Below are 72,089 nucleotides of genomic sequence, written 5' to 3'. Positions count from 1 at the left end.
TACGTATAGTTACTGGTGATTTTAACAAAAATGTGACTAATTATTTTGGGAAGAAGCAGCAACCTAAAAAGACCAGATATGCATTGGGGAATCCCAATTCTAATCTCCGAGTTTGGTTCAGTTAATAAACCAGACCATGAACTACTACGAATACTGGAGGCCCTTGGACTCCAGGCACTGAATGGATGCATACAAGGAGACATCCCGATGACTGTAACAAGAAAATCCAGTAAAACAGAATCTGTCCTAGATAATACATTTGTATCACTAAAGCTATTCCATAAGATCTTGTCCAATAATATAACTGCAAAGTGTGAAAGTGACCACTCCTCACAGACTCTATTTGTGTCTCTCCTTCTCTCCTCTCTCAATGTACTGAGAATGAACTATTTTGTCTGATGCCCGATGGAGCTACCTGGTTTAGCTAGAGGGGAGATGGGCCGTGGATTCCCTCCTTGGTCGCCACCTACCCAGTCGGACTTGAGACAGACTTCCTTTGGTCTCTCCTTGTTGTCTCTTCCCTTATCCTCCCTTTCTTATCAATCAATCAATCAATCACAGCATTTATATAGCGCACTACTCACCCGGAGGGTCTCAAGGCGCGGGGGGGGGGGTCCGCTACTGCTCGAACAGCCAGGTCTTGAGCTGCTTCCTGAAGGCGAGGTGGTCCTGGGTCAGGCGGAGGTGGGTCGGAAGGGAGTTCCAAGTCTTGGCCGCCAGGTAGGAGAAGGACCTTCCTCCTGTGGTGGCTCTTCGGATGCGGGGGACGGTGGCGAGGGCGTGGTTGGTCGATCGAAGCTGGCGTTTGGGAGCGTAGAAGTTGAGGTGGCTGTTGAGGTATCCTGGTCCTTGGTTGTGTAGGGCTTCGTGTGCGTGGGTGAGGAGCCAGAAGGTGATTCTCTTGTTGACCGGGAGCCAGTGCAGGTCTCTCAGGTGTCCGGAGATGTGGCTGCGGCGGGGGATGTCCAGGATGAGTCGTGCTGAGGTGTTCTGGATCCGCTGGAGTCTTTTCTGGAGTTTCTTACTGCCCCCTCCACTACTTTTCTCTCTCCTTTCTCTCCTCTCCTAATTGTATTGCCTATTATATGATGTATTGTGTAATTGTTTAACTTTTTCTGTTACATTGTTGATTCTCATGTAAAGCGCTCTGATACCTTCGGGTCTAGCCAGCGCTATATAAAACTCTTTAAATAAAGTAAATAAATAAATAAATCAGTATTACAAATTACAATGCAAAGTGTCTGGTTCATAAACCAATTGGTTTGCAAGATACAGGCACCAACTGAAAAAGGATCAGATGGAATAAACCTGCTATTAGGCCTGGAAAAAGTCTGGTTTAACAATCAATTGTGACTTCAAAGACCCAATCTTCGCCTGCTGCAAAAAGCAAGATGAAATCAAAGCCACTTTAACAATAACAAATAGTCAACTAACATTGCTGCAACGACCAAAAAATCAAACCTGGTACTTGAATGCCCTTAAACAACAATGAAGGGCACAGGATAAGGAAATGAAATCCATCAATCTCCAATCAGATACCCAAGCGCAAATAAAGCTCAGAGAACTATGAAACTTTTACAAAAAAGTAGTTTGGGAAGCAAAAAGGACTAAAACTGATCAAGGTGGATAGACATAGTGCAAGCATACAAAAATAACTCAAACTATTTATGGACACGAATAAACCGCCTAGATAGACACTCTAGGGGTCAGTAGGAAACTATTGTAACTGAAGAAGCAAGGAAGTCTCACATAGGTTCCCTATATGACACACAAGATGTGCATGCACCATACATCAGTCATATATGATGTGAAATACCTTTACATAAAGTGAAATCATTTAAAGGACTGGGAAAAGAAGAGGCAATGGTGCGCCTGGCCCAAGGGGCCTTATATAAAGAAGATCTGGAATTCTCGAGCAGTCGCTTCCATACCTTGTTTAATTTTTGTCTACCACAGAAGCAATCCCTGATTTATGGCATGGCTCCATCTTCCAGCAAATATATTAGAAAGGCCCCTACTCTTCTCCAGATAGCTATCGCATGATTGCTCTTATAGACAGATATTCTAAAACATTTTCAGGCCTCAAATTGCCTTAACTGGAAGAATGGTATGAAAGAAAAATCTAATCCCATGCAACCAGACATTAACTAGCACTATAAATACCCTGGTATCGCTCACTATGATCAGGGAGAAGTGTGTGTCAAAATAAAATCTTTTTTATATACATTATTTGTTCATTTCTCCAAAGCCTATGATCATGTTAATAGAAATCAATTATGGAAAAAGTTGATTAACTGGAATATTCCAACAAATGTATTGCATGCAATTAAACTGGGCCCAGGTCAAACTCAGACAAAACAATGGCTTGATAGATGAAATCCTAATAAAGAGAAGCCGGACAAGGCTGCGTCTTGATGCCAATTCTTTTTAATCTGTTTTTGTGGATCTAAGCACCTACCTCGACACAGCCAACTCTTACCCTCCAAGACTGGGAGCTAGAAAAGTGACCTCACTACAATACGCCGTTGATTTAGTCCTGATGAACCTAACTGGGATTGGACTCCAAAGGTTACTTAATCATCTTAACCTTTACTACACCGGAAACGAAATGGCTATCAATCTTACAAAAAAACAACAGGTAGTGATTCTTAGCAGAAACATAAACAAGAAGGGGAGTTGGTTGTTAGGTGTGAATTCAATTCTTTGAGGTTTGTCCTATAAATATCTTTTTCGTTTGGCTACAAGATGAGCTAACGCATCAACTCCATCAGAATTAATTGAAACCAAGAATTGCTTCCCTGATCTTAGCCTTTCATCTAATAGATTGAAACTTACAAAGCCCAAACTTTCAGCCATTACTTACAGCAATAAAAGCCAAGTTTATTCCAACGCCTTGCTATGGTACAGTAGCCTTCCCAGGAAAGCTCAGGACCTTTCTCAACTCCGCACAAAATTAGGTTTTTCGGCTCCTGTTCCATATTCCCCAGAACGAATCACCTACTCGGATTCAACTCAAATGTGGCTTAATTAACCAAAAACTAACACAAAGAGGTTCTCTTATCAAATGCATGTATTTACTAAGGTCTTCCGATGAAGCCACAGTACGTGCACTGTGTGGAAAGAAACCAAATTGGTACACAACCAAATTTAAATAATTGGGCAAGGGCGTGACGCAGCATTAAAAGACCTGAAAGCAAAAGAGTTATGGGATCTGGAACTACCTCACAACTCCTTTAAGAAAGTAATTAATAAACTAATAAGAAGGTTGTCATGACATAAAGACAAAGAGGAGTTCAGTAAAAGAAGTCACGCCTGGACAAATATTGATTCTCACAAGCATCCTCACCCACATACATACCTAACAATATTACTTAGATCTTTTTACAAAAATAAGTTACTTCACTTGCGATTTGGCTTTGTCAAACATTAAAATGCCTCCCTAAATGGCAACCGAAACCACATGATACTAAGTGAAGACTATGCCATTTTCATGAAGAATGTCCGACACACTTTATCGCTCTGTCTCATTTTCTTAACTGAACGCAAGACATTACTGAAAAGAATCTGTAATGTGTATGTCATTAGAACATGCTAGCATGCCTTACTTTTTTATGAAAGGGGAGCCCCTCAAATAATAGCAGCCTTTATAAAATTCTTCCTCAAAGCGGATCAGTTATTTTCAGCAAGGGTCTGATGATTCCTACATAGTTAGTTAATCAACCATTTAACTTGACATCTAGATCTTCAGAAGTATCTTAGTAACTAGACGGTACAATGCTATTTTTAACAATATTGTTTAAAACAATCTGCCGGCAAAAGTAACCTTTGGCGAGTTTGCACAAACGTGATTGAACTTTAACCAGATGAATCTCTTAATGTATCAACCTCATGCACCTTAAGAGACCCAGCACGGACATGTATGTACTAACATTTGGAAAAAGGAGGGGTATTGTGTCAATTAAAAAAATGAATAACTTTACTGACTCTAAGTGACTTTGCACAAACATGGCTGCACTTTATCCAGGGTAAGGGTAGGAAAATGACATTATTTGAAAAGTTTCAGTGCTCCGTCCATCATCTCCTTGTGTTTGCATTATTTTTTAATCATACCTACAGCGCCACTAACTGGAGCTGATTATAATGAACTTTCCAACACACTAGTATCATCATTTTTTATATCATTTTTAGCCTACGTATTTTCAATAGAAATGTGTTTAAAACTAAATTGTTTGTGCTAGAAAGAAGCTCATGTTCGCATTTAATGGATTTGTAATCTGTATTGGTCAAGTTGTGTAAAACATTATGGTTTTTATTAACTGAAATAAATATACTTTGATTTTGTATTTACGACATAAACATCTGTGACTGAAGCGTTTGCTTCCTGTAAGTCAAACTAGAAATAGCTAACCTTTTCTGGAGCACTCTTGTATAAATGATGAGGAATTACATTGATTTCAAGTTCTTGGAAATTCCATTATGGCGGAGCTCTGATCAATAATCATCATTAAGAATTAGGTAAAATTAAGGCAAAGTCGGATTGAATTTTCAAACTGGCCTAGGTTTGTGTATTTTCAAAAATATTATTTCGAAAAACATCAATAAAGATCATTTTCCCCAGATTACAAATTCGAAAAAAAATGGAAAACTATTTTTTAATGAAAATTTATTCATGTTTTTGCATGTCAGATGATAAAGCATAGTATTAGGAAGGCTGTATAAACTAGCGCATCTGGATCGACAGAGAGGCTGACGCAACAAGAATAAAATCGTGTCTTCAATACTTTTCTGCCATCTAGCGTTCACAAAAATAAATGCATGCACTTGTTCTGTATTTAGATCCTTCACTATAAAGTTATATTTTAAAGTAAATGATCACTTTGGTAATGCGCGTTTCAAAATTATATGTGATGCTCAAAATCGCTCTACTTCTTAACGAATTATCTTTCAAAATTAATCTAGGGAAATAATAGGTACCAAACCCTGACAGTGGCGTAAATTTATGAGTTTAACTGGGACGCTCAGGTATATGAATATATCAAACAAGCTATACATAATGTTAGGTAAATTAAATTATTCAGCAGTTGTTTCATCCACAAAGAGAGTTTAATCATCCACAAAGAGAGTTTAGAGTTTAAGTTAATTATTGCAGAACCGCTACGTTTTTCTGTCTTCTGTTCCTGCACGCTGTATGTAGCACTTAAAACATACAGACATTTATTACAAAGAAATGTAAATCCGTACAGACATTGGTGTTGGCTGCGAGAGAGGACGCCAGAGACCGGCATATCTCGCTGCATCTCCCGCCAGGAGGCGGCCAAGCTGCGTTCATTGGCTCTGCAGCCCTCTTATGGGCAGAATCTCTCCTGCAGCGCTGGTCGCGCAGACATTGGTATTGGCTGCGAGAGGGAACAGCAGAGACCACCAAACCTTGCTGCATCTACTGCCAGGCGGCGTTCATTGGCCCGCAGCCCTCTTAAGGGCAGAATCACACCTGCAGGGTGGGATGCGTGAGGGCGTGCCTAGGCCAAGGGCAGGTCCCTCTGGGCAGGTCAGCGGGCAGACAAGGACGAGCTGGACTGCCCCTCTTGCAGGCCGGACTGGAAACCGAAATTGGCCCTGGCAAACTGTTCAGACGGCCCCCCTGAGGGGGTGGGGGGAGCCGCCGAGCTGTTTGCTAGGGCCAGTTTCGGACTATTTTGTTACAGTGCATGCAACGAATTTCGCTGCATGCATTGCATCCCCAAATGTGATGTAGTGCGCGCAACAAAATTAGTTTAATTTATGTATATGTTTACTTACCTGTAAACTCCGTAATCCATACATTACTACCCCCACCCTACCCCTCCCCCTCCTCACGTCACCACCCTGCAGGTACACCCACTACAGACTGCGGTTGGAAGAAGGGCAGCTCGCGTACAGCGAGGGGCCTAAGGGCCAATAGGAACACATGCCGGAGACTAATAAACGTTGGTGTGGGGGCCAGCCTTCTATAATTAATGATCAAGCACATGAGAACGCTTGGGCTAGTGGTTACGTAAATATGCCTTTTAACAGAGGGTATCTAGGACAAATAGAAAGTGCCTTCGCAAAAGGGATAGCCCCGATGACATCAGCGTTGCAGAGTATTTAAGTATTTATAAATCGTTATAACCTTCCTCCTCCGTCTTCCTCATCACAGTCATCCAGGTGCACTACGTGTTCCAGGCACAGCATTCACCCATATAAAAAAAGTTCCCACCCAATATGGCGGCCTGACAGGAAGTACCTGTCACCTGACCTATAAGGGTGGGCCAACCACAGAACACATCCTGTTTTTGTTAATGTGATCCAGCTGGAACACTCATTGTCGTACTACTCCAGTGGCAAGTATATTTTTCTTTTATGGGGTCTGCTATAGCATCTCCATAAGTTTTCTTATGCAATTCTTGCTGCTGTCGCTCCCACTGGTACGGTGATTTGCATGTGGAATTCTCTCCAGGTCACCTCCGCTCCCGCGCCGAACGATTGAGAGCGGCAGTGTGCTAGATGTTTCTCAGCCAATGTTTTGCGTCACCACCATTGCGCTGAGCTACTAGCGAGCGGCGGTTGCGGGTTTTGGCACTTGTGCCACTCCTGCGCTTTAGAGGCCAGAAGCAGCGGTCTTTATTTATTTATGTGCATGGGCGCCCGAGTCTCCATTATGCTACAACTTACCTGGGATGCAGTTCCCTGCAGCTCTATCTCCCCCATGGGGCAGTTCCCGGGAATGTTTATAGTCACGGGATGACCGTCTACTGCATGCCGCGTCAAGGGGGGCAGTGGCAGCCACATAGCTATGGTGTGTCTCATCCCTTTAAATTGTTTGTTCCTCCTCCTTGTCAGCAGTTGTGTTTTCGCTGCCAAGGAGGGAAAACGCTCTGAGAAGCTTAAATAGTAGTCTTCTGGTTCAGAGACCGAACCTGCTTCCTTCCAGCAGCCTGTGGGCATGGACCTTTTTTTTTTTTTTTTTTTTTTTTTTTGTCCTCATATATACCACCAGAATATATATGCTCTAGGTGGGCCCCACTGTTGCCTCTTATACTGTTGTTTTTCTTCGAGTCCGCCATGGAAACAGTATCATAGCAGACAGGGATCCCCAGAGGTAGGCTGCTTTCCTTATCCTACTCCTCCAGGCCTATTTTAGGCACCCTAGGCCTGAAAGAGGACAGGACCGACACAACCTCTGGCATAATCACAGGACAGCTCACCTATTTTTCCAGACTAACAGTTTAGACCAGACATTCTCAGTGTTGGCACTAGTGCCAGCCAGATCCATTTTACATACTTCCATTATATATTTCAGGCATGCTGCAAATCTCGGAGGAGACACCGACTTCCACTCCATACAAATTTGTCTCCTTGCAATAGCTATGATGTAGAAAATAAACTGAGTGTCCAAACTATTGATATTGTAGTCTTCCAAGAGACCAAAAAAAATAAGTCGGCGAGAGCAAATAATAGTTATTGAAAGTACATCACCCACAAAATCCATAACCGCTTTCCAATAATCTAGAATAAGTGGGCATTCCAAAAAAATATGGGTATCATCAGCTACATTATAATTACAACGAGGACAGTGATAATTATTTCGTGTGATCCTATGCAGCTTGGCCGGAGTCCAATAAACTCTGTAGGCCGTAAACAGATGGTTACGTCTTAAATTAGCTGGTTTAATTAACCTCTGAGAGAGAAAAAAAGAGTCTAACCAACCTTTGCAGACCACTTCAGGGGGCTCAGATATGCACATTCCCCATAATTTTATTATTTCAGAATGCAATTTACTCTCCTCTTCCTTAATCATCAAATTATACCAGAATGAAAGCTCTTTAACCCATTTCCCCTTTCTACCAATTGCATCCAAAATATCTGTATCATTCTCTCTTTGCATATTTTGGCTGGACCACCAGGCGGATAGTTGATAGTATTTAAACCTTGTCACCTGTCCGTCTGTAAGTTGTGCTAAGGTGTTCCAACTTACCAGGCCCGAATCTGCCCAGAGGTCCCCCCATTTTTTTAACCCAGCTGTTTTCAAAGGTTGTGACAGTTGGTCCTGAAGGCATTGAGGGGTGCCCGGAGAGTCCCATATTGGGGATTGTGTATGGTAATAGGGAATAGCAAAAATTTTCCTAATAAACCCCCAGTTTTTTTATGCGGTCTGTAAGATTTTGAGTCGAATTTTTTAAAAAAATTTCTGGTCTCCAAACTTAAATAAGAAATAGTCATGGTCGTAAGGTAAATCAATTAATAGAGCTTGAAATAGACGCCCCTGTGATGATGCATCTAGCTCATTTGCAAGAAGCCTAAAATTTTTGAAGTGAAATGCATGACAATATGACAGAAGATCAGGGAGGGCTAGCCCTCCTATTTTTAGACCCCTCCTCAATTTCTTCCATGCAATTCTTGTTGACTTACAGGCCCATATAAAAGATCCAATTTTACCCTGTAGAGTGTTAATGTCTTTCGGTGAAAAAGATAAGGGGATACTATTAAATAAAAAGGTCAATTTCGGGAGGATTGTCATTTTAATGAGGTTAACCCGACCATATATATTTAGTGGCAAGTTCCCCCATCTTATTAGTGTTTTATTAATATCTTTAACCACCTTTTGCCAACTAAGTGATGTAATATCTTTTATTGCTTGAGTTAGGTAGATTCCCAGATACCTCATGCTTTGTTTTGCGCCCAATATTTGTGTGTTGTTGTTCCATCCCATTATCTCCGTTTTCTCCTTATTTATCTGGTAACCAGACAGTCTCCCAAATTCTTCCGATAACAGAAATAGCCTAGGAATAGCAACCGAATGATCCGAGGTATATAGAAGAAGATCGTCTGCGTATAACGCCACCTTCAGTGGGATATTTCCAAGCTGAAATGGTTGAATAACATTATCCTCTCTAATCCCACAAACAAAAGGCTCCATATAAACATCAAACAAAAGGGGAGACAGGGGGCAACCCTGCCTGGTACCTCGTGATATATCGAACCACTCAGATAAAACTCCATTAACTAAGACCTTTGCCCTCGGATTATGATATAATGATTTAACTGCCTCTACAAAAGTTTGGGGGAACCCAAAAGCCGCCATTGTCGCCCAAAGGTATTTCCAATTTACTTGATCAAAGGCCTTGGCTGCGTCTATGGCAACCAGGGCCAAAGGAAGATTTTTAACATTAGCGTAGTCTATGGCCCCTATTGCTTGGAATGTTAATTCGTTTAACTGTCTCCCTGGAATAAAGCCTCTCTGATCAGGGTGGATTATGGATTTTATGACCTTCGATAGTCTAGTAGCTAGAATACCGGAATAGATCTTCATATCTGTGTTCAACAGTGAAATAGGTCTAAAGGACTCAATTCTTCTTAAATCTTTATTTGGTTTTGGTATAAGCGTTATAGTGGCTTCTCCCCAAGAAGAAGGCGTGGAATGACCATACATCAATAAGAGGTTAAAGAGTTCACATAATGGAGCTGTTAGTTGCTCTTTATTATCCAAGTATATCTCCACTGGCAGCCCATCTGACCCCGCGGCCTTCCCTTTTTTCATTTTCTTTAGCTGACCTAAGATTTCCCCTTCTGTTATCTCACTTTCCAGATATGCTTTATCTGTTTCAGACATTTGTGGCAGATGTTTTGTTGCCAACCAAGATTCTAAATCTTTCCCCTTAGGATCTTTGTCTTCCGTATAGAGACTCCTCATAAAAGACCTAGCTTCTTCTCTTATCTCTAAGTCTGTTTCTATCCGATCCCCTGTCTGTCTTTGTAGTAAAACTTTGATATTATTTCTAGTTCTCTCTTCTCTAGCTTTCCAGGCAAGGAGAGCTCCACACTTTTCTCCATACTCGAAGTTTTTTAATCGACTAGACTCCCATTTTTCTTTAAGAATTCTCTCATCAGACACTTTTAACTGGAGCTGCAAGTCAAAAAGTTCCTTTTCTAACGAATGTACACTGCTGGAATTCTTTAAAACAGCATTTTGTAGTTCAAGATCCTTTCTTGTTATTGCAGCCAAATCTTCCCTTCTTTTTATTTTTATACTCTTTCTCCTATAGTGCATTAGAGAACTCAAAATACCTCTCAAGTAGGCCTTGTATGTTTCCCATACTACCTGGGGGGCAGCGGATCCTAAATTTATTATGAAGAATTCTAATGTTTTATCTTTAACCTCTACTTTTATCTGGTTATCTGATAAAAGCGATCTCTCTAATGTCCACCTTGGTTTTAATGGTGTTATGTTTAGTTCGATTGCTAATTCCAAAACAGCATGGTCTGATAATCCTGTAGGCGTAAAGGAAAGATAATTAATATCCATGAGAAGGTGTTGATCGACTAAAAAGTGATCTATTCTAGAGTAATTCTTATATTTTTTACTATAAAAGGTGAAGCCAAGTTGAGAACTATACTTTTTCCTCCAGACATCTACCAGAGTAAAATCTTTCATAACGACTTTCAACATAGCAAGTGACTTTGTGGGAGCCTGATATTTAGCCCTGGAGGCTCTGTCTAATTTTTGGTCAAAAACCAGGTTGAAATCACCGCCTAAAATTAGAGGACCAGTTGTCGTAAATAATGCTAATTCGAGTTTGGACAGCGGAACTGGGTTGTCCTCATTTGGGCCATAGTATACTGCAATTGTATATGGGATGGTTAGAATATATACTTCTGCAATTAGCCATCTTCCTGATTGATCTGTTTCAAAACTTCTCAGGCTAATCCCTCTGTTCGCTCGGATTATGATGGAAACTCCCCTTGTGGTACCTAATTGCTTGGAACTAATTATATCTTGGACCCACCTAAACTTCTTAAATAAAGAATCGCATATTGCTGCTTCCAAGTGTGTTTCCTGTAGCATTATAATTTGAGCATCTGAATTTCTTAAAAATTCACAGATTCTATTCTGTTTTATTTTTTCCCCTATACCATTAATGTTCCATGACAGGACCTTGAGCTTATATGGATTAATCATAGGTCTAATAAGTGCTTGTACCCACCCATCTCTTTATGCTTCAAACATTTACTTATATATGAGGATTTTTTTCCCCTTTTTCCTGACTCCCCCCCTCCCATTGGACCCCACCCCCCTGAGGAACCCCCCCTACATACCTGGCGATGACTTCGCCTTTCGGTGCAACCAAGAAGCACCCTAGTCCCCTTAACTATATTTTAGCGAGACAAAGTAAATCGCAAATAAATCATCATGTCCCCCCATTTTATCATACAGTCTACAAGTACAACCATTTATTTTCTCGATTTCCCCTCCACCATCCCCCTTTTTTTTTTTTTTTTTTTTTTTTTTATGTTTATTTTTTTTTTTTTTTTTTTTCCTTCATTTTATTGTTACAATTTCTTCCTTGAAGTGGTCATCTTATATGCCGAATTCTACAGCTCCTGCTCGCTCTTTATTCGATCCAAAAAATTATCGACCTCCTCTGGCTGTGTGAAACTGTATGTCTTATTTTTCCACATGATCCTGAGCATAGCCGGGAATCTCATCTGGACATGTGCTCCCAGTGACCTTAGATCCGGCATTCTAGTGCCCAGTTCCCACTGTCTTTGTGCAGTCCTTGAGCCAATGTCGGACCTAATAAGGTAAGAACTGGACTTATAACGTAAATCTGTTTTCGCGAGGGATCTCCCTAGAATAAGCTCCTTAACATTATATGTCTGAAAATTTACCAATATTTTCCTAGGAGTTTTTCTATCTGTACGCCTCTTATAAGGGTCTCTATGTACCCTTTGAATCTCTGCCTCTAAGTCTATGTCCGGGCGATCTTTTAGGACACAGTCTCTGAGGAGTTTACAAACAAATCCCTTTAAGTCCTCCACCTCTTCCCCTTCCGGTATTTTCAGGATCCTTAGGTTGTTCCTCCTAGCTTGGGTCTCTAGCCGTTCAAGGTCCATAGCCAATGATTTATTCTGGGCTTTAAGAAGCTCTATGTCCTTTTGATTTTCGTGTACAGTTTTATTCAGAGCAACAGCCCCTATTTCGAGATTCCCTGTACGCTGAGTGACATCTTCCAGTTTAGATTCAAGCACATCAAATCTATCCTTTATTGTTTTTTGATTAGCTTCCGATATCTCAAATTTCGACATCATATCGCTTCTCAAAGATCTAAAAAGGTCCCCTAACCGGTCGCTCTCGCGCTCATTTGAGTCCACAGAACTCCTCCTCGCTTCTGAGTTCATCCGAGCAGAGTCTGAAAGAATTTCGTTACTTGCATCTGCACTCCTGGTCTCCTCACCTAAATCCTTAGGGCTGTTTAAAACGGGTTTAGCCATAACAGCCTGACTCTTGGGTCTGGTGTCAAGATTTTCCCCCACTTTGTCTGCAGGAGGTGCTTTGTTTATATTAGCAGAAGCGCCTGTTCCCTCCTCAAGATTTTCTGCATGTTCCATGTTCCCCAAGTTTTCTAAGGCTTCGTATCGATTTTTTGAGGGTCTAATACCAATGTCCCCCTTCAGCGGTACTGGCGAGTGCTTAGCCTGATCTAGGACCTTAAAAAAAGATTTTAGGGATGGAGTACTTTTCACTGTTTGGCCCACATGAGATTTTTCTTTAGATTTTTTAACCAATGTAGCCCTTTTCTTTTTGCTTTTACAGGGGGTTAATGGCATGGGTCGCTCCCTTTCTTCGAATTCTAACGCCCCTTTTTCTTTTAATTCCACCCTCGATCTTAGCTGATATCTGTTTCTTTTTATTGGAAGAATGTCACCCTGTGTTACATGTGTTAAACTAGAGTTAATTGGCTTAGTGCTCTTAGCTACAACAGCCTGCGTTACTTTTGCTCCTTCTGGCTCAGAGTGCTTCAACAGTGCCAACTCTTGTGTTGGGACTTCAATGTTCTTATGTGCTGCGGGGCCAAGCAGCGTTTGATCCATGCAACCCCCCCTCCCAGTACTGGATCCGTGGGCCACTTCCACCTTACTCCCCCTCTCCTCACACCTAATCAATAAGGAGTAAAGCCTCTTTCTCACAGGGTCCGATTCAACTAGCTGTTGCTCAGTTGTATGTGCCACCAAACTTCCAAGTTTGAGTTTGAAAAGGGCGGAGCGAAATCTGCTCCATAGGTCTCGTCGGCGTTCTTCCAGCGTGGATAACTAATAAGTGCAGGTCCGAGAGGGCCCTAGTGCAAATACCATAAACAGAGCCTTAGCCACCTGCCCCCTCGGTAGGAAAAGTACTGTAGAGCAAGTTGTAGCTTCTGGCTTCAAATAGTGTGTTATACAGCAAATGTTCTTTTGCTGCAAACTGGGCAAATCACTATTTGCTTACATAAAAGGACATTTTTAAGTGCAAAAAAGTTTAGCACTGGGAAGTACATACTCGTTTAAGACTTTGTGTTGCTTTGCCTGACTTCAGCAGCATTGCAGTTATACAGTTTCTGGGAATTACGTTTGCCCGCCCACGCATTCCACCTTACCGCTGTTGCTGAGTGTTGAACGCTAACCTCCGCTTGTAATTTTTTTTCCGTTCGCCGGTTTTGGAAAACACAGATGAAGCTGCTAGCCGACTGATCTCTTCGCGACCTCTGCAGGGAGCAGGCAGCATTCCTCCGATGAAGGCATTCACTCGGATGCACACGCGTACGCTTTGCCGGACACAGCTAGCTGGCAGGTCCTAGCGCCGCCGCCTGCTACCACGCTTCAAGTTGGACCGCCGATCTTCAGTAATCTCAGTAAGGGGACACAAAGAGCCGAGATTGGGTGAAAGCATTCGATTGTCGGGGAAAAAAAAGAGCGCCTCTACCACTCACCTAGACGAGGGGAGGCTTAAGCTTCTCTCGCATCTCATTGACGTGCTGCATCTGTTTCGGTCATCGGGACGCCTTGGTGCTGCCACGACCGGCTCTCAGCCTGCCGCCATGTTCCTCGTGGGCGTGACCGCCGTGGGCATGGACCTTGATGTCCTTCAGGCAATGATTAATAAGGCAGTGGACACTGCTTTTGTGGCTCAGGAAGGGCTAGTGCCTAAGATTTACAGAGTTTATCTCAGCCTGACCCAGACTCTGATGGTTCGGATGAGGAACAGCGGGGATGCTTTGTTAAAGGTGCCGAATTAAAGGAGGTCATGACTCACTTGAAGGACAACTTAGCCTTTCAGACTGTTGTTCCTCGGTATTAGGAGGAGAATTTGTTCTCTCAGTACCACCGGAAGGAGCTTGTTGCTCTTCCTATCCATAAGGCCTTCCGGGGGCTTCTGTCCAGGGAATGGTCTGATGTTGAGAAAGCTGGGTTCCCTCTGTTCCTTGCTAAAAATTACCCTCTCCAGAATTACCTGACGGATTTCCCCCTCAAGTAAAAGTGGACTCTCTGATGGTGGATCTGGCCTCCAGTGGTTATATAATCTCGGAGGATGCCTCTCTTAGCGATCCTGTTGATAAGAAGGTGGACAGTGCTGCAAAGTTGGCTTACTCCGCCGCTAACTTTTCCATCAGGGCAGGTGCTTACGCCTCATATGTGGTTAAATCACTCCTGCATGATTTTCAGGTCTTTTCTGAGGACCTCCAGCAAGGGGAGGATGTTAATTCCCATCTGTCCCTTATGGAATTGCATGTTCGCTTTTTGTCTGACATTACATTTGACTCTCTGTCTGCTGCAGTGGCCATTTCGGTTCCATTGATTCTGCTCGTGGTAACATCTGGATGAGGTCTTGGAAGGTGGAGGCCTTCCAGAAGACCTTTCTGTCATGCTTGCCTTTTGATGGAGCTAAGTTGTTCGGACCTCAACTTGAGGATCTGCTGAAGAAGTCAGTGGAGGATCTTAAAATTCAAACGCCTCTGCGGCCTGCTCTGAGAGGTTGGGGGTTTGGTTATAGGCGAGCATCCGGAAATCCCCCTTCAGCTGATAAGGGTCCCTCCCAGCCCTTTTGTGGGAGGGGTCATAGCAGTGTCACACCCTTCTCGGCACAGTCCCAGCAACAACCCACAGGTGCTGCCCTTACAGATACCATTCCAAAGTCCTGACTATCTTAGGGTGGGCTGTCAGATTGGGCAGTTTTCTTCCACTTGGGCTCACTACGTCATGGATTCCTGGGTTCTTCGTCTGGTGGACGAAGGTTATTCTAACAACTTTTCTTCTCTGCCTCTAGATCTTTTTGTCCCCACCCTGACTCCTCTAAATCCTCTAAAGCTGCTGGGGTTGAAGGAGGGGATCTTGGATCTTCTCCAGAAGGGTACCATATTCCTGTTCCCAGGGACGAAATGGGACAGAGTTGCTAATCTCTGATGTTCCTGGTGCAGACGGCGTCAGGGGTTTTCCACCCTGTTCTGGATCTCAAGACTGTGAACTCCTATGTGCCTTACCAGAGATTCAAGATGGTGAGTTTGCAGAAGATTCTGCCCCTTGTTTCCCCTGGGGCCTTTCTGTCAACCTTGGACCTTTGGATGCTTATTTCCATATTTCTGTGCATCCTCTCTTCCATAGGTATTTACAGTCCTTTGCCCTGGGACAACACTTCCAATTTCGTGTCCTCTTCTTTGGTCTGGCCTCCACCCCATGGGTGTTTACAAAGGTCCTGGCTCCTGGGGTAGGTCTGTTGCATGCACTGGGGTACTAATGTTTCCCTACATTGATGACTGGTTAATTTCGTTCTCGTCTTTCCGTAAGGCCCAGGAGGATGTGATGTTGGTGCAGAATTGTCTGGAGTCGCATGGGTTCCTTGTGAATCTCAGCAGGTCCCAACTCATCCCATCTCAGGAACTCCAGTTCATCGGTGCTCACTTCAATACCCGGTTGAGGATGATGTTTCTTCCTCCGGCTCGCCAGTTACGGCTCAGCTCATGTCTGGAGTTCCTCCTGTCTGCCCTGTTGGCTTCCACAGGGGGCTGGTACCGGGTTCAGGGTGACATGGCTGCTTCCCTTTTTCTGGTTCCTTGGGCTCACAGACACCTTTTCCATCTGGTGTATCACATTCAGTCTCACTGGAATTGGGGGTCTCATGATTACGATGCCTCTGTTCCGGTGACTCCCGACATTTCTCTCCGGCTGCATTGGTGGCTGATGCCAGACAAAGTGGCAAAGGGGGTGCCCCTGGATCCTCCTGTACCCTGTTCCCTGATGACCAATGCCAGCTCTTGGGATTGGGGGGCCTCAGGGTTCTTTCTGCTCCAGGTCCTTGGTCCCCCACGGAGAGCTAGATGTCTTGGAATTGGAAGGAACTGGCAATGGTGTTCAAGGCGCTCCTGCAATTTGCCCGTCATCTGAAGGACAAGTGGGTTCAAGTCCGGACAGACAATCATGTGGTCCGTGCCTATTTGAATCATTTTGGGGGCACTCGTTCTCCTCTTTTGGCACTCCTGGTGGATCATATTAGGGCTTGGACGGAAGCCAACCTGCTGGGTTTGATGGCAATCTATCTGCGGGGAGGGAGAATGAGCATGCCCATCATCTGAGTTGCCTTCTTCCTTCATTGGTTTGTCTGTCCCTGTCTCCTCTAGTCTTTCCGGAGATTTCGGGGGCGGTTAGGGTGGCCTTGGTAAGATCGCTTTGCCTCCCCTCAGGACTCTATTCTGACCATGTTTTGCACCCTTCTTCCTTGCATGGAGACATGGGGGGTGGACGCCCTGAGTTTTCCTTGGCCTCGGAGTCTTCTCTATACCTTTTCTCCTTTTCCCCGTCTCAGCAGGGTTTTGGCAAATATCAGGATGGAGGGGTTGGTAGTGCTGTTGGTGGTTTCCTTCTGGCTTTGCCAGCCTTGGTATCCCCTACAGCTTCATTTGGCCGTTGCACCCCCTTGGAGGTTTCCGCTGTCCTATTCTCCACTCCGCTTTCTTCTCCTGTCTCGTCAGGTTCTCGGTCCGTTTGCGTTGGGGGTTTGGAAGTTGAAAGGCGACAGCTAGTTTCTTTGGGTTGTTCCTCAGAAGTGGCACTGTCCATACAGAATTCTAGGAAGGGCAGTACCCTTAGGATTCACGAACGTCACTGGCCGAATTTCTATGCTTGATGTTCTTCGCGGGGGTTTCTCCCTGACTCCTGTGGGGGGGTTCTGTGCTTGAGTTCCTCCGGGATGCTTTTTTGCTTGGACTTTCGGTTTCTACTCTCCGCAGTCAGTGGTCCACCATTAAGGCTATCAGGGGTGCATCTGTCCTCTCTTTTGAGTTCTTGGCTTCTCACCTTCTTCGCAGTTTTTTTCTTCAATGTCTGCCTGTCATTGTTTCTTCTGTTACCCCCTGAGATCTTCCTCTGATCCTTCATGTCTTGCAGCGTTCCCAGTTTGAGCCCCTACCTTCTGTGTCTCTGGAGCTTCTCACCCTGAAGGTGTGTTTTCTGGTGGCTATTACCTCGGGCAGTGTTTGGGGAAGCTAGGCGCCTTGCTTTACCATCCTCCCTTCCTGAGCCTTTTTTCCTGACAAAGTGGTCCTTTGCCCTGACCCAGCCTTTCTTCCCGAAATGTCCCCCCCTTTCCATTTGTCCCAGGATATTGTCCTTCCAGCTTTTTTTCCAATCCTCTCTACGGAGGAGGAAATCCAGCTTAATTCACTGGATTTGATGAGGGCTCATGTGATTTATCTTGAGCAAAACGCCCCCCTTCGCCAGCTGGATTTTTTTGTTTGTCACCTTTGGCGTTGCCTGGCAAGGTCATCGACCTACAACTGCTACTCTTTCACATTAGGTTCGGTCCGCTGTTTCCTTGCCCAATCTTCATTCTGAGGTTTCTCTTCCTCTAGTCATTCAGGAGCGTTCCACCAGGGGTGTGGCTTTCTCCAGGGCTTCTTTTAAGGGCACCTCCTTGAACAATCTTGGTGCTGCAGTGACTTGGTTCTCCACTCATACCTTCATCTCCTGTTATAAGTTGGGGATGGGGGAGGTGTTTTCTGGGGATTTTGTTTCCACTGTTTTTGCTGCTGTTCACTGATTATATTTGTCTAAAAATAGATTTCCTTGGCATCCTTTGTTTGTCTGTTTCTTTTCGTCTCGCGCTTGGGTATACACTCCTGGGTGCCAGTGATGAGGAAGACGAAGGAGGAAGGCAATGACTCTATTACTTGCAGGTAAACTTCATTACTCTGAGTCATAGTCTTCCTCATTACAGTCATGATAACTCCCTCCCACCCTTGGTTTTGGAGGGACGAACAAAACCTTTTGCTTTTCTTCTGGTTGCTTCTCAGCTTGTGGGTATTGCAGGATGTGTTCTACAGTTCCACCGCCCTTATAGGTCAGGTGACAGGTACTTCCTGTCAGGCGGCCGTATTGGGTGGGTACTTTTTTTATATGGGTGAATGCTGTGCCTGGAACACATAGTGCTCCTGGGTGACTGTCATGAGGAAGACTATGACTCGGGGTAATGAAGATTACCGGTAAGTACCCGGGTCATTTGAACTGTTGGGGCAGGTACATCAAAAGCACAAGTCGCCTGATTAGGGCGCGTAGGTGGGACCTCAATCTTGCCCCCCCCGAAACTAGCTACTTTGAATATAATTTCCGAGGGGAGAAAAAATGATGAGGGAGGATATAAGCAGGGTAGCATCCCAGATGTTTCGCCACAGAGTTTAGTGAAGGGTCTTTTTCAACAACATAGTATTAACCCTTCTCTGCCAGGTATGGTTAATACTGTTCCAGTTGAAATGGATGGTAAACTGTTCCAGTTGATATGGATGAATTCACTTGAAGGTCAAGTCAATTTATTGCTTTAACTATGCACTTAGAAGCATTGAAGGAAATACCCTTGCAAGAGCAATTATAGGAGTGCACAAAGTTCATTGGGTGGAGAAAACCCTAAGATGGAAAGTGGCATTTGCATTGTCATTAACTTCCAGGACCCAAAACTAGTGGAGTTTATTTTACACAAATTTGGCGGTCTGCAGGTACTCCCACAAAATATTTATCCAGGTTCTTTATGATATTTTTATAAGCCACAGTGGATTGACCCGTTTATGTACTCAACCAAAAATTCACAAATTAAGAGCATCTTTTCCATGCCCAGTCAAAATCGTGTGGTTGCTTAAGCTCGATTGACTGGTTGGATCTGTTGTCATGGCTGGTTGGGTCTGTTGTCATAGATATGAGTGCTTCCCCTGTGGAAAATGACAGTAATGTATAAATCCCAAGCATTACTGTTATTTGTGAGAGACATTCTCCTTGTCTTACCTCAGGATACCCTTGTGGAGACACCCCCCTCCCCCCTCCCCGGCCCCCGTCTTCTTGCCTCGGCAAGATAATATCAGCCACAAAGATTGACATCAAGCAACTCTGGCTAATCCCATAATGTTTTTTCCAGCCAAAACTGCTCCCACTTGCTCAGCAGAATCAGGATACACTGTACCTGATCATTTTACGTGTTCTCTAGATCAAGGCATGCCTCCATTATCCTGAAAGGGAGGGAGCAACTAGTATTCCAGGTCAAAAAGGAAGATCATTCTGGAGTCATTCTGAAGTCATTGGATGACTTCAGCTGAGCTATTCCTGTAATTATCTGGGGAATTCATTCCAAGCCACCCTGAAGTATGCCTATAGGAAGAAATATTTCAATGAGATAACTCTCTAGAGTCATCACAAAAACTACTCTAGGATGGTGTTCTAATGACTTCAACTGGCAGGGAGTGATTACCTTTTACAACTCCACGAATAATAATTGACAGCTTCAGTATGAGTGAAATGGATTGGGTTCTAGACAATTTAAGGATGACTGCGGATTACTTTAGGATTATTCTACAACAATTTCAGGATGACTGTTGATTATTCCTGGATGATCCTATAACCGCGTTGTAGTATCTTGTGTGAAGAATCAATCCAAATAAAGTAGTTTTATGAAGATTTATTCCATGAATAAAAGCACGTCTGGTTAGATCCACAACCAACAGGAAACTGACCAACAGTAATACACTGAACATTCTATTACAGCATAACTAGAATGTAGAACATTACCACATTCAAAGGATACACACATCTTAAAGAGATAACCTCTAATAGTTAAATTGCTTACATCATAAGAATGACTAATAACTAGCATACTACACGCGTCAGGATGGAAGTTGATTACTCTAGAATGATCCCATTTCAATTTCAGAATGAGTGTGGATTACTCCTGGATGATCCTATGACCGCTTCAGGATGGCTATTGTTTACTTAAGAATGGCCTCATGACATTTTCAGTATGAGTGTAGATTACTCTAGGACATCGGTACTCACAAACTTTCTCTCAGGTGCCAAATTTACAGTGTGGTTTGTGACCAAGGGCAGCACGGGTGGGTGTGAGGCCAGGGGGCGGGGTCAGTAGGTGCGGGGCTAGAGTAAAAAAATTAAGATCTAACAGTCCACCACCAATACTTTCAAAAACTAACTTCCATTCATGGTTCCTTTCTTCACCTTTAACCCCTCATTGATTTTATGGAACAACAATGTAAATTCAAACTTGATGTATCTCTTCAAATTATCAGGTATTTTCATTCACGACAATCACAATAGAAATAAGAAAGTATCTACAATTTTCATATCATATAATCTTTATTTTATTTTTATTTTAGTATCAAAAACACTTACAAATAAATTCAGTCGCTCCCACTCATAACCTTCACAAGGGACAGAGAAAGCAGCTTCATTCTTTTTAGAAGTGAGCATGGTTACACACTCAAGATGTGATAAAAATGAATTGCAATAAGCAGAGCTTTGGCAATATATAAAAAGTAAAGGTTTAACATTCAGTGCCCATGTCTCCAAAGTCTGCTGCATCAGGCTGAAGGGAGGCTGTGTGCGGAACCCCCTGCGATGAGGGAGAACAGTGAAACCCGAATGCAATACAAATTGAAAAGGCCACAAGAGTTAAGCAAAGTGGCTGGTCACCTACCTTAAATGCATAAGAGCACGGTAGAAAAGCACCAAGTTGCGGGCGAAGACCACCAAAGCTGCAGATGAAAAGAACCAAGCTGCGGGCAAAAAGAACCAAGCTGTGCCTGGGAAGTGCTTCAAGTCGTCAACGAAGCAAGTTAAGTGCGAAGCAAGCTGAAGGTAAATACTTCATTGGCAAAGCAGGAAGTGTTCCAAATGGCCCCTCAAAAGTCAGCTGTGAAAGCACAACAGCTGACTGTTAAAGGGCACTTGCTTGCTGCCTGCCGGAGCCATTTGTGACATCACAGAGGCAGCCAGTAAACACTGAAGAGGGCCGCTGGATCACACTTAGTGAACACATATTAAATCTGAGCACATGCGCTGGTGGGCCCTCTTTAGTGTTTACTGACTCTTCTAATCTGCTGGTAATAGCCGGATATTACCAGCAAGGCCTGTGGGCCACCAAGGAGGGCCGGGCAGGCCGTTGGCGGCCTGCAGGTTGTACTATGAGTACAACAGCTCTAGGATGATTTAATGACAACTCAAAAATGAGCATGGATTACTCAAGATTATTTAAGGACAACTACAGTATGAATGTAGTGTGGATTATTAAATGATGACTACATAAGGACTTTCAGATGATTGTGAAATACTCTTGGTTGATTTTAAACCAACTGAAGACCAAGTGTAGATTTCTCCCAGATGATTTAATTAATAATTTAGAATGCCTGTGGATCACTAATATATCATTACGGGTTGGATTACACCTTGACAATTCAATTTTAGGAGCATGTTACCTGACTGCCAGTATTACCTTGCAGGGTCCCAGTTTAGGACTATGGATTTGCTGGCAGGAACACATTTGGCGGACCACCTCCTCAATGTACTTGCCTGTCGAAAACAGGCCACTTGGATTTAATATGCCTTTTTTACACAATACCAAGAATTTTTTGCCACGAGTTCTAAAGTAAGGCCCGGATTCACAAAACTGTCACTGAATGCAGTGCAGCACCCTAATTGGCTGTGTTACATAACAGGGAGAGATCAGGAAAGTGTCATGTCTATCCTTCTCTCTAGCACCACTGCACCATTAGGCAGCGGATAGTCACGCACACCCATTGGCACTATAATGCAACGTTGTCTGTGAGAGTCTTGCTTAGGTTTTGTACTGGAAGGGTACCCTTCCATACCAAAAAAATATTATGTCTAGACAAACGTGAAACCTTTCCCATTTTGGATGAGTGTTGTACCAAATACCAATTTGCTCTGGTTTGTAAATCCTGAAAAGGATTTTGATTTAGGTCTGCATTATAAAACTTAAGCAAACCAAACACAAAACCTCTCTAAATCTGGTCCTAATAATCGGATTATTTTCTCCTGCTTTGGAAAGATTACTTTTTAAACTCTACAATGAGAGGTAGACACCTGTATAAATAAAATCTGAGCAATGCTATTTTTGGCTAGGTGTGTGTGGCATAAATACCACATGTGTAGAAAAAACAATTCCCAACAGGTATTATTGAGAGACAATTTCAATTGTGCATGCCTAAAGGCATTACTGAGGACAGAAACAAGGAGTCAAGAGGGATTTTTGGAGAACGGTGGTATTATTCACCAAGGACAAAGGGCATTCAACATATGTATACAGTTTACAACAGCACTGTAAGGATTAGATCTTGTGATAAATACCACAAGCACCTTCATACAAAAGAAGCGATCTGCAACAATGTTATACTTTGTATTCAGATAAGCTTAACAACATGTGCCACTACTCCCATACTCCTGACTCACTGGGACTTGCCATATTTTGAGGTACAGAGCATTATCTGAAGCTGTTTGACATGGTGACCAGTGGCATAAGGAAAAATGATCAAAAGGTATGTGTCAACATGTCATTTTATTTATCTAAAGCACATATTTGGCCCCATGCGGGCCTGGATACTAAACAAGAGAAAAAGTTCAGGAAAAAAAAGTCCAGGATAAACAGGAGGGAAAACAGGCCAGACTACTGCAACCAAAACAAATGACTTAAAGAAAACCAGCAACTTTGTTGTTTGATTCTAGATTCAAAGTTTTCCTTAATCCTCTTCTAGCATTGCAAATCTTTATAGCCAGCTTCCATCTCATACTTCTGTTGACCAGTAAAGGCCAGCCGTTGGCACTGCACAGAGACTTCATAAATTCTAGAAAAACAAAATAACATGCATCAGTATCATGTTAGCAGCACTATTTTTGTTTTTTAATAGGGCTGAGCTGCCTTTAAAAAGTTCCAATTCCAATATTTCATATAGTGTGCCAGATGGGATATGGTTAGAGTTACAAGGGGTTCATAAGTGTAACATTAAGTGCACTTGGTCAAAGAGGCACAGGTGAGAGCAAGGCATTGATGAAGAAGAGGGGGACAGAATGTGAAGAAAGAAAAAGTTCCTTTATGAACTTTAGAGTGAAGCAGCAAGTTGTGGATTCAGGAGATCGGTCGGAGTTTTGAGGAGAGGACAGAAATATCCACCTTCAACAATGGTCTTAACTTTTGTGCAATGAGACCCCTGATGATAGGAAGTTGGGTCCCCTCCAAAACTTCAGATAAAACTTAGGGCAGCAGGAGTGGGCATGGCTCAGAGTAGAGGTACTTTTCTGTAGCTCAAACCTGCACTAAATGTGAGAATTATAAAAGAGCAAACATGACTGACAACAGAAATTTAACACAAAGCACCACCACCTAACTGGTGTTTGGCCCCTGGTCCCTAATGACCATTCCAGCCCAAAGAAGCAGTCTGTCTTCTCTGCCTCTTTCACCCTTTTGAAATGCTGTGGTACTAGGGAGAAAGACTGTACCAATGTAGAGGAATTGAAACAAACATGAGCCATAGTCATGTTCACTAGACGCTGTCACGCTTCCTCTGCAAGCAAAAGGTAATCAGTGCAAGATTTCTTTCACAACCATCAAGGAGAAAACCACGGTGAGTCAGAATTCTACTTGCAATGTTTATATTTGCAAAACAGTCTAAGAAACTAGCATAGTGACCAGAAATCAAAATTTGAGCTTACAACCAAGTTCTAAGAACAGGACCAACTGATCTAATAATTAGGAGAGTTGATCAGGTCTAAATAAAAGCTGCAAGCACAGTATTTTATAAGTGCAGTTTGTTATCACCCATTCATCCAGTTTGAGCCCCTCACCTGGACCTACAGATTTAGAAATAAAATCCCAACTCAAGGCTTTGTACCAGATTTGCATGCCATTTGTAGCACAAACTCAGTATAAATTGTTAATAAATTATAGGCCACCCCCATTGCTCTACTTGCTCTTTTGTAGACAGCAGTTAAGGAATGATAGAGTCGTCATACAATTATATAATAAAAGACCACATATGCAAACATAACTTAACACAATGTATAATAATGAATGTTCACAATCCAAGATCGGCTGAATGTTAATTTGAACTTTTGTAATATCTTACCAAATAATGCATCAACCTTCTCCTCATCAAGGACAGCTGTTCCAGCACGAGCCTTCATTACACCTTTTGCAGATGCAAGTTCTTTTTGAGAAAAAAGTATTTTGCTGATACAATTGAGACGAAAACCTGCACTGTCCTGAGCTGCCTTGGCTTCCTCCAAAAGTTTGTGTAATTTTCTCTTTGGAACGAGAACATCTCTGAACCATGAAGGATCATTTGAGTCCTTCACCAACTGCTGCATATCAGTCAGCAAAATAACACAACTATTAACTATTTGCCATCATGTTAGGTTACATACTAAAAAATATATATAGGAAGAGAGTGTTTTTTTATTTTGATTTGGCATCTATACATGTCTAACAATATAATATTTGCTAGGTTAGTTCCAGGAGTATATAGCAAGCCATATTTAAAAACATTGTATGCAGAAAGATTTCAAAGTCCTCATGCAGGACATCTACAAGGTCTGTCCTAGATAAACTTGAACTGTGCTAAAAGAGTGGCACAAGTACCTTTTGTAGAGTGAATGATCGACTGCATATTTTTGATGCTGCTGTATCTGTTAAGGTCCTTGAACAGGTCAAGCAGACAGTGCAGCTTGCAAATGTTGTATAGCCAGCTCCCTATTGCGAGTGCCTTGCAACTGTGCTATATTCAAATAAATACAGTTGTTAAAGGCAGGAGATAATAAACACAATATACACATAACAAGCATACTTTTTGGCAATGCATGTGTTTGGGTGGAAAAAAGGATTATTAATGGGAATTTGTTGCAGTTTACATGGAAAGGTAGAATAAGAAGCACGCCAGTGGCGGCTGGTATTAAGGGGCATAGGGGGCGGTGCCCCACCTACCAGCATCGCGGAAAACTAAAGGGAGAGGATGAACACAAATGGAGCAATTTAAAGAAGTGCTCACTGCTTGGTGCTCCCCGTGAAACTTGAAAGTTAAACTATGTAAAATATATATATTTTTTTACTTACGTATACTTTTTCTCAAAGAGTCTTCCTGCGCAATGTGCACACGCATGTGCAAAGCCCTCGCGGCACAAGGGAGGAGGCGGGTGACATCAGCCCTGTGGGAGTGGCTGAATAAAGAGGCAGTAAATGGGTTTACAATGGGGCGATAATGAATTGGCCCAGGGCGTGGTCAGTGGAGCGCCATTCAGGGTAATGGGAAGGGTCAGGGCTGGCTCACACTGCACTGAGTGCAGGGGGTCGATACCATTGTTGCAGCACTCCTTTCACCCCCCTAAATTAGGCTTCCTATTGGGTAAGGCCGAGGCGACCTTAGGGGAGTGGCTATCCACTTAGTTTCAGTTTGGCCGCAGCTCCTATTTCCGGAAGGGGACACAGTTGCTGGAAGAAGAAAGGCGCCTGCAGCCGTGGTTTCAAATAACACAACACATGTGCAGCTAAGCCTTTTCCCTTTTTTTAACCCCAGGACTGCAGACCTGCTGTGCTGTTAAAGGTCGGATCCTGAGTCTGGAGCCTCCCACTGCACACATGATCTACTCAGGAGCCCATCACTACACACATGATCAGCTCCAGAATCTGAGCCCCTCCCTGTGCTATAATGCACTCTCTCACTGCACGCCCTGGCTACTCCTGAACTTCTACCAACTCACTGCCTACTTCTAAGCCGCACATTATTTACTCCTGCGTCTCTCACTACATACATTGTTTAATCCTGAGAACCTCACTGCACACACAGTCTACTGCTGATCCTCTCACTGGACACACTGGCTACTCCAGAGCCTCTCGCAGAACACGTCATCTACCCCAGCGCACTGGCTGATCTGAAGCCTTTCACTGAACACACCGAGCCTCCCACTGTATCTACCTGCAACCACTCCTCCAGGTCTCACTGCACACATGTTTTACTCCCCAAGTCCTTCCCCAAGTCCTTCACTGCATACAGCGCCTACTCCTGGTCCGCTCACTGCATATACCTACCATCTACTTCTGGACTTCTTTTATTTAGTACTGCTTATTAGACGTTCAGAACTGCACCAGCCTCCCTTAGACCCTGACTGAACCCTATTAAATAGTCGCAATCAGTCACAGAAGTTTAGAAAAAATCACTAGTGAATAGACCTGTTAAGTGCAAAAGGGAATAATTAGGTTTGATGGACACTTAGCTAGCTCACACGGGAAAAGAAGGCTTAGAAAAGAGAAAGTCCTAAGCAAACCATTCCTCCTGACACCTACGCCACCCCCTTTACCGCAAAACAAATTAAGATGCACAGTGTAAAATGTCAAATTCAGATTCTACAGGAAAAGCAAGGCATGGCACTGTAAAAAAAGCCAGACATCTTGGTTCCGTGAATGGTTCTATAAATGTAATTGTAGGGTACAAGAGTGACTGTTGCTGTGGTGTGTTAGTGCTCTGATAGGCATGCAGTTGTAGGGTAGTTGGCTGGTGATGTTGGGGGTTGAACTGTTCTGGGGCTACAGGGTGGTGATGAGGCCTTAGTAGTTGGGAAGTATGAGTGTTAGCACACTGATGACGTAGGTAGGGTGGTGCTGGAAATGAGTTTGCCATACTGGTGAAGCTAATCTAGGGTTGAGGCCATAGTGCGGTACTGTGGTATAGTGTGTGTGAGAATGATGGATGGGGGTGCTATAAAGGTGATTGTGCACTGGTGGTTGCAGTGCAGTAGTGTGGTTCTAAGATGGTTTTGCATTGTTGTTGGGTGGTAGTACGGCTCAGAGATGGAACATGGTCCCAGGGGTCATGTTGTACTTCCAGTGAGTGGTGATGCAGTGGTGTGGAAGTATTGGTAGGGTGTATCATAGTGAGGCAGTGACAAATGAATGTCCTTTAAGGTGATTTTGTGGGATTAGGGGCAGTTGTGTGTAGTGATGAGGTTGGATTTGTGGTGCCGTGTGTTGACATTCCAAAGGTTTGGGGTAATAATGCAGTACCCTGGGTAGGGTGTTGCCTGGGACCGCCACCAAAGGGAGAATATTGCACATTCTGACAAATGTCAGTTTTACAAACACAACCCTAGACTACAATTTATGCTATAAACTTAATAAAAGGAACACCTGACAGAAAGAGGAATTGATGCAAAATGCATGTTTGCAGTAGTGGCTCCTTCATAGGGGTATGGGGTGCCAAAACTTTCTCAGGGGGATAACCCCCGGACCCCTCGTAGGTGCTTCAGGCTCGCTTGCTACTCAGTAAAGTACAACAATTGTCTTACGCTCACCACTTTTAAATGTTACCACCCGCCCCTGAAGAACGCACCTTTTAAGTGTTAATTTTCGGCTTGTAACCATACACACTCCTCATTCAGACAGGAACCAGGGCCAACAGAATAGCTTTCATTTTGATTAATTATTTACAAAGAGTTATATACCATTTCCTTAGAGAGAAAGCAAATCATAATTATGCATACAAGTAGAAATGCAATTTCCTATGTACCTAAAAAAAAAAAACATTACCCCAGTGTTGAATGGTGGACTTTCCTCCGTCATCAAATGAAATTAATTTTCATTGTCTTGATGAGGTAAGAAAGAAAAGCAACCATTAGGCCATCATATATTCTGATCATGTCAAACAGTTTTCCATTTGTTTATTCATATTTTAATAGGTAGGTATATGTGCCTTATTGTTAAGGAAATTAATGCACCATATTAATTCGATGTTTCAGTAAGTATCAAGGTTTTTCGCAGAGATGACAGGTAGAAGTTATGTGGCTTTGGCAGCAAAAGGCATGTTACATAGAGTAAGGAAAAAAGGCTGGCATACAGGCTTAACAATATACAAATGTGGATAATGGTAGCACTCAAATAGCTCTGCTTACATTACGGTCAAAGCTTTTGTTGCTTGCAAATGGGCCATCACGGCAAGGAGTATGGTTCACATCCACATCTGTCACTGTAGGCCAGGCTGTGTGACTGTGAGCTGTGAGACACAACACCTTGTGGGGTCAAAATATGTGGTGCCAAGTGTAGCATAATTTTGGGATCTTGTTTGCAGGGTCTAGTAGGTGATACTCAATTGTTCAAAACAGCCAGCTCTTGTGTAGGAAATAGTTTTTGGGGTATTAACTGGTGAGGTGGTAGTGAAAAGGAGGCATGTTTTTGTCCTTGATATTTGGATTTAAGTGGGGACTCCAAGACAAGTTCATTTTCACATTCTACTGCATCATATTTATTTGTGGATTTTAGATGAAAGACACTAGCCATCCTTACTAAAAGGGCCAGGTTTTCAAGTTTCTGCAAATTCATCCGTGAACTTGCATCACCAGGCTGAGAATCTGTGCTTTTGGCATTAGCTTGGTTAGCAACTCTGATATAATCCTGCCCACTCAGCTTGGCTTTTTTGTCCTCGCATCTTTTCTCTGCAATTTCTTTCTCTTTGAATTCACATAACACCCTCTTAAGTGTTCCAGCGTTTCCCCGATTGCCACAGTCTATTATCACCTGCTTTCCTCCTGTGCCCTTTAAAGTAACACCTGTTTTAGTCCCTCTGTTGTACCAGAATAGTAGCCTAAGGTTAGAGTAGCCGACCTTCAAGTTAAGAAAGCAGGTTTGAGCCTGCAAAATTTTGTGTAATTTAACTGGAGCTCGATTTTTAAGCACTCCCAGTTTGCGCTATTTAAAAGTAAAAAATAAATAGCTAGCCCCTGTTACAGAGGCAGTGAGGGGTAGTGAAGGGCACCTACAGATTGCAGGTCAGCACCGGCAGGACCCGGCCCACTTAAAGCCCTGGGACCGAGAGTCTAGGACTGCCTGCTCTTTCTTATGAAAGGTCATGTGCTAAGAATCGGGGTTGACCCTGGCCTGCAGGCTCCCCCTCATACAAACAACCAAAAGTGAACAGGCCCTTCACTGAAGCCAAAAATCTGTGCTTAGCACAGTGTGCTGCCACACTGGAAGTTTGCTGCTTCTGTCCATTAATTTTGACATATAACACAACTAACATTACACCTACAACAAGCCAGGAGTATTGGCTTTGTCAATGATTGTAAGTTGCTTAAGATGAATAAGCAACAACTATCAATCCATTGTATTTAACACTGAACATGTTACTCGTTTTTGATGGCGAAGCTGTGGCCTAAGGTTAGAGCAGCCGACCTTCAAGTTAAGAAAGCAGGTTCGAGCCTGCACTTCCTGTGATTTGCAACATTTTTGCACTTGTGTAATGTAACTGGAGCTCGATTTTTAAGTGCTCCCAATTTGCACTATTTAAAAGCAAAATATAGCTAGCCCCTGTTACAGAGGCAGTGAGGGGTAGAGAAGGGCACTTAAAGATTGCCGGTGAGGACCCGGTCCACTTAAAGCCCTGGGACTGGGAGTCGAGGTCTGCCTGCTCTTTTTTTATGAAAGGCCCTGTGCTAAGAATTGGGGTTGACCCTGGCCTGCATGGCTCCCCAGTGGCCCGGGACGGGTGACTGCGTGGGTGCTGCTGGAAGTACGGTGTTGACTATGCAGCTCGGTTCTGCCCTGATCGACTGTTTAACATTGACCCCATGGTGGCAGCTGCAGCATGCCTTACCTGAGATACGCTGGAATCCCTGAAGTTTTCCTGCTTTCAAAAGTGTAAAGTTGGAAAATAAAGAGACCGAGGCAGATCCATCATGCCCCTTTTATGGCCATTGCACCCTCACGGTATTCGTTCTTGCAGCAGAGCAATGACGTCACTTCCGGCGCTCCCGGATGTGCTAAGGCTTTTGTGAGTCCACCTGATTAATTCAGGTATATGCCTAATGGTGAGTGCATTGGAGGCCCGGTGCTAACAGGGCACCCTGGTCTCACTTGTGCACTGCTTTTTTGGATAAATACTTCTATCTATTTTGATTTACAAATAGTTTTTACAATTCATCCATAGTTTTTGCAATCCATGTATTCAGTTTATTCATCATTACAATATTACATTATTCTTACAATTCTGTGACATTCAAAAAATATAATAATGATATCTCATTTAGAAACTCAAATAACTATCAATAACAAAATCCAGTTCTGCAAGTGCCCAATGCATTTCGGGACTGCCTGTCCCTGCTTCAAGGGCCAAAGATTTGTGCTGCTATGAAGTGGTTAGGCATGTCTCAGAAGTGCTAATTGTCGATACCTGTCAATGCCTTCACGTCTTCACTAATTATTTCCGCCACTGTATCAACCGGCAACTCCACCACACTCGACGCGTTTGAAAAGAGAAATCTCTTTGTAATCGATCTTCTGTATTCCCAATTCACTGTGATAAACACAAAGGTTCTCAGTATCCCGTGTGCAGATGTGACCAATACCGTTCCCGCGGTCTTCACTTTAAGTACTCAGCACCCTAATCGATGTGCTGAATACGAAGAATGTATTTGTTTCCCATACGTGATGAGTGCAAGCAGGACATGTTGTACATTTTTACATTTGGCATTTTAATAGTTATGTATGTATATGGATGCTACGGTTGAAGAAGTGGTGAGCTGCTCTCTATTGCGGACCTGGGTTCGAGTCTCTGCTCCGGCAGGTTGAGATGGTTTTCAGTGGGCGGGGGTGGGGAGGTAACGTTATTTCAGTTAGTTTGATGGGGAATGTTGTGTGTTATATTGTGTGATAAATATGGAGTGCAAGGCCTTGAAGTAAAAAGTTGAGAAGAATTTCAGGAATGCTTTTCAGTTTTCCAGACTGTCATTGGAAAAAGCCAGTTGGTTGTGAATTGTTACATATAATACTACAGCCCATTAGGATAATACTTTGGCATATATATGCTATGGTCTTTGGGGTGTATTGAACTTCTACTTGGTTTGATTATAAAAAATATATCAGGTGGCCAGGATTGATGACTCTGCCAAACATGAGATTAACTGTGCAAGTAAAATGTATTAACCAGCTGGATCACAAAATCCTAATCATTCCTTCTATGCAAATCGCACTGTAGAATATATCCAGGGGTCCAACAGCGTTGCTACTGTGTAATGGCAGAGCATTTTGTTATATTCAGGGCCACTGGAATTATGTGATACTGCAGAAGCAGTGTTTTCTCCACAACTATGGATCTGCTGCATGTGCCACTGAATCAGCACCTGCTGCATAATCTGCAGATTTCACCCAAAAAACGGTTTCCAGTTTAATTGGGTGAAAGTTACAAAAAACATGGTGACACATGTCCCTAAGCAGTGGAAGGCTGTTGGTAAAGGTTGACTTGTCGTCTTTCGTTGCTTATTACTTTATTTGGTAGTTAAACTGGTACTAACAAGATACAGTTGTTGCCCAGACAGTGCTACTATGTGCAAAAAGCACAAAATAATAAAGCTGGACTATCACAAAATGTGTTGCATTACGCTGCATAATTTGTTTTTTCTTGCAGCATAATTTAGTCAACCCTGCCAGATAATTTGGTCCTCACCAGCTGCATAATTACAGTAGCCCTATTATATTGCAAAATTTTAGTCTGCTATTGCACCCACACAGATCAGAGTGTATTGTGTTCTGATTTAGGCCATGGTTAGTAAAAGTGAAAATTATCTTGACTCTACAATGTGCAACATTTATGCAGTATTTGTGCCTGAAAATAAAGCATGTGTTGCCTCCAAGTCTAATCTGCTATATTTGCCAAGATACTGTTAATATGCTTTTGTCATTACTGTTTTACAACATGCTGATTGTGCCACATCATCAGCATGCCGACGTTCAATTACAACAGCAGCAAGCTTTTGAGCATAGTTTCAGGCACTGGCACTCTATATTTTAGTAATTAAGCACTGCATGTCATTGTTGAGTTAACACAAATATGTTCACTTTCTCATTGCTAGGTATTACACAAGGGATAACAGCAGATTCATGAAGTTAAACAACACGTTTTCTCCATTTATGTGTTGTGATGTTTTACGAGGCAAACTGTTTGCTTATTTGATATAGAAACAGATCATTGCACTGCATGGGCTTTTTGAGCTACACTTTTTAAATAATATTGCTTGGTCCTATGTTTGGGCAAAATTTTTATTGAACTCCCTTGGCGAAATCTAATAAATGGTACTTGGTGAGTAAATGAACATGGAGGTATTTTATTTATACTCTATGCCACACTGTGCCTGGTGTCCTGACGACCTTTTGCTCCCCAAAGGCTACTGTTAATGCCACCCCAGGATCAGTATGAAGCTGTATTACTAAATAGGGCACCGAATCTGTGGTCATTGTAGAGGAAAGTCCAGATTCACCTGAACCGTGGCTGGCGTTAGAGGGAAAATTAAAGATTTGTCCAAATTACCCTTAAGGCTAGATAGTTGCCCAAACCGGACAACCTGTGAGAGGACAGGTGTAAGCTGTCTCTCAGGGTCCTGGATATAAAGAAGCATGTCCTCAGCGTACGCCAAGACGATTAAATTGTAGCCCAGGAAGCGCACTCCCCTGTGCCCACGGTAGTCTCACAGAGCGCAGATCAGTGGTTCTGCGACCAAGTTGTACAGCAGAGGAGATAAAGGGCATCCTTGACGGGTACCCCTTGAGATAGGTATGGGTAATATAACTCTGTTGCCCAATCTAATTTTTGCAACTGGGGCGTTATATAAGAACGCTACTAACTGGAGAAAGATCTCACTCGCTTCAAAGCGCCGTAGCAGTTTTCATAAATGGCCATTCTACAGAATCAAACGCTTTTTCAGCATCTAAAAATACACTGTCTGCTGTGGTATGGTACTCCTCTAGGGCTTTTTTAATATCCTTTAGGATCTTTGAGTCACCTGATCTCAAATGTGATTGTTCCAGTTGTGTTATCTCTTTTTTTAATCTGGATAGTCTGTCTCGTATGGAACGTAACGCTCCTGTGTGTTTCGAGAGTGCCATCCCCCTCATGTATATCTTGAATACCTCCCAGACCATTGAGAAACAAATACTGAGCCTATATGGTCTTCAAATAAGCCCTGTATGGATGTGGATATATCTGCCCGAAAGACCTGGCCCAGTAAGGAAAATTGGGGAGCCTCCAAGTGAAATGGGCAAAGTGCTCTGTTCAGGTTTCAGGTTTTAAAGTCTTTATTTCGATTAAAAGAAATCATAAAAGACAGGTAATAACAGACATTAGTTAATAATACATACATATTCATTAAGGTCATAAAATTAGTATTAATCAGCATAAAAGACAGTCCTGAAACAAAATTACTAAAAAAGAAGAAAAAGGTTTACGAATAGGTTCCAAACAGTAATTTGTAAGGGAGCAAATAGACAAACTAAAAAATGCTCAAACAGAGATACATCACAACAATCTCCAAGATTAAACTATTGTTTTGACCTGAGTATCCAGGCCCAGCCCAGGTATTTGGCCAGACTCACTGTAATAACTTCTGAAGTGTTAGTTTTTAATACACGAATGGCCTCTTCGGATTGTCTAATAGGCAGGCGCTGAAACAGTGGTTTTAGCCATTTGGCCCTTGGTGCCGAATATCTAGGACAAGCAAACAGAAAATGACCCACTGTTTCCTTGTGGCCTGGGCACCATCTACAGTGATCCGTGGTGCCAGTTGACCAATTTTTCGTAAATGTGTTCAGTGGCAATGCTCCCACCCGGAACTGGTGGTAGAGTTTCCTGTCCAAAGATTTAGAGACTGTATCCCAATATTGTTCACGGGATGGGTCCAGCTTGAAAGACAGGAATGGGCAAAGTGCTCTGTTCATAATTCTATGTCTAACATAACCGGGGAATGATCTGAATATGTTCTTGGAAGCGGGTCGCAGGTGACCACCTGGGCAAGTAGACTCTTAGATATCAGCCAGTAATCAATTCTTTTGTGCGTGTTGTGGGGTGCAGAATAATGTGTGAATCCTGGCATCAGAGCACTGTCGCCACACATCAAGCAGACTTAACTGGTCAATAATATCTACTATTGCTCTAGCGACAGCAGAAGGGCGACATGGAGGGCCCTTGGAGCAGCCACGGGTAGGGTCCAATATGCAATTAAAGTCGTCTCCCCAAATTTGTGGAAGATCAGTTGCTTTAAGTAGGCGTGAGCCGAGTGAATGGCAAAATTGCGGATCATCATGGTTGGAGCCATATATATTCACTAACTTAACATTTAGTCCTTCTTTGTGGCAACAGGAAATATAATGATTAAGCACACATGCCTGACCTTTATTTATATGACACCCTGCTCTGAAGGGTTGCCTGGGGTGACTTATATGAAATAAAAGGGGATTTTGAGGCTTGTTTAGTAGCTTTAAATGCCAAGTCGAAGTGGCAGTAAACTGCACACACGGGCTCTACAATGGCAGACCTGAGACAGGTTTGAAAGGCTACTTGTGTTGGCGTAATCAGTGCTAGGAGCTCACTGGTAACATTTCAAGTACAGGGCCTGGATATATTATATACCACTTTACAAGGAACATATCAGTAATTCACCAAAAAATGTAAACTTGAAAACGCTGCTACAAGAGCATTGTATGTTTGTCAGGTGTAAATACCTTTTAGCGGCCTTCCATTAGCCAGGAAGATACTTAACTGAGATGTTGGGCATCATAAAATAATACCAAGCGAGGAAGTCAAAGTATTGTCTGTGCAAGAAAGACCCACACCTCAATTTTCATATTTAAAGTGTATTTCAATCTATAATCCACAGAATGTACATCTTTTGAATGTGAAAATAATTATTCAAGACTTTTTGAAGCAGAATAAATTATGCCAGTGAATAAAGGAGGACATTTGGGAAAAGGAAAGAAACGTAGGTCATACAAAAAATGTTTATTAGAGGTAAGCGCACATTATAAAACATTACACCAAATCTGTTCAGAGGACACCTAAATCTACAAAACAGATTTACTCACAACGACCAGTAACCTCAGAAGACACTTTGACATTAGGATGATATCAATTGTCCAATTTACAGAGACACTAAGATGCAGTTAATAGTACTTCAGGTGGCTCTTCTTTCTTTCTGCATTAGTTTCGTTTTACCCTGCTGTTTTCTTTCTTGTGATAGTTTAGTTAGGCAAGCCCTTAATAGAAGGAACATGTAAGTAATTAAATTATTGCTTGCTATGTACTTAATATATTACTGTATTCGTCTTCAAATTCATGTTTTGTGGAGACAAAGCAAGCGTTTTGGAATTAAATGGTGCAGTATGTTAATGTGATCACAAAGGTAAATTGTCCAGTTTTGAGAATACATTATTAACATAATAAGTCATCAAACCAGCTTCTCTGATTTGCATGAAGCCAAATCAATACCACCACACTCAACCATTTGGAGGTTATTGTACCAAGACACTATTTGTTTATTCTCATGTCCCATCCTAATAGCCATGCATATGTGGTGAATGCACACAAGAGTCCAAATAATCAATGCTGTGGGTACAAGAATTGCTCAAAAAGTGGAGCACCTTTAGAAGTCACAAAAAGTCCTGTGCTACACGTTACCAAGTGCAGAATTGAATTAATGTGTCTTTTTTTCTGCATGAGAGCAGACAGAACATTTCATTAGAGAAGCAGATGACAGCATTATACAATATGCAGCACCGAAAAAAGTAAAAGATGGATCCTTGCAGACATCAAGCACAGCAGATGACATTATCCCCAAAGGTACAGTATGAAATTATAAACTTCTTTTTGTACCGCTTGCTTTAACAATTTGATGCATGAAAGTATCTAGTTTGAAAGCACATCACTTGCAAAAATGAAGTTCCTCATCAACCCACATTGAGTTTCTGCCACAGAAAATGTAATTGGTTCCTGACACATAATACATTTACAATCTAATTAAACATATTATGTTTACTAAATGTACGACACACTTTCTTTTGTTATAGTTCTTCATACATCACCTTCTGCAGAGCAGTATACATTGCATTCAAAAAACAGTAAAGCATTACCAGATTATATCCCACCAGTAGATGCCACAGATAAAGATCAATTGATGCTGTTTTGGGTATGCTTTGTAGCAGCTTAAAAGGTGAAATGGATGCTCAGCTTAAAGATGATTTAATTAATGACTCGGATTGTGGTTTTGAACAACTTATGGATTAAGTTGGATATACCATTCAAGATGAGTACAAAGAAATTCAAATTGGTTCTGATCAAACTAATACCACAGATGAATCATCACCAATTGTTGAGTGCTCCAACAAATGATATGGGATGGTCATACTATTGCTTCGTTACTTTATTATTAGTTTTTGCTTGAATGATGAGGCAGCTGGCTATATGCTGAATCTCATCTATTTGCTCCTGCCACGTGATAATAGAATGTTTAGAACTATGTATCACCTTCACAAATATATCAAAAAAAGTGTAAGGCCCCAAATATTACTTACTATTGTGCCACATGTTAATAAAAACAGTCAGACCTGTCCTAACCAACACTGTTTGAAAGAATTGATTCAAAGAGGCTCAGTGTCTTATTTCATTCAGCATATCCTAATTGCACAATTACAGACTATGTTTAGGTGAAAACATTTTACAGAAAAGGTGAGGAAACATCGATTTGATCACTATATGTAGAATGAGAAACAAACAATGAAATATGTAAATAATGGGGAAATGTATTTGGATTTATTCAAGAGTGGATTCCTGAAAAACCCTAACAGCCTTTCATTTGCAATGAACAGAGATGGTGTTCCTGTATTTAAAAGTTCCAAAATATCAATGTGGCCAGTGTACTTAATGGTACACGAGCGGCCTGCATCTCTAAGAAAGTTGTGTGAAAATATATTACTATATGGTATTTGGGTTTCCGTAAAAAAGCCAATAATGTGGTCTTTCTTAAAACCATTATGTAAAGAACTTGCACAGCTGGAAAGTGGAGTGTCATTTAAAGATCACATCAATTGTAGTTTTACTTGCCACACTACACTTCTGACAATCATATGTGATTTACCAGCTTGTTGTCTTGTTTCAAACAGCACCCAGTTTAATGGGAAGTTTGGGTGCTGGCATTGTCTACAAGATGATGAAGTCACTGTTTCAGGAAAAGGGCACTGTAGAGTATTTCCTTACAATGCTGAAACCCCAAAAGGCCCACCAAGGACACTCAATACTATTAAATCTATTAAATCGGATGTAAACAGTGCAATAGCTAATATTGAGAGTGGACTTTCTGAGTACAGTGTAAGAGGGATCAAAGGTCCCACGTGGTTCATGTTTTTGAAACATTTTTGTGTAACCAGAGGATTTGTGATTGATTGCATGCATGGTGTCTGTAGTGTCATTATGAAATTGTTGATGACCATCTGGTTCACTAAAGAATATAAGCATCATTCATACTCTTTTTATGAAACAGTAGTTAATGTCTATTTGAAACAGGTAAAACCCACACTGGATGTTAGTAGAGTTCCAAGGTCTGTTGACGAACTACCATATTGGAAGGCCTCAGAGTTTCAAAACTTTCTATTATTTTATGGAATGCCTGTGTTAAAACATGTTTTAGATAGATCATGCTAGTTACCCTTTTGTGTACTTATGAAAGCAATTCATAAGCTATTAAATGATGACATTAGCCAGGAAGATTTAAATATAGCAGAACAGTGTTTACTTTTGTTTGTTCAACTGTTTAATGATTAATATGAAAAAAGATTTTTGACAATGAATGTTCATCAATTGGGCCACTTAGTAGTCAGTGTAAGAGCATCAGGGCCTCTGTTTACTGGTAATTGTTTTGTTTTTGAAGATCTTAATGGTTTCCTTTGACAACATGTGCTTGGTACAGTATGTATAGAAACACAAATTCTAGATGCAGTATATATGATACAAGTAATACCTGTGTTAATGGAAAATCATTGCCTCCTGATAGTGTTGAGGCAGAATTTTACCAGAGTATGATGTGTTCATATAAGAGAAAGAGACAACGAAACTTAAAAATAGAAATTTGTATTAAGCATGGGCGTAAAATCCGTTACGCTCGCGGATTTTTCGTATTTTCGGAGAATCCGCAATCCGCGAACTCTCGCGGATGCGGCGAGAATACGCAAAATCCGCGCGAAGCGGATTTTTTGTTTGTGTTCGCACGCTCGCGCTGCTCGCGGTCCGCGGCGCGGGCAGGAACAATCTCGCACTAGCGAAAGTACAAAAATTAGTAAAGGAAGTGGCCCAGTCTCCAACTTCCTGTTCCTGTCCAGCAAGCTCCTCCCATAGGGGTGGGGTGAAGGAAGTGCCCCAGTCTCCAACTTCCTGTTCCTGTCCAGCAAGCTCCTCCATTTCCTGGCCACTTTGATTTCGATCTTGACTGGGAAGGATTACTTTTTGTGGTTGCTGCTGGATATTTGGATTTGAGGCCTTTTGGATTACTTTTGGATTCGAAATTTGATTTCACAAAGAAGTAAGTTGATGTTGTTTGTTTGTGGTGATTTTTGTGTGTGTTGCTTTTTTTTCTACTTTTTGGGGGGAAAATCTGCAAGTTCGCGAGCTGAGGATGTTTTTGCTTGTGTTCGCACTGCTCGTGTCCCGCGCAGCAACAATCTCGCACTCGCGAAATTGTAAAAATTACAATTCTGCTGCACATGAATTGAAAACCACCAGGCTTATTTATGGGTGCATGCATGATACAACTGTTTTGTTGAATTTTTTTTTAACATGATTCTGGCCAGGGCATGGATGGCATTGGATTGTGCTGATTTTTGTGTATTTTATGACTTTTTGGGGTGGTGTTGGGGGCTTGCTATGTGGGTGGGGGCCATTTTATTGTCTGGTCCCGTGTGGGTGGGGGTCTAGGGGCCATTTGTAAGCCAGTTTGTGTGCTTTGTGCCATAGGCCTGCACCCACTGTGCTCTGATGTCATCCATTATGCCCAGGGGGGCCCAGAATCGGTCTGTTCGCGGTTTTTGCGGGTTTTTGCCACGTTCGCACCGTGAAGCAACAATCTCGCACTTGCGAAATTGTAAAAATTGCAATTTTGCACCGGAAAACCACCAGCAGGCAGCATAAGCCTTCTGAAAATGGATGGATGGCATTGGATTGTGGTGATTTGATTTGTGTTGTGTTTTTTGACTTTTTGGAGTAGGGGTTGGGTGCTGGCTATGTTGGTGGTGGCCATTTTGAGGCATGGTCCTGGCCATGTGGATGGGGGGTCAAGCGGCCATTTTGAAGGCAGGCAGTGAGCTTTGAGACATAGGCCTGCACCCATTGTGCCTTGCTTTCACCCATTGTGCCAAGGCGGAGTCAGGGGTACATGAAAGTACAACCCTCTGTGTGTGTGCTCTCTTGGATCAATGTTAAATTCCTGTTTCCCAAAAATTTAGCAAATCCTAATTTTGAAATTTCCATATTGTGTGGTGTGCACGTGTGTATTCATAAATGCCTACTTGCAAACTGTTTATTCAAGCGCTACATATGCAACATTTATATTTACTGATGTTCCTCTGTCTTCGTTTGCGTTTAGGTGCACAAAACTCCGCATCATCGTTGAGCATCAGTGCCAGGAAGAAGTGCTGCTGCGGCCTGTTGTTCCGACATCTGAAGAAGATGGCTCCAAAAAGAGGTGCCCGTAGGTCCTCTTGCAATAAAGATGTCTCTACTAAGGAGAAGAAGAAGCAAGTGGCACCACTTACCAAGGAGACTGGTGGCTCAACCAATACATTTTTTGGGCAACAACAACAAAAAAAACAAAGGCCCACCATGAGTGCTGCACAGGTAGCCTGTTTAGTTGTTGAATCACCAACGACCAGTGATGTTGGTTCATCGCAAGAAAGTAGCAGCACACCATCAACACAGGTTGTAACTCATCTCACAAGTACTATTCAACAACCAAAGCCGCAACAACAACTGCATGGGCTACTAGTACAAGCAGAAGTACATGCGCAAGGAGCTGTCCAAGAAAGAGCTGTCCGAGAAGGAGCTGTCCGAGAAGGAGCTGTCCGAGAACTTGAAGGAGCTGTCCGAGAAGGAGCTGTCCGAGAAGGAGCTGTCCGAGAAGGAGCTGTCCGAGAAGGAGAAGGCCGAGAAGGAGAAGGCCGAGAAGGAGCTGGCCGAGAAGGAGAAGGCCGAGAAGGAGAAGGCCGAGAAGGAGAAGGCCGAGAAGGAGAGGTCCATGGAGACTTGCAAGTAGAGGTCAGTGAAGATGCCCATGTAGCGGCGCATGGAGCGGTGCAAGTGCCCACAATGGTTGTTCTTCCAGAAGTAGGGGCACAGGAGGAAATTGACTTTGGAGCCGGGGTATCATGTCAGGAAGACGAAGCCACTCCTCCTGATGATTCATTTTCTCCCAGCTCCCCAGCAAGGAAAAGATCAAGGAGGGTGTGTAGAAGTTCCTCTTCAAGCCCCGCTCCATCAGATGATGATCTGGATCTAGATTGGCAACCATCTCTGACGTCTGAGAGGGAGGCACACCATGAGCTGCGAAAGGTATCACATGTTAAAAGGAAGGGCCCCGGAAAGCTCATACTTATGGATCCGAACGTCCGACTTGATGAAGTGGTGCATTCTGATGTTGTTGAAGAGGATGACAGCAATGACCTAGTCATCACACATGTCAGTCCAGCCACACCGGCCATGCAGCAGACAGACATTTACACCCTATCCCGACGTCATGCTGAGCGTGACCCTGGCGACGTGCCACTGGTAGCACCACCAACGCAGTCAAGTAGTACCACAAGTTCAACAAAACCTACAGCTCCCATATTTTCTCCCCAGAGGGGGACTCCATCCAGCTCGACTCCCTCAAGTAAGGTTGCTGCAATAATTGCACAACCCAGTAGATGTCTGCAAGGCTCATCCACCACTGCTTCATCTGGCATTGGCAGCAGTATCACCTCGTGCGGCAAAACCAGAAGTTTCCAGTCCCCAGTTTGGAACTTTTTTAGTGTCCATGAAAAATATGATAACATAGCCGTTTGTTGCATTTGTAAGACTAGCGTTAGCCGTGGTAAGACTGGTACCAACTATGGAACCGGAGGCCAGATAGGTCATCTTGAAAGAAAGCACGCTGTCGAATGGTTTCCGCACCTAGCAAACGTCAAGGGAAAGCGATCCCAAAGGGCAAGTGGCCAAAATATACCCATAGTAGGTGTTTCATCTGAAGATGATGGGGAGGTAGAAGAAGCGTCAGACATGTGTCCGGTTGCACCCAGTACCCCTGGCAGCACCACACCCTCCGTAACACATAGCAGGCACACTGAGAGTCTGGGAGACACACCAATGCGGAAAATGTCAACACTGATCAGAAGTGGGTCGAAGAAGGCATCAGCATCATCCCGTAAATTTGTCCAGCGCACCATTTCAGCCATGTTCTCCTCAGATGCGCAATTTCAACGCAAGCACCCAACTGTACGCCTCTATAACACTAAGCTGGCAAAAATGCTAGCGGTGGACCTTCTCCCTTTTTCGTTTGTCGAAGGTGTGGGTTTCCTTGAACTCGTGGCAACATTGGCCCCTAAATGGAAGGTTCCTAGCCGGTACTATTTTGCCAGGGTTGCTGTTCCAGCACTACACAAAGAGGTGCTTGAGTTGGTGGGGGCAGCTTTGCAGAAGAGTGCTGTTCACACTATACACCTGACAACAGACATGTGGACCAGTTGCCAAGCCCTTGATTACATGTGCATCACTGCACACTGGGTCTCTTTTTCAGGGGTTATAAAACAGATAAATGCAGGTGGTGACTTGATCGAGATTTTTAAGGGTGCTCGTAAACATGCAACATTAGCCATGTTTGGCATGGAGAAAAGTCATACTGCAGTCAACATTTTGGCTGACTTTAACAAAAAGGTCTTGCAATGGCTGCGCCCAAGACATTGCAAGGTTGGTTATGTTTCTACAGATAATGGCAGTAATGTAGTTAAGGCCATGGCGGACGGTTTCTATTTCAGAGTGCCGTGTTTGGCGCACTGTATCAACCTTGTTGTGCAAAATTTTTTGAAAAAGGAACTTGCAGTCGACAAAACACTGACCATCTGCAGAAGAATATGCACACATTTCAACCATTCTTTTAAGGCCCGGAAGGAGCTGAGGCGCAAGCAAAATGAACGTAGAATGCCAGTGAAAGCACTTATCCAGGAGGTGGCAACACGTTGGAACTCAACCTTCTACATGCTTGAGCGTCTGCATGAGCTGTTTCCAGTAGTCAATGAGTATTTCTACAACCTGGGTGGTGATACGACAGAAATGATGCTAGCGGTGGAGCAATGGCAGCCAGTTAAAAGCCTGACAGACATGCTTCGGCCTTTTGAGGTCTTCACGCGTGACGTCAGCAGGGAGGACTGTTCTTTGAGCAAAGCTATCCCACTGTTGCTGAAGCTCGAGCACCAAGTCAAGGTGGTGTCTTCACAATTAGAGGACGTTGGAAAGAACGAAGCACATGAGTTGGCGCAGAGATTATTACAACGCCTAGTTAGCAATGAACGGCTTGTAAATATCAAGAAACAACAGCACTACATTTGTGCTACTATTCTGGATCCACGTTACAAAAAGCCATTGTTTGGCAAAGTAATAATTCCTTTTGAAACATCGGATGTTACAGAGTACAAAGATTGGCTAGCTCAGTCAGCCATTCGTTTTGAAAGAGAGCGGAGGGAAACTGTAGGAGAAGACAGTACTACTAGTGAATCAGCAGGCCATCAGGCGTCCGAAAAAAGCCCTTCTGCATCTGTGCCTGTGGCAGAAGTGAGTGACTTTCCCTCTGAGCCGTTAACCACACCAGCAACCGTATCATCTGCACCAGGCGCATGCGATATGTCTGAAGCGAGTTGGCTAACTCAGCTAGGGTTTCCTGGTCCTAGAAAGGACACAGAAGTGCAAAGTACAGGAATCCGGGAGGACATTCTTTCAATGGTGCAGGCCTATCTGGATGACTCAACAGAGGTCAATATTACTGAGGACCCATTGGCGTATTGGCATGGGAAAAGAAAAATATGGCGAGAGCTCACCAACCTGGCTATCAATTACTTGTCTTGCCCACTCGCAAGCGTGTCCTCAGAACGTGTTTTTAGTTCTGCTGGTGTCATTGTGACTTCCAAAAGGTCCCGCCTCTTGCCCGCAAATGTGGAGCGGCTCACCTTGATAAAGATGAACCAGCACTTCATACCACCAGATTACAGAGTACGAGAATGCACGCAGGAAGAAGAGGACACCGCCCTACCTGAGGAAAGTTCTCCTCAGTTACCAGAAGTAACCCCGACTGATGATTTAGCAGAGTATGAGGACGAGTTCTGCTTCCCTGACAGCGAGTTCTGAAAATGACTCAATCATTCATTAATTGTAAATAGTCCTCCTTATTCACTTTTATTCCTGTGTGTCTGTCTTTCTTTAGCAAGTGCTTCATCACATTCCCAACAAAACTGTAATCAACCAATAAAACAACAAGCCCATCAACAGAACTGTCTTGATTTTGATGCCGCAGCATTCCTCAGGTTCACAACAGTTAGTTGACAAGAACTCAGTCCTGGTCCTCTATCCTGAGTCCTCCTCCTCCAGACTCACCCTATCCATTACCCATAATGCTGATGCCTGGATTCTGCACAATGAAGAAACTTACTTAACGTTGATGAGTCCCCCACTGTGAATTCCAGGTGGAGCCAGCCCTCAAACACAAATTACAGGTAAGATAAGCGTTTGGATGGGAGGTAGTATAATGGAGTATTCGGAGAGGCGAGAGAGTGACAGTGGTACTAGCAGCAAAGTCCTAGGGCTCTTGAATTAACAAACTCTGGGACAGGCATTTACTTTGGAAAACATTTGGCCTATTGCACGTGAACGTGTAGGCGTTATTATTGCTCGCTTGCCTGTCTCAGGGGTGCTGTCTGTGGGGCTTCTAGGTTTTAGGGTTGTGTGAGCACCGCTGCCACATTTCTAATGTTGATTGCTTTTGATTTGCAGAAAATCCACGCCGGGAAACTCCAGTTGTGGCCCTGCTGCAGAACGCTTTAGGACTCTGTGAATTCCAGGTGGAGCCAGCCCTCAAACACAAATTACAGGTAAGATAAGCGTTTGGATGGGAGGTAGTATAATGGAGTATTCGGAGAGGCGTGAGAGTGACAGTGGTACTAGCAGTAAATTTATTTATTTTTTTATTTTTAAAATTTCTAGAGCGCGCAAATACCTTGCGGTGTCTCGGCGCTAGTGTGTACAGATTACATGGTTGTGAGAAGATGTTACTGGTTAAAAAGCCATGTCTTGAGATGTTTTCGAAAGGAAAACAGCGAGGTATGTTCCTTGATCTGAGAAGGAATCTGATTCCACAGTTTGGATGCAGCCACTACAAATCGTCTGTCTCCCCAAGTAACCTTTTTTGTTGGGGGAATTTGGAGCTGTTGGGCTGTGGATGAGCGCAGAGTTCGACTGGGTTTGTAAATTTTGAAGGCGTTTTTGAAGAAGTCGGGGCCATTATTGTTCAAGGCCTTGTAGGTTATACACATGGCCTTGAACTTTATCCTGCTTCTTATGGGTAGCCAGTGAAGCTCTCTGATTATAGGAGAGATAGAGGCGTATTTTGGTATCCCCAGGAGGACCCTTGCAGCAGCATTTTGAACAAGCTGTAGCTTATTCACCACTTGTTCCTGTGCATTGAGTAGTAAGCCATTGCAGTAATCCACCTTGGATAAAACCAGGGAGGACATCAGAGTTTTGCCAGCAGTGGGAGGAAGAAACGGGAGCAGTTTCTTCACCATTCTCAAGGTGAAAAAAGAGGCCGAGACCACGGCGTTAGCATGGCCAAGGAACGTCAGCTTACTATCGAATAGCACGCCCAGGTTTTTCACCTTGGTAACTGGCAGTGGAGGCGTACCCAATTCAGAAGGCCACCAGACCGGAGACCAAGACGGAGTTAGTTCGCCAAAAACCAATACCTCCGTCTTGTCGGAATTTAGCTTTAAGCAGTTCCGATTCATCCATGTACTGATTGCCTTCATGCCTGCCTGAAAATTGGCTGCCACAGCTTCTCCGTTTTTATGTATCTCCAGGATCAGCTGTGTGTCATCGGCGTACGATGTAAGCCCTATGCCGAATGACTTTATTACCCTCGCCAAGTCCGACACATAAATGTTGAAAAGTGTCGGACTTAGCGAGGAGCCCTGGGGGACACCGCGCGGAAGAGAGAAGTCGGGAGAGCTAAAGTTTCCCATCTTCACGGATTGTATCCTGTTGGCCAAGAAGGAGGCAAGCGTTGCTCTTCTTCTAAAGTCCTAGGGCTCTTGAATCAACAAACTCTGTGGCAGGCATTTACTTTGGAAAACATTTGGCCTATTGCACGTGAACGTGTAGGCGTTATTATTGCTCGCTTGCCTGTCTCAGGGGTGCTGTCTGTGGGGCTTCTAGGTTTTAGGGTTGTGTGAGCACCGCTGCCACATTTCTAATGTTGATTGCTTTTGATTTGCAGAAAATCCACGCCGGGAAACTCCAGTTGTGGCCCTGCTGCAGAACGCTTTAGGACTCTGTGAATTCCAGGTGGAGCCAGCCCTCAAACACAAATTACAGGTAAGATAAGCGTTTGGATGGGAGGTAGTATAATGGAGTATTCGGAGAGGCGTGAGAGTGACAGTGGTACTAGCAGTAAAGTCCTAGGGCTCTTGAATTAACAAACTCTGTGACAGGCATTTACTTTGGAAAACATTTGGCCTATTGCACGTGAACGTGTAGGCGTTATTATTGCTCGCTTGCCTGTCTCAGGGGTGCTGTCTGTGGGGCTTCTAGGTTTTAGGGTTGTGTGAGCACCGCTGCCACATTTCTAATGTTGATTGCTTTTGATTTGCAGAAAATCCACGCCGGGAAACTCCAGTTGTGGCCCTGCTGCAGAACGCTTTAGGACTCTGTGAATTCCAGGTGGAGCCAGCCCTCAAACACAAATTACAGGTAAGATAAGCGTTTGGATGGGAGGTAGTATAATGGAGTATTCGGAGAGGCGTGAGAGTGACAGTGGTACTAGCAGTAAAGTCCTAGGGCTCTTGAAATAACAAACTCTGTGACAGGCATTTACTTTGGAAAACATTTGGCCTATTGCACGTGAACCAACACGATGACAGTGTTCAGTTAAATGAAATTACTGCAAAACCACCACCCACCCAGGTCAAAAGTAGTAAAAAAACAGGTATGCTCAGATAAAGTTTGAAAAAGTATATTTATATCCCTAACAAAATAATCTCCCGCAAGACCCTCCCTAACCCCAACAAATAAATAGTCCTTCAAAAGTCCCCAAAAAACCCAACTCCCAATTCCCACCCCCCAAAAGTCTCAAAAAAAGGGGCAAGGGACACTCTAGGGATGCAAGCTGTTAAGTTTGGCCTCCAGGGCATCATGCCTTAGGGCCAGGGCATCATACTTCTCCTGGAAGATGGCTTGATCTAGGCGGAGGCCCTCCACCACATTCTGATATTTGCTCAATTTCTGGACCTCCGCCTCTAGGTCGGACACTCTGCGGAGTGCACGGCGCAAGCGAGCCTTAACAGTACTGCGAGGTGCAGCTCTTGCTGCTCGGCGGTGGCGTCTTCCAGCACGGCTCCGGTTCGCTGGAGCTCTGTGCTTACCGGCAGAACGTGGGGTAACGGAGGAGGATGTAGATGTTGTTAGATTTGATGCACTGGAGTGCGTGTCGTCCCCCTCCAGTTCCACCAGCCGCCGATATTCGGCAACAGTTGCTTCCAGCCTCCGTTGCCGGGCCAGTACAGCCAGCATACTCCTCGTTGGTTTGGAGGTTTTAGTATTGCCAACTATATGAAGAAAGAAAGACATAATCTGTAACGAATGCTCTTTAAGAATATGATTAACACAAAATGATTCAGCAGGAAGTTGTGTCACAGAACAACTAGCAACTAGCCAGGGCAGTACAAAACTATTCAGGCCAGTATCATGGGCGTCCGCAGGGAGGGGCAAGGGGGGGCGCTTGAATCACCATTTCCCTTCCCACAACTCACTTGTATCCTTGGTTTGGTGCTCTTTCATATGAAAGAGATCTGGCAGAAGTGAGTGATTTTTCCTCTGAGCCGTTAACCACACCAGCAACCGTATCATCTGCACCAGGCCCAGGCGATATGTCTGTTTCCCTCCCTCTCTCTCTCTCTCTCTGTCTCCCTCTTTCTGTCTCCCTTTGTCTCCCTCTACCTCGCTGTCTCTCTCTCTCTGTCTCCCTCCCTCACCCTCCCTCTGGCTCCCTCCCTCTCTCTCTCTCCTTCTGTCTTCCTCTCTCTCTGTCTCTGCCTCTATCTGTCTGTCGGTCCCAGCCTGCTGTAATTACCATATTGTAATTTGTCACTGGGCCACCACTGGATACACATCATATCCTATCTAAGAGTCAGATAGTACCATGATCCAGCTTACCTGTACTCGCCACCGCCACCGTCTCCTTCCTCACAGTCTGTACTTCTTGCTCTTGGTCCGACTCCTCTAGCGCCGCCTCCTCCCCAGATTGACCCTCGGACTCTGAGTCAATGATGACCACCACATCCGAGCTGGCCCCGCCACCAGATGTTCCACCTACAAAGTAGATTTAAGAATGTTAGATTACACCACTCCACTAGTATTTGGTCTATGAATGAAAAAATGTGAAAACAACAGAAAAATTAATTGACTGTCTACTCTAGTCTAAAGTAAAAATGTCCCTCCTTCCAGGGAAAGCTGTTGTCTTGCTTCATTTTTTTGTCACAATTGTTGAATGCTTGCTTAATTTTAACACACACTATTTTTCTCTGAACAGACAGAAACTGGACTTCTAAGGACAAGAGGAACATCAACTTCAAACCAGGTGAAAGCTCGGCTCGACCACAAGAAATGTGTTCCAATCCATTACTCATCAACTCAGCACCAAGCACTTTTCCATTTCCAACTAACTTTATTTTAATATATGTGTTTACTTAAACTTTTAATAAAGCTTTTAAACTTGAATAGACTCTGTGGTTTTTAGTCCTCCAGACTAGAGTGACTGAGCGAAAAGTTTTGCAATTTTTGCAAGGAGGAGTCTGTGCTGCTGACACTACCAGGTTTATTTATACAGTGTGCCAAACACGCCACTCTGAAATATTATTACTCTGGTCTTTGGTGTCCATAGTTCGGTTTGTGGAGAATTGTCCCTGCAACAGTAGTATTATTGATTTTGCTCCTATCTAAACACTATTTCGAAACAATTAAATTAGGAATGCTTGGACAACAATAGGTCCTCTATATTTAAATGAACGCTTACTGGGGCCAGCAAAGGAGCACTCGCCACCCTGGCCTGCATCCTCCTCCTTTGGAGCCACTGCTGCATCCGATTTTTCGGTCCGCTTGCCCCTGGGCGGACCTGACGTACAACATGAAAGAAATAACAGAAAACATTGAGGATTGCTGCTTGCCGATGTCCTTGTCAACCAAATCAAACATTTAGAAAGAACAAGAACCTACTATTTCATCCAAAAAGAGGGCTACAAAGGAAGGACTGCACCTGAGCCTCTACTCTAGGGGCAGATTTACAAGCCCCTTGCAGCTCTTTTGCTCCATTCTTGCGTCAATTTTGTGACGCAGCGCCACAACAAGAGAGGCGCCATGGTGTGGCGTATATTAACAACGTGACGCATATGGGAGATGCATCCCATTCTAAAACCCTGCGCCATTAGGGAGCATTCCATCGCAAGGGAGGGCGTTCCTGCGCAGGAACGCATGCTAAAAGTGGCTATGGGGAATATATAAAATTTCAATCAGTCATTTAGGACAATGATGCGTCACTGAAACCCTGCGCCTGCATGAAGCAGACTTACGGCTTGACGCAGCATTGCTGGAGCTGCGCCATCGTTGCAACGCAACTCCATCAATGAGCCGCCTTTACGGCACCGATGCGTAACGCTTCGGTGACGTTTTGGGACCATGGTGTGCCGCATTGTAAATACGGCGCACCATGGGTGGTGCTGGCGTGCCGCACACTTTGCAGGGATGCGCAGGTAATTGCTAATCTGACACTTAGGGGCATACTTACGAGTTCTGACCTGGACACCTCCAGATGTGCACCAGAACAAATGCGTAACGCAAAACTAACCTTGCGTCACGGCAGATGCGCCGCTATTACAATGCGGCAAACCCTGGCGCAAGGGTAGGCAGATGCGTGACGCATCTCGTGACGAAATAGGGGCGCATCTCTAGAGTCGCGTCGCGGGCGCGATGCAACTATAGCAGTGCTCAGGGCTGCCCAATACTCAACATACCACATCAGTCCTTACGCCTGCTTCAAGCAAGCAGGCATAAAGAATTGACATAGCAGCGTCGCGGAAGTGCCTGCGTTAAATCTTGTAGATTTCACGCAGGCACTTTTGCGAGGCACACATCTGCCTGACCGGCACCCCCCACCCCTCCCCCTGCGTGGGAACGCACCCATTGTGGCGCAGGCCCAGGCCTTCACGTGGCGCATCTCCTTAGATGCATCACGTTGTACATGACTCGCAGGGATGCGCCACGTTTACGTCGCTGTGCGTCAGGTAAGGCAGTGTAAACGTGGAACAAGGGGCTTGTAAATCTGCCCCTTTGTGTCTAGCATTACGCAGTTCTGTAAAATACACTCATACATTACTCAGCCCAATTAAATGAACACAAAATAGAAAACAAATAAGCAGTGGCACCGGCACAGAGAAGGAGAACAGTGCACCTGAAATGCACAGAAGATTTTGAAATAGTAATTTACCTCTCCTATCAATGTAATCACCAGCAGCATTATTGCTCTTTGTAAAAAAGTTAAAGCAAACATTTGCAATATAACACAGTCACATAGAGCAGGAGAAAAAACAGAGTAGTGAGTAATGAAAAAATTGCTACTACTACTCACCAAGCCCGGGGACCTCCACTCCCAGCACGTCTAGCAGGTCACGCTCTCGGTCCAGGATGTCGGTCCAGCGGTGGGTGACTTGATTGTAGGTGCGCTGGACCCCCGTGATCTTAAAAAGGGCCCGGCACACCTTCCCCCACCGCTTCTGTCGCTCCTGGCTGTTGGTGTAACCAGCAGCGATCCTGCCGCCTGCCGCGATGGTCCTGGGGAGACGGCGCTGCACATAAAAAACAAGTGCGCCCACCTCCTCAGGGCTGAAGATCTCCCGGGGCACCACCATTTCCGCCCTCAAGCGACCACACGGGAGCCGGGCACGGGCTGCGGTGCCCGTCTTGGGCAGCTTGACAGCTGTCTTGACCATGTTCTGAGCAGGTGTTAGCAGTAAAGAAGAGAAAAAATTAAAAAGAATAAGAGTAGGGAAGAAGGAAATAAAAGTTTAATTAAGTAGTTCAAAAGTAAACAAAAGTAGCCTAAAACACAAAAATATAGATCTAGAAAAATAGAGGGATAGAAAATAAGTTAAATAGATCAAAAAAATATTAAAACAAGCAAAGGATGGCAGAGATATACAGAGGATAGAAACACCATACCCAGACACATAGGAATGAATGAAAAACAAGACGGCGGCCCGATCACGTGCGCGTAAGTAAGTTCGCACGCGATTTCTCTTGCGAACTCGTGCAAACTTGTATTCGCAAGGCGCTCATCGCGCGAGATTACACATAGCGGGCGGAAACGGAAATACGTCACGCAAACAAAATGGCGGCGCCCATACTCAACCTTGGGGTAACTCGCACGAGTTCGCGGCTTCCACGGGCGAGTTCGCACTACGACGCGCCTCGCGAATAGGGCGAAATTACCGAAAAACGAGTTTTGCAAAAGCAAAACGAACGAGCAGGTGCAAAAGTTCGAGCTCATCATTTGTAACCATTTACCTGTAGTGCTTCCTGAAGGGGCCCTCCAGAATCCGGTTGCCTACTTGCAACTATTGTGTGACCCTGCTCTGACAGTCACAGAATAGTTACAAGTATGCCATTGCATCCTGTTAAAAAAAATTATTTACATTGCATTTGCAACAAAAAGGAAAGGGAGCAGACAAGCAGGTGCCAGCCTTCATTAATGTCAGTTGGGGCAGGGCAGGTGTTGTTGTTTGCAAAACTTAAAGCACTTAGCAGGTGTTTGTTCACTCAGTGGTCAATCAGAGGGTGTTGTGATGACACTGAGGGTGGCATGGGTGTGCCAGCCAGAGGGTGGCATGGGTGAACCAGAGTGCCAGTGTTGACAGAGGATGGCAGTGCTTTGCTTTGCCCCAATAATGTACACTGGTGAACTAGAGGGTGATGTGATGACACAGAGGGTGACATGGGTGAGCCAGAGGGTGGCATGGGTGACCAAAGAGAGTGCCAGTGGTGACAGAGGGTGGCAGTGATGAAGAAAGCTTAGCAAACAGGCTGGGCACGTAGAAACAACAAGTTCGCAAAACTGGCGACCCGACAAGTAAGTTCGCAATTTGCGAAATTGTACAAAACCCTCGCAAACTTGCAGAAACCCGTGCGAACACACACACCCCCAAAAAATCCGCAAATCCGTGAGAATTCGCGGATTTCGCGGATTTTCGCAATCCGCGAATACGCAAATCCGCAAATTCGCGGATTGCGAATCCGCAAAATCCGCCCATGCTTAATTTGTATTTACAGCGTTGGTTCGACATACCCTTACAGCTTAACAGAGAACGAATATATAGCAGTAACTCAGATATCTCATATTTTAGGCTCAGGTGTAGTAACCTATAACAAAATATTTTTAGAACAAAGCAATCTTCTTGTTTACAGCTCAAATTACACTTGTATTCAGAGGAGAGACCAAAGTGTAATAAAATACGAATTAGAACCTGTGGCAGTGTCACTAAATTCATTCAGTGTAAGCAGGCAGACGTGTCTGTTAACCTAGCACTCATGGTTCCACTTAAGTGTGAATCCTATGACATCAGGGAACCAGTTCATCTGGTGGTAGTAAATAACAACTTCACAGCTATCAGGATCTCAATGATAAATGTGCCTGTTTTTACATTCAGGTAGAAAATGAATAATTTGGAAGTGAAATGCCAAATCGATTTGAAGTAGATTAAAGCAACTCATGATAGAAAGTTCTCCTACATGCACATCTCTTTTTATAGTGCACTTAATTAGAAATCTTGATAAGCATTCTTAACCTGTGCTCCAAGGACACCTAGGCGTCCGCGACACCTATGCAGGGGTCCTAGACTGCTCATAAAACATAGTAATGTTGGCCAAGTGTATATCAATAAAACTAATAAAACTAAATCCTTTGCCATGATTTGTGGTCATCCTTGGTTGGAGCAGGGTAATTCCATGTTATATCGATGACACAGCCCTTAAATGTGTACCAAATTTTACTCTTGGGGTACCATTTAATGTCTCAAGCACATGGAAACATTTGAGAAAGGTGAGAGTAACTCAATTTGAGCAAGCTATAGCCTCTGTGTTTAAATTCTCTGCAAATGTGGGTTCTATGCCTTTAGACACTGTTACTACTATACATGAAGCCAGACCTGTACCAATAGCCACTCTTGGGAAAGGGGTTTGGAGATACACTGACAACTCCTTGCTCCAAGTTAGCAAAAATATTTGTTTTTGCAGATTATTATTGCTCCTGCCTAATTTCCTCTCTGTGATAGCACATAAGTAATTAGGACTATGGTATGTGGGAGATATTATAAGGTTGGAACCTATTATGTTATGGCTCTCAGGCTAGATCAGAAGCAGTGTTAACACAAACAGTCACCTCAGACTGTATGAATCGTACAGGAGTAAACAAAATTAAAAGACTGCTGTATATTAAAAGGGAGTCACAAGGCATCAATAGAACTGAACTCCTCATTAACCCAATAGGCATCACTCAATCGGCAGGTTTAAAATGAATTACTACAATCTATAGCAGCTGCAAGATATGAGGACGACTTGAGGAAGAGGATGGTGGTGTTATACCTCCCTCTATGTCCAAACTTTGGCAAAGAACCATATTTGTTGAAGGTGACATATCAGCAAAGATTTTATTTAATAAGATTTAGCTCATTTATTTGTGTCCAAGCCCTCTAATGTACATGCTGACCAATACTGGATGCCATGCCCATAGTGACCAACGAATCTGGATATTAAAACCATTGGTGAGATACGTAAGTACTTGAAATTGGAAAGAGGCCATGGGATATTTGTAGTTGGTGCAAACTAACAAGGTATAGGTTGCTATTTATAGGAGTATTGCATCAATCAATCAGCGGTTTGTAAAGCACACTACTCACCCGTGAGGGACTCAAGGCGCTGGGGGAGGGGGATTTCGGGCAGCTCCGGCTCATCCAAAGAGCCAGGTCTTGAGGCTCTTCCTGAATGCTTGCGGTGTGGGGGTTCGCTTGATGCAGAGGGGGAGTTTGTTCCAGGTCTTGGCCGTGGTGTAGGAGAAGGATCTTCCTCCCATTCTGGTTCTGCAGATGCGTGGGATTTCGGCCAGGACAAGGTCAGCAGAGTGGAGGTTCCTCTTGGTGGCTTCTATCTTGAGGTATTGGGGTCCAGTGTTATGGAGGGCTCTGACTGCGGCGTTCTGGACGGTCTGGAGTTTGTGGAGGAGAGATTTGTTGATTCCGGCGTAGAGGGTGTTCCCGTAGTCCAGTCTGCTGGTTATGAGTGTGTGGGTGATGGTCTTTCTGGATTCGGGGGAGGTCCATTTGAAGGTCTTGCGGAGTATGAGGAGGGTGTTGAAGCATGTGGAAGATCCGGTTTTGATCTATCGGTTCATGGTGAGGGAGGATCGAGTATGATGCCGAGGTTGCGGGCATGGTCCGTGGGAGTGGGAGGATTGCTGAGGGCGGGGGCCCACGAGGTGTTGTTCCAAGAGGAGGGTGCGGGCGTTGTCCGTGGGAGTGGGAGGGGGGAGGGGCACCAGGTGTTGCCCCAAGCATCTACTGTAAAATACAAGAGTATAATAGGGAAGTAGAGCAAATTCGATCGCAGGCTCTCCATGCTATCGAGAGTATTTTAAACTGGTATTTTTTTTAAGTATTTTAAAATTGGCACTAATGTATTGTTCTTTGTCTTAATTAATATCAAAATTGTATGCACTATTCATGCACTTTAAGTGATTGTCGATCATTTATCTGATTGGTTGTATTTTATGGAAAGTTCATCTGTTTACATTTTATGATGTGCTTTTATAGTTTGTTTTTAAGCCGAATAAAGCTTTATTGATGAAGATAAAATTTTAATATTTTCTGAAATATGTATTTTTTGCTACCAAAACAAACCAAAAACACTTTCATGACAAGTGGAAAAAGGTCCAAAAACTGAATATGTCATACATCTCAATCTGCACACTTGGACACACTCGAGTATGCAAAATGGGATTTCTTCAGACAACAGTACTTTCAACAAGATTAAACAAATCTAAAGAATAGATTGAACTGCCCAGTTTGCATGACAATATGCGATAATATTTTGGAAGAATTAAGAGGATGTGACAGAACGATTACGATCAGTCAGTCGGATTGGCAGTGAGGATGATAACGCAGTGAGCAAAATATTTCAGCAATGCTTTACTGACATCTAGCGTCAAGTAGAATACTTGCATGCAGATTCTACAGACTATCTATCTTTCAGTCCTCTAAGATAGATACTTCACGACGTAAAATTCATTTAAATATCAGCGATGTAGTGCTGGGAAATGTATATGAAGAAAGTTAGGCATATAGCCATATGGCTAAAATAGCTTTCTTAAAAAACGTATATTCGCTACAATGATCTGATATGTTTGCCTTTCTCATCTTTTTGCGAAATGATAGAAGGAAAAATAAAAAATCTCAGAAGTAACTTTCCCTCTCGGGCTAAAGCTTAAAGGAAACCAGCCAGAGAATAGAGAGGTTAGTCAAATTGTGGCAGTCGTGAGATTGATAAATCATGATGGTTATCCAAGTGCATGAGCTAAAAGCAAAGGCATTTATTTTTAGGGTTTGGAAAAATTGCACATTTTTAAATTTAGAAATATCATAATTCTCACTGGCATAATTAAGATTTCGCGTTGGCCTGATATTTAGGCTTTATTCGAACGAATATAGTTTCGATTGAATATTATGATAAGGAGAAAAACTACTATTTGCACTACTTGAAAGGGACCCAAAAGTAATATGCAGTGCTCAAAATATGCAGGCATTTACAAGAAAAAGGTCTCGAACAAAGACATAGAAATAATTTGCTAAAATATCTCCTCTAGTTTCAACATAAAGCTTCTTTTTGTCTATTCTCAGTCTATTTCACATTGAAACTGGCAAGATGTTACAACCCTGGAAAGCGTTCTGTAAAAAGTAGTGTTCACAAAAGCCCATACCTACTGACTTCTAGGTGCAACTATTTGACAATATATATTTAAAAAACGAACTATTTATGTGAGGCAGTTAACATATAGTCTGCTTGTTTGAAAACATCATTGACCCTGTGAAATAGTGTCATCTAGGTCGGAGGTGTACCAGGTAGGTTCAGCAGTGCTAAGTCGATGCCAGATTTCGGATCCTGCCTATGTATCCGTCAGGAATACCTCTGGTTTAAACCCTACACCTGGGAGAAAGGGAGAGTCTCAAAGCATTCACGGTACTTTCTTAAGTCGGTCCCCAGGCAATAACATTAAACCTGAATCATGGGTCTTTCTTGTATGGTTGTTACATTTGACCTCTCCCCACATCATCTCAGCAGTAATACACAGACCTTTACCCAATATGGCACTTACTGGCTTTGATAATGAAGTTAGTTTTTTGCTGCATGTGAACTGCAAAGGATGTTGCTTACCTTCTGAAAATGAATACAATTATAATACGAAGATGCACTGCAGAGTGTTGCTATATTTGCAAGTCTATGGATAGTTGCATGCGTCTCATTTAATCCAAAATGGTGTTGCAGTAAATTAGGTTTTAAAATACAGACTTCGCCTCCACATCTCATAAGCAAATCATTGTGAGGGTAAAGATGATTTGTTATTGAAACTGAACGGACTTCTAATTACCTGATTTAAGGGCTATATGTTTTTTCTATTCTAGTTAGGTCATTGAAGTTCCTATACGCCTTGAAATAATATATAGGACAATAGTCCCTGTCAAGGGTTCAAGGATTATAATAATACTTAGGGACAGTTAGAGAACATTCAATTTCAACATCTGAATGTACTCTTTCGGACCCTGGTGCTGTTAGGCCAAGACAGTAATAATATTCAAGCACCACTATATGACTCACACATATATCAAGGATGGTGTAGCAATTGTTAACTCATAATCTGCTACTTTTTTGTCAGACTGAAGGGAAGATCATTACCTTCAAAGTGTTCCAAGAAACTCTTGCGAAGAATCTCAAATTCTAGCTGATGCTCTGAGAATTAGAGGAACAAGACACGGTTATGGTGATTTAGTGTTGTCACATGAAATAGTCTGTGGGTTGCCTTGGTAATATGTTCATAAGCACGGTGAACCAGAAGAAGCAAAGTAATCCAGTACTTCCAAAATGGCAACTAAATACTAAAATAACTCCACAGTTTATTTATAACAAAATAACAAAAACTGTATTTTAAAAGAAAAATCCCAAAATACAACATAATAGCAACAGATACATCAAGCAAAAGGTCTACCAAAAGTCCTACAGTTAGAGAAGAGCAATAAGTAGTAATCAAGAGAAGTGCACAACATGTTAAAAATTCAAATGCATCAGGTCATAACCATCATAACACAAACCTTCGAATCTCCCAAAAACATCTAAAAATGTAAACGGAATCCACGTGCATTAAATAACAGAAAAGCTCATTATAACCCCAAAACCTTATAAAGTAAAAAAAAAAAAAAAGGAAATCCGATATTACAAATAATCTGATTAATCCGACAAAGGAACTAGGCCCAAAGTCACAAGGAAATTGAAAAAAGTCAGCAAACGTTTGCTGCTCACAAAGTCAATCATCTGATAAATCAATCCTACCTGAATGCCTAAATGTCAGAAATGCCATCTCTGGAGGACAAAGACAAGTCCGAAGTTAAAGCTCTATTCACCTTCAATTCTACTTATCACTTTTGGATATATTTCATGACTTTGTTCTTAAACAATGTCTCCCTATATTTTGATTATTGTTCTATGTAAAGTGGCATAATACATTTTGCTGCAGGAGTGCTACACACAGCTACAAAAGAAATACAAGTTGAACATTTTGTGTAAATCTCACAAAATGTTATTGTCAGTCCGTATTCAGTTTTCTGCATGAGACCAAGGGGCATGCTTACAATGCCACGCCGGCACTTTTACACTGCCGGGGCATCACTTTTGTGATGCTCTGGAGGCGCAGTGAGCCGGCCTATATTTACAAAGCCAACCCATGCCATCCTGTGTGGCTTTTCATGGCCTTGTATATATGGAGTAAAGCAAAGCATTACTCTGCGTGGGTGTTGCTGTGGGTGTTTCCATGCAGCACCCATGGTTTTTGACAGTGCCCCAGATTTACAACATAGTGTCAATCTGGGGTAGTGTAAAACATAATGCCCACCCTAAGAAGGCGTAATGAGGAGAAATGTTTAAATTTCTTTTTTTTTTCCTCTTTCCACGTGTGCCACATTCTGCAGGAAAACACTCCTTTGACGGTTTTTGTGCAGTAAGGCATCCCTTCCTGCATAAAAAAAATCATTCCAACAACACAGACACCCTTGCACCATGGTGAGAGGGTGCCTGCAATGGCGCTTGGCTGCAATTTGTTCGTCCGCGATGACAGAAAGGGCAGGAATGCGCTGTATCGTGTCATTCCTGCGTAGGGCAGCTTAGCTAAAACGCTTGCAGCACAACTGCAGGACTTGGCCTTTTTGGCTAAAGTTCCCTAAACTTTTTGCTTTCCACCTAGACCGTTTGTCTGATATAGGTTTGCCAATTTAGATCCTTTGGGTACTTTGCCACTGCTGATCAGTGTCAAAGTACAAGAGTTCCCTATATAAAGTGTGATGGAAATTGGTTGGCCATGATTGGTATGTTTGCCTTACTAGTAAAGTCCCTAGTGATGTGCACTCTGTGTGCCAGGGCTAGTAATACAAAGGCGTGCGGAGAAGGGAACTCAGGCCTGCAGTGTAGGCCCTGCGCACAGTTTGCTAAGTTAGTATGTTGTCCTTACAAGTGCAACCACTTGTCAGGCATTACTTTCCTTTTGCAAACACATTGCATACACATTGGGCACCCCTGTGGTAGGTCCCAGGTAATCCCTGGGTGGCATGCAGTGTAGGTAAAAGGCAGGACATATACAAAGGTGTGTGTTATGTCCTGACAGTGAAAAACACTCCATTTCGTTTTTCACTGCTGAAAGGCCATCCAGCCCATGGCACAGAATGGGGGAGGGTGGGTGTTTCCTGTAAGTTGTTAATGGAGAGGTGATGTTTAGTATGTGTGAACTCACAGTGTCATAACACATCTTTCTGTGAAGGTGGTTTGGTCACTGTGTGTTCAAAAAACCACTCTTTTAGAAAGTGGCAGATTTTTTTGCTAAAGGCATTTCTGTGTGTCTCTGCTGAAATGTGTATTGACTTCTGAATCTGAGAGGTGAGAGAGCTGGAAGAGGTCTTGACCCAGGGAGGGGCTGAGAAGGCACCAGGCTGCCCTGCACCTGGAGAGTAGCATGAGGAGAAGCCCGGGAGGTGAAAAGGCTTGGGCTGGTGCTATAAACCAATTGACCCATCTCCTGCTGAGTGATTAAGGAGCCAGACCCCCAGTATCAAAGGAAGATAGGTGACACTGGAGGGAGACACCTAGAACTGATTTAGGTAAGGGGTTAGGGACCCCTGAGCACATACGAACTTCAAAGACATTAAAGGGGATAACTATGAGAGCTGAAACCCCTGAACGTTGGACCCATTCTGTGGTCAAGAAGAACCTCTGCTAAAGAAGGAGCAACTGAAGAGACTGCTGTGGAAATATTAATCCTTGCTTCATGATCTGGGGCTGGTCTGCAGTTTGCTGTTCTAACCAATGGAGAGACTGTTGGGACTGTGCTTGGAGGCACTGGGTCCCCCTACTTGAAGAAGAATATGCTTTGTGCTGTGTCTTGTTACCCCAATGGCCCGAAGTGAACTGGCTCCCAGTTTGGACACACAGGAGCATAAAAGTTTGTGGAGAAGTCCGAAGCAACGTGGTGTGCATGGGCTTTTGCAGCTTGAGACCCTCAGAAGTTGTGCCTTGTGATCGTGGGCACGCTGGAGTAAACTGAGGATCGGATGCACAGAGTGCGTGTCATGGTGCAGGCCAAGGCATTGGTGAGGAGCGCCTGGTCATTGTGTGCACCGAGTGAAGAAGTGAGTCTCGGACACCCAGAGTGCGTGTCGTGGTGCAGCCAGGGCATTGGTGAAGAGCGCCTGGTCATTGTGTGCACCGGGAGAAGAGGTGAGACTCGGACGCACAGGGTGGTATCGAGGTGCAAGCAGAGGCGGTGGTGAAGAGCACCGGGTCATTGTGAGCACCAGTGAAGAGGTGAGTCTCGGACGTGCAGAGTGCATGTTAAGGCGCAACCAGTTACGCTGGTAAGGAGTGCCTGGGTAGTGTGTGCACCAAATTTGAAGTAAGTCTCCACAGTGCTGAGGGTGGGTCTCACGCCGGAAGGAGGGCCACGTCATTGGGCCCTCGGAGTGAAACAGCAGCGGCCTGGACTGGCAGCCTCTGAGGAACTGAGCTGCCGGCCCGAGCTCGCCGTACCCAATGACGGAGTTCTGGATCAAGGCCCAAATCGCTGAAGGAGGAGAGGAGAGTGGGGTCACGCCGACCAGGCAACGTGGATCACCACCTGGGGTGGGGTGCGGGCCCGGAGGGACACTCTCGCGGCCTCTTGCATCAGTCAGCTGCGCGAGCCTGTTGCTTCAGTTCAGATCTAGGCCTGTGCTGGCCCAAGGAGGGGCAGTACTGGGGCCAGAGTGAGAAGCGGTACTTTTGTGTCATCATTGATCCATACTGGGGGCACTGTTAACGGAGCACCTAAACTGTCATATTACACTTTGCAGTATTGCTGATAACGAACTATGGAACTGTCGTATGATGCCTGACCTCATTTGTGCCTGAAGAACTATATGCTTGGTGCGCTACGCACTGCGTTATTTTTCCCTTACAGAGTACGTGATTGTAATGTAGCGCATTGCATTATTTCTTCATTGTACAGTACCTGATTATAATGTGGGGCAGTGCATTATTTCTTCATTGCACAGTACATGATTGTAGCGTGACGCATTGCTTTGTTTCTTCCTGGCACAGGGCATGCTGGTAATGATACGCATTGCATTATTTCTTCTATCGCAAAGTACGTGGCTGTGGCACTACGTATGGCATTTTTCTCTGTTGCACAGTACATATCGTTAATCATTGCAGTATTTCTTTTGATCGTGTGTGATTCTAGCCATACGACTTGCCTAACCTTTTAAAAATGGATAGAAGTGAGTTAACTGTTGGTTAGAAGCGGTGTTTGGGATTAGAACCTACCAACCAACCAGAAAGAATACTACCCATTCTTATACGTTGATTTTGTATTGTGTGGTCATATCGTATAACTTCTAATATAAAGATTATACTCATTGTATAAAAACTTGTGTGGAGTCTATTTGTGTTGACATCATTGGGTTGCTGTGAGTGTGGTTGCACATATTGTACACACGTGCCTTGGAGATAAGCCTGGCTGCTCGTGCCAGGCTACTAAGGGGGTGAGCAGGGCTATCTCAGACGGTGTCCTTACTTAGCCCAACGTTGAAACGAGGGGGTCAGGGACTCCCGCCTCCAGCATTTGGTGGCGGCGGTGAGGGGTAAGGACCCCCACTTCCAATATTTGGCGGCAGAGAGGTGGGATTCGATCCTAATATAAATTAAACACGTATGTGCAAAATCACTCACAGTAATTGGTGTTCATCATAATTTGATTGCAGACCACGACGCAACAACATATTGTTTTTGATTTGGTAGTTCTGTTGTTGAGTAACCTTTAATCCACACATCATGTCTCAGGGGGAGAGCCAGATAACCGGTGAGGCTTTGGCTGCAGAATTAGAGTTTGACATTGAGGCACTGTCTACCTACAAGGTTGATCAGTTGAGGAAATTCTGCAGAGCTTTGGGATGTCCCATGAAGTGTAGCGTAGCACCAATAAGGATAAGCTGCAGGTGGCCTTGAGGGCCTGGTGGGTAGTCAAAGAGGCTCAGGAGACGGGTGATGGAGATGTGGATGAGGAGGACCCAAGGAATGGATTTAGTTCACAGGATTTGCCAGTGGAGGGACCAGCCACAGGGGCTGGTAGTAGCCATTCAGGGAGGAGTTTTTCACCAGAGGAGTTGGAGGAAAATCAAAGGGTCAGACTGCATGATTAGGTGGTGTTAAAACTTAAAGCTCAAGCAGAGGAGAACAGGAATGCTCTCGCATTGGAAGAGATACAGATTTTCTTCCCTCATGAGTTAAGCATGAGGGAACTGGACATTAAGGGTAGAGAAGCAGAGTCCAGTGTGATTGGTGGCAGCGCACAGCCAGTGCCAAGTGTGGATGAGTGTAAGTGTGCACTGGAAGATTGGGTAGTGGTTAGCATGGCTAATGATTTCGAGGGGTTATCCAATCTGGCCCCAGGGGAACCTAGGCTCAGAAATTATTTTTCAGGATTGCGCCACCCTGGGTTAAGGTGTGGGCTCTTTGATTCCCGGGTGCCTGCATGAGAACCGGACAGGACAAAAAACCTTTTAAAAAAATCCCTCCCCCTCTTTTATCTCACATGTATTCGTCTTATATATAGTGTACTGTTCATATCACTAAATCACTACATGTCACTTTTTTCACAACGGTCACGTATTGTTCCTTGCTGCAATTGAGTTTGTAATTGTGACAGCCATTAGTATTTGATACTCATTTAGAATATACTACTGATTCCTATTTTGGTGTGTGTTTTAACTTTCATGAAACATTGTTTTATGTATTGTAAATAAGTATTTGCTTTCTGTATTTAGAATCAGTACTCTAAGCAATTGTACACATCCCAACAGAACCATTTGTTTTGTTTAATGGTAACATGATATCATCAATTAAACAGAACCCCATTTATAACTTACTTAAAGCTTGTTTTTTTTTGCCATAGGGATCAGAAAACGCACATATTGCAAAATGCATTACCATTTATGTTTCTAATGATTTCCTGCTAATACGTTTTCTTTGCAGCTCACAGACCTGTGTTAAGTTAAAATAAACATTTGCTTTATTAGAAGATTAAGAAATGAAGTCATTTTAAATAAGATTTGAACTGCGCTGTGGTAAAGATGTATCTGTCGCCACAAAGAAGACAGCCAGCTCGCATGATGGCGGACATGGTAGAATGCTGATTTTCCATTGGACGGAGACTCAAACTGCTTTTGCAACTTTGAATTACAGCCTTTGAAACAAGTTCCTAGATTAGGATATTCCGATTCGGATGCAGGAGATTCAGATTTTGTTGGAGAATCAGCTGTAGATGACAGGAGTTGTTGGACTTGGCCCTTATTGCATGGTCATCCATGAACTTTTTTTGCCTTCCTCCTGAATTTGTTTCTGACCTTTTGTTGATGGTTTTATGGCTCTGGGCACTTTACACTGCTGATCAAGTGCATATGCTCTCTATTGTAAATTGTTGTAATGCATTAGTGACTCCATTATTGGCTATTTGATTACTTGTCAGACCCTAGTACAGTGCACCATGGTCTGTAAATCAAATGCTGCTGGTAGCTTTGCAGCACTGGTAGTGCCACCCACAGAAGCAGCTGTAAAATGTGACCTAGGCCTGCCATTGAAGAGCCTGTGTGCAGCCTGGGGCAACCATGTCGGATTGGCAAGTGCACCCACTTGCCAGTCCCTAAACCTTCCCTTTTCTACATGTTTGTCACCCCTAAGGTAGGCCCAAGGTACCCCAAGGGCAGGGTGCATTGTATCTAAAAGGTAGGACATGCCCTGATGTGTGTGGCATGTCCTAATAGTGAATTACAGCCAATTTTGTTTTTCACTGTTGCAAGGCTACCTGCTCCCATAGGCCAGAATGTGCAGATTGATTATTACATTTTATAATCCTAACTGGCTCAGGGAAGTAGGTAGAAATTAGAGTTTAGCATGCCTGAACTCGGAATGATAAAATGCATATTTTAGTGAAATTGGGTTTAACATTCTATGTTTTAGAAAGTAGGTATTTTCTTGCCTAACCATCCAGCCTACCTCTGTTGGGATGTGTATTCCATGTCTGGTCTGTTTGTGACAGGGGCTGGGGTGGCTCCAGGAGGCAGGGTGAGTCAGCAGTAGGCTGAATATACCTATCTTCATTGGGAGTGGTGGGAGGAGTAGCACCTGGGCCTTAATAGGGCTGTGCCTGCCTTCCACAATGCTGGCTCCACCTCCTGTGGTGTGTCTGATGACCCTGGCCCACACTGACAAAGGAAGACATTGTGCACTGGCAGAATGCACCCAAAACTGGTTTGAACTAGGTACAGTCTGCCTTCGAAGACAAAGGATTTTTGTGTATAGGGCCCCCCGCCCTGGGCAGCGCACCCAAACCCACAGACCACGCACGCAACCTGGGCTTCATCCTGGACTCCTCCCTCTCCATGACCAGACAAGTCAACGCCGTCTCCTCGTCGTGCTTCAACATCCTGCGCATGCTACGTAAGATCTTCCGATGGATCCCCACCGAGACCAGGAAGACGGTCACCCAGGCCCTCGTCACCAGCCGTCTGGACTACGGCAACTCCCTCTACGCCGGAACAACCGCCAAACTCCAGAAGAGACTCCAGCGGATCCAGAACACCTCAGCACGACTCATCCTGGACATCCCCCGCCGCAGCTACATCTCCGGACACCTGAGAGACCTGCACTGGCTCCCGGTCAACAAGAGAATCACCTTCCGGCTCCTCACCCACGCACACAAAGCCCTACACAACCAAGGCCCAGGATACCTCAACAGCCGCCTCAACTTCTACGCTCCCAAATGCCAGCTTCGATCGACCAGCCACGCCCTCGCCGCCGTCCCCCGCATCCGAAGAGCCACCACAGGAGGAAGGTCCTTCTCCTACCTGGCCGCCAAGACTTGGAACTCCCTTCCGACCCACCTCCGCCTGACCCAAGACCACCTCGCCTTCAGGAAGCAGCTCAAGACCTGGCTGTTCGAGCAGTAGCGGACCCCCTCCCCCCAGCGCCTTGAGACCCTCCGGGTGAGTAGTGCGCTATATAAATGCTTTGATTGATTGATTGTATAAATAGGGGGACCCAGACCCCAGAACTGTAGATTCTGGGAATCAGACAAACCTTTGCTGAGGAGAAGAACCAGATAAACTGAAGGTGGAGACTACCCCTGTGCTGTGCTGTTTGGGGGTTGGCCTGCAGTGGTTGCTTCATTGCCAAAGAAAGGAGAAAAAGGACTAAGTGTGCTTTCATCATCTTGAAAAAGAATCTCCAAGGGTTTAAACTGTGCTTGCCTCCTGTCTGAAGTATCAGGGATACATGACGTCACCCCCAGCTTCTCCCTGAGTTCCCTTGCTGGGAATTGAAGTGCCTGCTGTTGTGCTTGGCCTTCTAAGAGACTGCGTGTCGCTGGGAGCTGGAAGCGCGACTCAACGAAGAAGAAGCGTGTCGCCGCTGCAACAGTTGTCGTCGCATCGCCGAGGAAGCCTGCCGCCTCTGATGCTATCACCATCACTGAAATGCATCGCATCACCGGAGAAGCGTGCCGCCGCCGCAGAGGTCGCCGTCACATCACCGGAGAAGCATGTCGCAGGGCCTCCATGGCTCAGAAGCTCATGGAGTCACTGCACAGCCGTTGGACATGCACGCATCGCATCTACATTGTCGCACCATAACCAAGACGCCATTTTGTCACATCGCACCAGAGTGTCATCGCATCGGATCACAGTAAGAAACTGGCGAGTCAACTCCCCACACAGTAAGGAAGAGAGCCACAACTCCCCTGCGCAGCAGTAATGAACCAATGCATCCACTCCCCTGAGTGTAAGGAACGGCGCATCAACTTCCCTGCGACCCTTTAGTTTGTTTTGCATTACGCATCCCAGGTACTTTGAGAGTAAAGTGTTGCATTTACAATATAAAGTGAACTAAGCTATTTCTACCATTTTAAGTCTATTTTTGATTAAAGTATTGTGGATTTTTGTCATTTGGTCTTGGGTTAAGTCTAGTAAAGATTACTTATTTTTGAAAATTGGTGTGGTGTCCATTTGTAGTATTTTCACTGTATTACTGTATGTGTTCACAAATGATTTACACACTGCCTCTGAGATAATCCTGTCTGCTTGTGCCAAGCTACCGAGGGGATGAGCAGGGGTTATTTTGGAAGTGTAGTCTCTTACCCTGACTAGAAGCAAGGGTCCCTATTTGGTCAAAGGTACCTACCTCTGATAACTAGAGACCCCAGTTCTAACAGGAGTATAGAGTCAAGAGAGGGGAGGCAGATCAGCTGGGAGGATCAGATCAGATGGAGCTGGAGGGATTTAGTGCAAGAGGAGATGGGAGGCAAATCACCTGAGATTCGAAGGATAAACAACAGGCTGTGTTCTTTTGATATTTATGAAAACCCAAGCTTTATGCTTCTACTAATTTTCATTTGCCAAGGCTCATTTGTCCTATGCTTTACTTCTCTTCATGGGAAATTATGCAATATTAATTATTGATTTTTCACTTCTTGCTATTCTTACTCTTGCCTTTATCTTTTTTAGCTCCTCATGGGTTCTGACTAGCATCATTTGCACCTCATTTCCTAGAACATGGATTTGTCCTTAATGGAATGCACTGTATGCACATATAATAGGATCTGCACTACCTATTTTTTATTCCTTACCCTGATTGATATTTGACTAATGAATAAAGGACCAGAAGAATCTAAAAACTCTAATTGGAATATAAAACCTTTAAAAACCACTCACAAACTAACATTGACTGAACATTAAAATATTGGAAATTGATGATTATATTTGAAATGCATTTGATTATAGTTCCATTCAGACACAGTGGCCAAGACCCATTGGCCCGAGGATGGAGGAACCCCAAAATTGGAGGCCTTTGCTATACGATCTTTGGGTGGGCACTGGTCATCGATTGGGCCCCCAAAGTTCAAGCACTAGCAGTGTCTGGTGGCAGAAATTTGCTTTACGCTCTGAATGGAGCTATAAAATAAATCTCAAATCTTACTTAAAAGTTCTGATTTCTGAGTCCAATGCATAGAACTTGAAGACTGGCAAAGCGGTATTAGAAAACGATACAGGAAGGCGGTTGCTTTTGAAAGTGTTATTATTAATGAGGTAATTGTGTTTGTGGTAATTATGTTTGCGGTAATTGCCTTGGGTTAGATTGCTGTATTAAGAGTTTGAATGCATGAGTGAGGGGCAAAGAGATAGGAAAGGAGAGATTGACGTTTTCATACTCATCCAGGCTTAAAGATGCCAGGATAATACACTTTTTCTTTACTTGTTTGCAGGCTTCTAGGTGCAGTGTGAGAGGTACCATCACCTACATCAGTAACATAGTTGTTTGAGATGTGTTTGTGATTGGCTAATATTGATTGGTGTTAGTGGAACCTAATTGTACATAGGGTGAAGCTGCATTGATTAGGGTGATTTCATGCTGGTTGAGATTTTAATTGCGGTTATGGAAAATACTCTTGAGTGATTGTAATACTGTTATTTCCTTTGGTAAAGCAAACAAGAAGGTATTTAAGAAGCTATTTTATAGTGTTGTGGGAAGGGCAGGAAAAAGTGTGAAGGAGAATAATTGCTGCGAGAAGAGAGATCGTCCTTCATAGTGTTTTGCGCAGGGTTTGGTCGTTGGTGTATTGGTAAGCTGTGATTGGTTGATGGTGTCGTATGGTGATGTACTGTGATAGGTCAGTTGTGTGATTGCCATATTGAGATTGGTTAGAAGTTTTCAAGAATGTAAACTGTAGTAGGATTGGAGAAAAGAAATCTGACGTTTACAGAACAGAATTAAAGCATTGCGTTGAATTTGGAGGGATGAAATGGTTTAAAGGCTTTCGGAATATTTTTGGCAGTGATGGGAAGAGACATCACCCGAAGGTACGCCTGCACATTTTACATTAACAAATTTGGGATTAAATTCATGTTTGTGGATTTGTCAACGGTGGACGATTACTGAGAAAGAGGGTCCTTTGAGTTGTCCAAGATATGGCAGTTTTGAATTGCAAATTATTGACAGATTAATAGAAATGTTAAGTGAAATAAACTCACCATCTAGACCTATACTTTTTGAAGCCTTTAGCATGTGGGAAAAGACAGCAAGAGGCAAGGAAAGAGAAAAAGACCAGAATAAGACTAGAGGAGCAGTGAATAACTTTGTAGATGCTCATGGGATGAAACACTACAGATGGAAGACAGTAATAGATGAGGTAACTAGATTATATAGAGCCATTACTACTGAGAGACCTGAGAAGCAGAAAAGGGATTATATACAGGCAGATGAAATTAAGAATGACAATAAGCCACAAACCAATAGTGATTCAGCGGATGAAATATTAGATGCATTGTTAACTGATTGTCCAGCATCTTATGTGGTCACCACTATAAATAATGATGATAATGTACCAGCAAGTACAACAGTAGCTGTTGTTGCTTCTGTTGAATCAAGAAAAATATGGATTGAGAGACCTTGACAGACATTTCAGATTGTCCCACCACCTGTTGACTCAACACCAACAGAGATAACTCCAGGTGTCACTGCTTCAAATGTGACTGATTCAGTACAAATATAATAAACGGTAGCAGCACAAACAGTGTTTAGACAAATTGTGACTGCCCCAAATAATATTATCCCAACTCAAGAAGCTCAGAGAAATGTAGAAGAAATAATTACTTCAAGGTTTACATCGACATCGCAGAATTAAAGGATTATTGAATGGAAACTTGCCCCAGACAGTTTAAGCATTGAGAGATGGGGAAAGATTTCTCTTTACAACACCAATAGCTCAGGAGAAAACACATTTATTTGAAGATGGGATTTTTTTTCGACCATGGTTCAAGCAAGCAGAAGGGATTAACAAGACAGAAAGCACAAAACAACAAGCTTAACCAGAACCCAAGAAAGAGAGACCACTAAATGTGTCAAGGTTAAAAACTGGACTTGAAGAAACTATCAGGGAATGCTTAGCTCTTGAGCATTTGAACCAGCATCAGGAAAAATAATGAATTTACCTGAGTAAGGAAATTAAAAGACATGCTGGCACATGCATCAAGGTAGGCTTTTGCGATTCCTTAATTGCGATTATTTAGGAATCGCTATTAAGGAATCGCAAAAGCTTATGCATGTAGGAATCGCTATACAAATAGCGATTCCTAAATATTCCTTAACTGCGACTCGCAATTTGCAAGTCGCAATTAAGTAATGCCTTCCCATTCATTCCTATGGGACTTATGGCCCCTAGGAATGAATGGGAGATTGCATGCACAATTTGCGAGTACCAGTACGTACTCGCAATTTGTGAATGCAATTTCAAGGGTGCAAGGTTGTCAAAAGGACACCCTGTTGCACCCCTGAAATTGATCTGTGCACGCATGTGAGCACACACATGCCCCAAGGGCATGTGTGTGTGTGTGTAACCTACGACTTTGAAAAATGCACTTAAGCGCATTTTTCAAAGTTTTTGCAAAATACCATCAAGTACAAATTGATTGTAATTTGCGCCCCCTATTAGCAAAATCGCAATTTGTGATTCCATCATTCATTGCATTTAAGGAATCGTAATTTGCAATCGCAATATAAAAAAATGTCAGTATTTAGCGATTTCTTAAATTGCGGGAGGCTAACAGGTTCATGCATCGAAGAAGCACTTTTTAGCGGGGGCAAACGGCGGATTTTTGCAAATCGCACCGTTTGCGCTCGCCAAAATGGTTGATGCATGTACCTGATGGAGCAGCTACACATGATAGACTGACTGATTTGACCCAAAAATCTAAAATTGATGTCTCAGAAAGTTTTCCACTTCAGTAAAGTTTCAGGGTACAGATGGATAATAAAGCAACTGAGATAATATGTCCTTCAGGAATTAGATTACACATTAAAGAAGTTGTAAAATGTATTCATAAATGGAATGGTTTTGAGAAATTAGAAAGAAAGTGGGCAAGGAAACATGGGAAAAAAAGAAACTACCAGACCTAGTTGGGGAAACTAATACATTTATTTATTTATTTATATAGTGCACTAATACACAGAGGCGTCTAGGCGCTGAACATCCAATCTCCAGCATGCATTGGGAGATCGGAAGAAAGAGAACTAATCACTGCATAGCTTTTAGGCATGAAAAAGCCAGGTCTTCAGACTCTTCCTGAAGGATATCAGGTTTGATAAAGTTTTTAATGAGCATGGAAATTGATTTCATAGTCTGGTGGTAATGTAAAAAAAAGCTTTTTCCACCCCAGTTGGAGAGACATGCCTTGGATGTTTCCACAAGCTGAAGGGAAGCAGACCGCGGCATTCTGGGAGGAGTATACCAATGAAAGTGGTCCATCAGATAGGCAGGACCCTGATTGTGCAGTGCCCTAAAGGCAATGCAGAGGGCCTTAAACTTAATCCTCTTTTCCCCCTGAAGCCAGTGGAGGGAATTAAGGGCCGCCTTTGCAGAGGCATATTTAGGTAATTTAAATAGCAGGCTGGCGGCTGAATTCTGCAGGACTTGCAAGTTGATGAGAAGGGCTTTATCAATATCAATCAAGAGGCTATTGAAGTAGACCAGCCTAGACAACACTAATGCCGAGACTACTGTTTTCTGTAGGTCAGGTAGTATAAAGCAGAAGATTGTCCTCAGAATTTTTAGGATGTAACAGATGGCCAATTTGATTGCATTCACATGCTGGGAGAATGTGAGAGTGGTGTCAAAGATGACTCCCAAGTTCCAAGCCTTGGAGACTGGAGTGCGGGAAGGGCCAAGTTCACTAAGCCACCAGTCTGAGGACTAATGCGAGACATCGCTGCCAAAGAGAAGAACCTCAGTTTTATTGGAGTTCAGTTTAAGTCAGTTCTCCGACATCCATTTGCTCACCTTTCGCATACAGGCATGAAAGCTGTGAATGGTGCTGCAAAGGGTCCTCTGCGATGGATACTATAATCTGAGTGTCATCGGCATATGACACCATGGCAAATCCAAAGTATTTAATAAGCCTGGCTGAGGGAACCACATACAAATTTAAAGAGTCGAGCTGAGGAAGGAGCCCTGTGGAGCCCCACAAGGAAGATTAAAACTCTGAGAACTCAGGCCATCCAACTCCACAAATTGTTCCTGGTTAGAAAGGAAGGAGTTAAATAGTTGTAGGACATTGCCTGCAATATCTATTTCTTGAAGGCGACGTAGTAGGAGGCCATGGTCCACCGTGTTGAATACTGCCAACAGATCCAGAAGGATCAGTGCCGCCATGCCTCCCTTATCTACAGAGCGCCTAATTTCCTCGGCGGCCGTAATTAATGCAAGCTCCATGCTATAACCACAGCAAAAACCATATTGGGAAGGATCCAGAATGTTGCTGTTATTGATAAACGTGGTAAGTTCTTGGTTCATGTATTTTTCAAGGAACTTTGCAGGCAGTGGCATACGAGCTATTGGACGATAATTGGCGGGGTCTGTTTTGTCCAGATTGCATTTTTTTTATTGTGGTGAAATGGAAGCCTTTTTCCAAACTTTGGGGAAAATACCAGTTTACAGAACAAGTTTAAATAGCTCTGTGAGATGGCTAGCTAACGGTTTGATAACTGAGATTACGATCTTGGGGGGGAGGGGGATGAATCCAATGGTGAGCCCAATTTGGCGGCAGCAAGAAGTTTGACCACCTGCTCGTAAAAGATTGGAGGGAACTCGGAAAGAAGCACGGAATTCAGGCTACTGGAGTGTTTTAACTCAGGGGGATCCCGACTACTTGCCACCTGGGTAGGGTTCAATGTAAATTTGTTGTAGATGTCCCCAACCTTACTACAAAAGGTGGAGGCCATGGTGTCACAGAAAGCTTGATACGGGATTGTCTCTTTATATACCTGTGCTTGGCTCAGTTTTTGGACTGTGGCAAAGAGTTCTTTGGCATTGTTCTTGGCTTTGTCAATAGTCTCTGAGAAATACTTAATTTTTGCTGCATGAATCCTACCTTTATAGTGGGTAAGTATTTCCCTATAGCGCTCTTTTTCCTTAGGATCATAAATGAGCCTTCAGCGCCTTTCTTGCATGCGGCATTGCCTTTTAGGAAGTCTCAACTCATCTGAAAACCATGGTTCAGTGGGGGCTGTCCTCGTGATTTTTCCTGGTTTTTGGGGAACGGTTGCCTGTATTGAGGACCCGATCCAGTCATGATAGTCTAGGGCTGCTCTCTCTGGGGCGATGGATAGGGGTGGTCTATTACGACTAAGTTTGGAGGATAATTCAGTGTGATCTAGACGATGCCAGAGAAAATGACTCTGGCTTTGTATGGGCACCTGCTCGTTACTTACGGAGAATGGCAGGGTAAGAGTGAACAGGACCACTGTGTGGTCTGGCCAAAACAGCTGTAGGCTCCATTAAATTTCAAGAGCGGACAATCAGAGAAAACCGCATCCAGCAGGTGACCGGCTTTATGAGTAGGACCTTCTGTCTGCTAGTGCAAAGGTCGATCAGGTCCTTCGAGTCATTGTCTTGTACATTATCTAAGTGAAACTTTAAGTCACCAAGTACAATATAATCCTGAAAATTCACTTTGTGCTCTATTAGATTTCCCAAGGATTGTAGAAAGTTGTCTTTGGGTCCAGGGGGGTGGTAGATGAGCATAAACAGGATGAGGCAGAAGCTTCAACTTAGCCATTGAAAGAAATAGCAGGAGGAGTGTATGTTCATGTACCATGGAGATCTTGCAACATTTATGAACCATTTCCCCAAATTGAGAGGCAAGCCTGTAAAGTGGTGCACACAAATTGATGGATTTGTTAAAAAGGTGTTGTGGATTGATTTAAATATGCTCTTTGACACTGCAAATTGATTTGTGGTCCGAACGTAAGGTTGTGCTGCAATGGTCACATGAGGAGACAATGAGAGATGCGTGCACTATTTATTTATTTATTTTACTGATTTATAAAGCGCATGGCTGCCCGTGAGCGTCCCAGCGCTAAATGACAAGAACCAGCTGTATGAGGAACTCACGGGAATAGCCATGTTTT

At 43.6% G+C, this 72,089-nt stretch overlaps 2 pseudogenes; one reads left to right on the top strand and one right to left on the bottom strand.

Moving 5' to 3' along the window:
* Positions 1–22,864: 22,864 nt before the first annotated feature.
* LOC144752510 (uncharacterized) lies at positions 22,865–32,822 on the bottom strand (annotated as a pseudogene).
* A 2,031-nt stretch (positions 32,823–34,853) lies between these two features.
* On the top strand, positions 34,854–66,037 carry LOC144752509 (uncharacterized; annotated as a pseudogene).
* Positions 66,038–72,089: the final 6,052 nt, after the last annotated feature.

Source organism: Lissotriton helveticus, chromosome 5_1, assembly GCF_964261635.1.
Source record: "Lissotriton helveticus chromosome 5_1, aLisHel1.1, whole genome shotgun sequence".
NCBI lineage: Eukaryota > Metazoa > Chordata > Amphibia > Caudata > Salamandridae > Lissotriton > Lissotriton helveticus.
The sequence above is the reverse complement of the archived record's forward strand: the minus strand, read 5'-3'. Positions and strand labels throughout refer to the sequence as shown.